We start from the raw sequence: 72,089 nt of genomic DNA on the forward strand, positions 1-72,089 counted from the left end.
ACAACTGGGCATCCACATGTAAAAAAATGGATCTAGACATAGATCTTACACCTTTCACAAAAATTAACTCAAAATGGATCATAGACCTAAATGTAAAGCACAAAACTATAAAACTCTCAGAAGATAACATAGGAGAAAATCTAGATGACCTTGAGTATGGCAATGGCTTTTTAGATACAATACCAAAAGCACAATTGGTGAAAGAACTAATTGCTAAGCTGGACTGCTTTAAAATTTAAAACTCCTGCTCTGTGAAAGCCAATGTGAAGAGAATGAGAAGACAAGCCACAGACTAGGAGAAAATGTTTGCAAAAGACACATCGGAGAAAGTACTGTTATCCAAAATATACGAAGAACTCCTAAAACTCAACAGTAAGAAAACAAACAACCCAACTAAAACATGGGTCAAAGACCTTAACATATACCTCACCAAAGAAGATATAAATAGGCAAGTAAGCATATGAAAAGATGCTCCACAACATGTTCTCAGGGAAATGCAAATTAAAACAATGAGATACCACTGTACACCTATTACAGTGGCCAAAATCCAAAACACTGACAACAACAAATGCTGAAGAGGGTGTGGAGCAACAGGAACTCTCATACATTGCTAGTGGGAATGCAACATGGTACAGCCACTTTGAAGACAGTTTGGTGGTTTCTAATAGAACTAAACATACTCTTACCATATGATCCAGCAATCATGCTCCTTGGTATTTATCCAAAGGAGTTGAAAACTTATGTCCACACAAAAACCTCCACACAGATATTTATAGCAGCTTTCTTCATAACTGCGAAAACTTGGAGGCAACAAAGATGTCCTTCAGTAGGTGAATGGATAAATAAATGGTGGTAAATCCAGACAATGGAATATTATTCAGTGCTAAAAAGAAATGAGCTACCAAGTCATAAAAAGACATGGAGAAACCTTAAAGCATATTACTAGGTGAAAGACACCAATCTGAAAAACCTACATATACATACTGTATAATTCCAACCACATGGCATTCTGGAAAAGGCAATGATAATTCTATGTATGATACTATAATGATGGATACACGTCATTATACATTTGTGCAAATACACAGAATGTACAAGATCAAGAGTGACCCCTAAGGTAAACTGAGGACTTTGGGTGATTATGATGTGTCACTATAGGCTCATCTATTGTAACAAATGTACCCCTCTGGAGGGGGATGGTAATGGGAGAGGCTATGCATGTGTGGGGCAGAGGTTATACAGGAACTCTCTGTACTTTCCTCTCAATTTTGCTGTGAACCTAAATCTACTCAAAAAAATAGTCTTTAAGTAAACACTTTCTTCCTAGCTCAATAACTTTCCCTTTTATCTTCACTGTTAAATGTTAAAGATTTTTTCCCTGATGTTGGAGAAATAATTATCAGTGATGACACACAGATTAAAAGATTTATGAAAATAACTTTGGTTCTATGTCTGACGGATAGTGAGTCTGACTTTTTATTGACATACTCAGGCAAATTTATAGACTGATTTTCCTGGAATTAAAATTTCAAGGATTATTTTTATTTGATTATACATTGACCCACTGAAAATATAAAATGACTAAGCCATAAAATTAACAAAAGTATCCCTTCTTTTCACTATTGTATATAAAAGAATTAGTCACAGTTATTTTAACATGTGTGTGTGTGTGTGTGTGTGTACAGACATGCTTCCCCCTTCTGAGACACCACTAAGATTCTATTCAGGTGAAGTTCTCCCTTGTTCCTGCGAAGGCTAATAAATGCAGCTTTACTTGCTCAATAGTTTTCTTCCGGTAGTCTTTTTGGGGAATTGACAGTTGACACCAACAGTGTGATTTTCACTCTTACTAACAAGTACATAAATTATGAATAACATTTTTTATACAGCTTTATTAAAGTGTAATTCATATATCATCCAATCTACCAATTTAAAGTGTACAATTCAATGGCTTTTAGTATATTCACAGTTGTGCACCCAACATCACATCAATTTTAGAACATTTTCATCACCTCAAATAGATACCATGTACTCTTTAGCTGTCATCCCCCAATCCCTCAACTAATGCCCCCTCCCCAGCCTGAGGCAACCACTAATGTACTTTCTGTCCCTATGGATTTGCCAATTCGGGACATTTAGTATGAATGGAATCATAAAACATGTAGTACTCTGTGATCGGCTTCTTTCACTTAGCATAATGTTTTCAAGGTTCATCCAGGTTATATGAGTAATTCACTTCTTTTTATTGCTGAATAATATTCCATATTATGAATACACCACATTTTGTTTATATATTCGCCAGTTGATGGACATTGTGGGTTTTTCCTCATGTTCTTTTTAACACATCAAGGCATAGTCCTCTATCTGAGATTGGCTTTCAATTCCCAATCATTTTTTGAAGAGAGACTTTTTTTTTTTTTGTGAGGAAGATCGGCCCTGAGCTAACATCTGCCAATCCTCCTCTTTTTTTGCTGAGGAAGACTAGCCCTGGGCTAACATCCATGTCCATCTTCCTCTACATTATATAGGACGCTGCCACAGCATGACTTCACAAGCAGTGCATCGGTGCGCACCCGGGATCCAAACCGATGAACCCCGGGCCATCGCAGCAGAGCGCATGCACCCAACCGCTTGCGCCACCGGGCCGACCCCTGAAGAGAGACTTTTTTTAATCATTTTTATCACAGCTCCAAATTACTTCTTGGTTTGCTCATGAATGTAATTCCTGCTGAAACATTACATTCTGAATGCCCATAACAAAAGGTCCTTAACCCTGAGTTCTGCTCCAAGGCCCAGACTTCATGTCAGGCTCAAGGACAAGAAGGCATTTAGATTTTCTTTTCTATCTTCTGTCTCTTCAAACAAAGAGAGAATTGTCCTTGGCTCCTGGGTAAACAAAATCAAGCTATACAGTGAACACATCTCTCCAGCAAGAGCTTACCACTGACAGGGAAAGAACTGGGAAAGTAAATAGCCAAGTATTTTTCATTTTCTAGAAGCGTGACATCATCCAAAAAGGTGCAAATGTTTGGTTCAGTGTTTATATTTTTATCTCCATTGCTGATATTGTGGAACTGGGAACAAGCTAAGACTGATACTGTGGAACTGTAACAGCCCAAACTCTTGGTTTATTAACTCTTTCTTCCTTTCTCCCTGTCCATCCCCTGTAGGTCGTCCATCTTCCAACTTTCCCAGTGAAGTAGCTTCTTCTTAGAGCCTTACTTCCAGGCAAGTGAATGTGCTTCTCTTGACTGATGGGAGTATTGCTAATGGGGTGCACCCCAGGCAAAATATTTTTTTATGTGTTCCACTTTTATCTTAAATTTTTACATAGATTTGCATTTTGTTCCAACATACACTCTTGATTGTTTTTATTTTTAATTTATTTACCTTCAGGAAAAAAATTTAAACTTTTTTTTTCAAATATTTCAATGTGATTCACGCACTGTAAAGCTGCCATCCCTCACAATGGCCTGTGATCCCCACTTCAATAGGAGTTAAAGAATCTAGGATTTAGAGTCAGAGAGCGGTGATTTCATCCTGACCTTCCAACCAGCTGACGGTCAAGTTGTGACTGTCTGAGCCAGACGTGTTATGCACTGAGATACAGATGCAAAGATGCAGTTTTTGCCTTGAAATCAAACACTAGCTGGAACCTGGGCAAAGAAAGATCAAAAGGAAAACACTTTTTATCCAACTAGCATTCATTGAGACCTACTACGTGCCAGGCACTATTCTACACAGCACAGAATCATGGTCAAAAATACAGGCTCTGGAATCAGTCTCCCTGAGTTCAAATCCCAGCTCTGCCATTTCCTAGCTGTGTGACCCTGGACGATGTATTTTATCTCTTGGTGCCTCAGTTTCTTCATCTATAAAAGGGGGATGATAATAGTACCTACCTCAGAGTGTTATTATGAGGACAAAATGAGCTCCTAATTGTAGAGTACTTAAGGCACTACCTAGCACATAGGAAATGGTATATAAGTTTTGGTTAAATAAATAAAAATAGGCACTGGAAAACAAAGCAAAGTACTGTTCTCATAGATTTAAATTCTAGTAGAGAGAGAAACAATAAAATAAAAAACATATTATATAATAAAGGATTGTGATCCACACGCTGAGGAAAAACAAATCAGCCTCAAGGGTGAGGGTGTAGTTTGGGTAGGGCGGCCTAGGAAGGTGTCTCTGAAAAGTGACTGTAATAGTCAGAGTTCTCCAGAGAAATAGAACCAAAAGAATACATATATATAAAAAGAAATATTATAAGGTATTGGCTCCTGCAATTATGGAGGCTGATAAGTCCCAAAATCTGATGTCTACAATCTGGAGACCGAGGAGAGCCAGTGGCATAGGCCTGAGAACCAGAGTCAATGGTATAGATTCCAGTCTGAGTCTGAAAGCCTGAGAACGAGGAGGACCAAGAGAGAAGATCAATGTCCTGACTCATGCAGTCATGCAGAAAGAAAATTCAATCTTCCTCTCCTTTTTTGTTCTATTCAGGTTATCAATGGATTGGATAATACCCACCCACATCAGAGAGGGAAATTCACTTTACTCAGTTCACCAATTCAAATTCTAATCTCTTCTGGAAACACCCTCACAGATATCTGGGTTGGATCCACTGAATCCAAAATCAGGATCTTAGGGCTCTGGAAGGGGTCCTAGACACAAGCTATTTGAAATAACCCAGGAATTAATCATTGTTACCCACAGTTGGTGGGATTTTGAGTGATTTTTAATTTCTTTTGAATTTTCCAAATCTTCTTTGACGGACCTAATCTCTTTAGAATTAGGAGATAAAACAAACATTGAAAATTATGGAGTTAAATTCTTCTGTGTTTTTTTCATAGTTGAAAAAACTGAAGGAAGAGAATTTATATCTCCAGATGTTGCAGAAGCTTAACTCTTGATTGGCTTATCCCTATTTCCGGATGTCCTGGCACCAGCATGATGAGACTGATAAGCCTCACCCTTTCCTGAAGATGCTAACTGATGAAGTACCAGGACTCTCTTATCATGAACAGGCATGCAGGAACAGAAGGACATCAGTTAGGAGAGCAGGTCCTCAGAAGTGATAAGCCAAGAAAGCAAGAAGTCACCAAGGCATCTCCTTGCCTAAAGGGGCTTTTGGAATTTGATCTTGCATGAAAGGTCCAGAAAAGTGGAACTCCTCCAGGTCATTTTACCTAAATGTAGTTGCAGCTGAGCTGCAGCCATAATTAATTTGTCTTAAAAGTTGTCTATCAGGATCCCGGCACAGAAAAGGAATAAATTATTTTATTTAACACACTGTCCTCTATTGAGAGGACAATTATGAAGAAAACACTAGATTAAAAGTGAGTTTTAGAAATCCATTCATCTGCTCCACCAATATCTGTGGAGTGCCTCCTCTGAGACAGGCACTGTGCTGTGCAATAAATAAAGAGCTTCAAAGAACTTAGAGCCCAGTGCGAAAGACACAACGGAACAAGCATTCAAATAATTATATGTGTCAGGAAGGAAAAGGCAGAGTGCAAAGGAAGCTATAAAAGGAAGACTTCACCTAGACCGGGATGCCTGGGGAGGAGTCCTAGGAAGTGCTAAAATCTAAAGGATGGGGCTTAGAGGAGCAGAAAGGAATGTAAAAGGAGGGAAGGGGGAAGATGTTCCAGGAAGGGGAATTGCAAATCTGAAGACCTTGAATGTCAGAGGAATTTGGGGTGTTCAAAGAACAGAGAGAAGCTTGGGTGTTGGGCAACAATGAGAGAGATGGCGAGTGCTGAGACATGGAAATTGACATTTAGGCAGAGCCAGAGGATGCAATGCCTTTTACTGTACTAACGATGTTGAAAAATTACCTTCAGAGCAATGGAAAGGCATTAAAGATCTTACACAGAGGGCTGACTAATCACATTTGTGCTCTAAAGACACTGCTTTGAAGATGTGAAGAATCAAAGTGTAACAAACCTACCATATTCTGTTTTCCATAAATTACCACATTAAATTCACTAGGAATATTGTAGATGCAAAAGCAGAGGTAACAGTCATTGTTCATCTTCTCCATTCAAAAGATGCAAGTCCTAATCTTGATTAAATATATTTACTTTTGGGGCCAGCCCAGTGGCACAAGCGGTTAAGTGCGCGCGCTCCGCTGCGGTGGCCCAGGGTTCGAGGGTTCGGATCCCCAGCGTACATCGAAGTACCGCTTGTCAAGCCATGCTGTGGCAGCATCCCATATAAAGTGGAGGAAGATGGGCATGGGTGTTAGCCCAGAGCCAGTCTTTCTCAGCAAAAAGAGGAGGATTGGCATCAGATGTTAGCTCACAGCTAATCTTCCTCACACACACACACACACACACAAAAAATATATATATATATTTACTTTTTATACTGAGAGCATACTAATAATTACATGGCAAAATAAAAATCTGACCTTAAGAATGTTAACAAAGTTTTATTATTTTGGTTGGCTCAAAATGCCAAACAAGTGTTGTCATTTTAATCTGATTTAGATAAGTGAGCAGAAAAAAATTAAAGTAGGATATAAAAGCAAGATTAAATTGTAGATTCTGTGTTTGACAGCGAATTTTATTTGCCTAAAAATTGTGAAAAAATGCTCAGTCATTTTGCTTTCAAAATGTTGTCAACATTCAATGCCAATGTTCTCAAAAGACCACCAGAGAAATCTACTCAATCAAAATTGAGTTGACTAAATTTACTGCAGCAGAGGAGAGTGCACCTTGACTCAATCATGACTCAGAAAGAGGGGAGGGCTGCAGATTAGGGAAGGATTAAGGATTAAGGGTTTGAAGGTACAGACTCCAGCAGCTTAAAGATGGTCCTTCAAGGCAGAGACCTGGTTGGATCTGGGCAAAGTTGACGACAGCAAAGTGAAGATTTAAAAGTAATTTTTGATAAGCAAACTGTGGTCAGAGAAGCAAGCTCTTTGTCCAGGTGAGCAAGCTGTTATCTTAATAGGAAAGCTGTTCCTACAGATGATCTGCCCAGATACACTGATTGGCAAGCCTACCCTGAGGTAAGCAGTGAAGTTATTTATTCTTTACAGACTTATCTTCTTGGGCAAGAATTTCCTGGAACAAAGAAGTAAGGCAAGTAGTTGCAACTTGCACTTTCCTTTCAAAAATTCTCCGTTTAAAATCTACTAATACAAGAGATCAATGAAATGTAGTTCAGGAAAATAACTGCAGCAAGTATGGCAAAGGATTAATATACTTAATACATAAAGAAAAATATTAATATTAAATCTATATGGGCTATATGTTGTTCATATGCTATGAAGTCTTTAAATATGAAGGCTCAAATAGGATAAAAGTAAAAGCATGAAAGAAGCTACACCATGCAAGCACTAGTCAGAAGAAAGCTGGAGTAGCTACGTATATCAGAGAAGTAGACTTCAGGACAAAGAATATTAGCAAAGATAGAGATATATTTTATAATGATAAAAGGGTCAATTCATCAAGAAGACATAACAACCCTAAATATATATGCACTTAATAAAAGAGTTTCAAAACAGAGTGTTACATGGAAACCAAAGTGACAAAACCGAGAGGAGAATTCGACTATTTCTCAATTATTGTTGGTTATACTTTCACTCCTCTCCTAGTAACTAATAGAACAAAAGATAGAAAACAAAAAAGGATATAGAAGACTTAAAGAAAGGACCACTAACTCAGGCATCCTCGCTCGTCCTCAATCCCTACATCTCATCAATCACAGAGTCTTGGCATTACAGCCTCCTATACATTTCTGAAATCTGTTCCCTCACCCTCATTTCCACGGTTGCAGACATGACTGACCTCCTTCTCTCATTAGCTAGCAGCAACCCAATTTCCTCTTGGTAATCAGGAACAATCTCCCAGCCAGCATAGCGACCCCTTTTTCCCTCTTTGTTGTTTCAATGCCATGAGGAACACAGAATGGTAGTAGAAGTATATCAGTGCTCACAAGTGGAACATTCTTTCATTGGGGACTGGAACTTCCAAACACACTGAGCCCAACAATTATAGAATAGGAAGAAAATCTTCCTTAAGTGGATTATTACATTTAAAAGTGAAAGGCCATGTGATGGAATATTATTCAGCCGTAAAAGGGAATGAAGTATTGAATACATGCTACAACATGGATGAACCTTGAAAAGATGCAAAATGAAAGGAGCCAGATGCAAAAGGTCACATATTACATAACTTCATTCACATGAAATATCCAGAATAGACAGAAAATAGATTAATGGTTATCTAGGGCTGAGAATGGAGGGTGACTGCTGAGAGTACAGGGTTTCTTCTGGAGGTGATGACAATGTTCTGGAATTAGATAGTGGTGATGGTTGCACAACTTTGTAAATATACTAAAAAGAAATCACTGAATTGTATGCTTTATATGTATATGTGAATTATATCTCAATTTTTAAAAAGCAAGGAAAAAAAGTGAATAGGACCGTTCTGAACCTCCACCTCTTGGTTCCCGGGCTCAAGAATTTGGCTATGAGGGAGATGTCACCCTATATTGTCCACTGGTTTAAGTCATACATTCATCCTGTACAACAGCACCCCAATCCTGTATGGTAATTTTCTTTTAGCCTATGTAGTAACCGAGCTTTTAGCAGGCCATTTTACCATTCTGTCAAGCTGTGTGTTTCTGGGTTGTTGGGGCTTGTGACAATGCTAGTGAATTCCACGGGTGTAATTCCATTCCATTTTGTCCTTCACTGTAAACAAGTTCCTTGGTTTGATATGATTTGTATGGAATATGGATGAATGGGATATGAATGGCAATGAATAAGGTCTTCTGTTTAGTGCTGGCAGAAGCATTTTGGGCAGGAGAGGCAAACCCATATTAGGAATATGTTTCTATCCCCAAGAGGACCAGTTACTGCTCCTTCCATGATGGAAAGTGTCCACTGTATAAAGTGCCTCCCAGTGGCTCCTCGGTTCCCTGGAGAATGGTGTACTATATCAGGGGCTCAGTATGGCCTTGACTCTTAACACATGGGTACCCAGCAGAGGCAGAAGCCAGATAAGCCTCAGTGAGGGGAAGTCCCTGCAGAGCCTCCTTCCCTCACATCACTTTATAAATGGGCCTATTAAGCAAGCACCTGGGTGGCTGGGGAAAGAGGTTGACTGACATCCATAGGACAGGATACATTGTCCATCAGATTATTGAGAGCCTACTCTGCAGTGGATGCCCTCTGATGAGCACCGATATGGGTCACATATTTGTCATACTATGCCCATTCTGAGAAGTCCTCCACATAATTTCCCCCACAGACTTCCTTATCACCAATCTTCCAATCTTGTTCTTTCTAAGTTTCTGACCAGCAGGTCAACCTATTAGCCACTGTCCACAAATCAATGTTGATTCATACATCAGGATATCTATCCACCCACATCCAAAGTTAATAACCAGCTGCACTGGCTCCTCAGCCACTCTGGTACTTGCTTAATAGGTCTATCAAATCAGATAGGGCATTCTGTACATATGTTCCGGTACTTATTTAATGTTGGTTTTTTGCCTATCTCGACTAGTCAGTTTGTAGATGCTATAAAGGTGAATGAACCAGTACTTTCTGTCTCTGTTTCACATTTAATCACATCCAAGAATTTGCTCTTATAAAGGCTGTGGGGTATTGCAGTGTAAGTAACTCAAAAGTTATTTAAAAGAATTATTCTTATCTGTTCCTGGTGGCAGGCTATAATGAAGTTGGTTTTATCACTGTCTTTTAGTATCACCTCTAAGTAGCGCTATAAAATACTTCTGGCTGGAGTCAGCACACTGTACAAACCAACCCATAAACCAGGACCTCCTTTCTTTCCTTCTGTTCACTCCTCATGAAGCCATATGTGTGGACTGAGGGAAAGCCAATAAATCAGATGGAGCAGATATGACCTAACACCTGGCTACTTGACTATATGTTTTAATTACGCCTTCAAGACCTGATTGGGCTAGTAACGTATTAACAATGAAATGCTGCTGCACCAGTCCAGCTACATAGTTTTGTAAATCAGATAACACCCCATTCATGATGGGCAGTTCAGGCTGCATAGTCAATTTGTGCCCTAAGAACAGGCCCCAGAAGCAATCTCAGAGCTTCTTTTCAAATACAGAATACTTGTCAGCAAAAGATGGCATAATGCTAGAGGTTTCGCTAGGATTCTCCTAAAAGAGGGTTGTGAGAGGCTTCATACAGCACAGAAACTCCCTATACCACTGGGCTTGCTGGGCCACTAGGCCTGAGGGGCAGGGCAGCTTGCAACACAGCCTGGGCCTGCTGTGGAGAATTCTCTTGCTTAGGGCCTCACATAAACGTGGAGTCATTGTGAGTTCCTTGATAAATTGCTGAGGGCAGCATATCCATATATGGTATACATTCTTCCAATCTCCACAGAGGCTCATCCAACATCATGCCTTCTTCTTTGTGGTGAACTTCCACCATACTACAACCAGACCCCCAAAACCTAATGTGGCCGGTCCTTGATTTTTACAAGGCTTATTTCCCATCCTCTGGCATGCAAGTGTTTTACTAAGTCTTGTAGGATGCTTATTATTTTCTGCTTGTCAGGTCCAATTAGTATAATATCATCAAAGAAACAGACCAATATTCTGTGGGATATCAAGATGGCAATTTTCACTCTATACTATAACAGAAAGCAAAATGCTTGCAGGCAGATGTCTAAGCTCAAAGTAACTACAACCAGGTATACTCATTGTCATTGGTCTGTGTCCTTGAGGTTGAAAGAATGAGGATCAGGAGGCTGGAGGTTGGCAGGTGCTGAGGCAGCTCCCAGGGGAACCCAGGTGCGGCCTCAGACAGGCTTTACCAGGGTGCTCCTGATAACTCCATCTGGGCACAAGCCTGTGGGGATCCCAATGACAAAGAGACACACTCATGGAAAGTTGCCACCCATCCTATAACACTATGCTATCCAATAAGGGATATGTACCTTGTATGTACATGTAGCCAAATAGCCACATGTAGCTATTTAAGTTTAAATTAAGAAAAAGTAAATAAAATTTAAAATTCTCTTCCTCAATAGACACATGTTGCTAGCAGCTACACTATTAGTGCAGCTATGGAACAATTGGACAGTGCAGCTATAAAAAGTCAGAGTGGGAGTAGCCAGTGATATTCTCCTCATTAGCCAATGGACAAGCTTCCTAAAGGCCTGTCAAAGTAGACAGGGCATCCCTACACGGATTCCACTGGTCATTTACTGTTGGTTTGGGCCTGTCTGGACTCTGCCAGCTTATAGCCGCTACAGAGATGAATGAACCAGTTCTCTCTCTCTCTCTCTCTGCTTTGCATTTAATCACACCCAAGAATTTGCTCATAAAAGGGCTGTGGGGTGTTGCAGTATAAGTAACTCAATGGCTATTTAAAGGAGTTATTCTCTTCTGTTTCTGGTGGCAAGATATCAGGTTGGCTGCAATAAGAATTCATTTTTATCAGGGGCTGGCCCAGTGGCATAGTGATTAAGTTCCCACACTACGCTTTAGCAGCCAGGGTTCGCGGGGCTGGATCCTGGGCACAGACCTACACACCGCTCATTGAGCCATGCTGTGGCGGCATCCCACATATAAAATAGAGGAAGATTGGCACAGATGTTAGCTTAGGGATAATCTTCCTCAAGCAAAAAAAAAAAAAAAAGAGGAAGATGGGCAACAGATGTTAGCTCAGGGCCAATCTTCCTCACACAAACAAAAAAAGAAGTCATTTTTATCAGTCACATATACCACAAGTGCCTCTTAATGTTTATTTTCTAATAACCCCACTTTTAAACACTTTCTGACAGATATGTAATTATTCAACAACTGCTTCACACAAGCGATATGTAATGGACTCATTACATTTTTGGTAGGATTTCATGTCTTTATTAATGTGCTACTTATTAATTAACCTGTTGGTTTCTTTCATCTGTCCATAGAGGAGGCACAGCAGGAAAGCGAGAAGCCCAGGAGTAAAGTCAGAGTGCTGGGTTTGAATCCTGGCTCTGTCATTGACTTTGGACAAGTTATTTAACCTTTTAAGCCTAAATGTTCTCTTCAATAGTCATTCACTTATTCATAAAATAAATATTTATTGAGAAAATAAGCCAGGAATTGGGTATTCAACAGTGAAGAAAACAAATGGTTTTTTGTTTAATACTGGGGATAATGATACCTGCATCTCAAGGTTGTGTGTGTATTCAATGCGATAACATATGCCAAGCGTCAAGCAATAAATTGGCATTGCACTTGACAAATGCTCCAAAAACAAGTACCTCTTGTGTACCTACAGATACTTGAGCACCTATTATGTGCTAGCCTATGCTGTCCAATTCAGTAGCCACCAGCCACATATGGCTATTGAGAATTTGAAATGCTATCCAAATTAGGATGTGCTATGGATGTAAAATACACACCAGATTTCAAAGTCTCAGTACCAAAAAAATAAAAGGAATGGAAAATATCTAATTAATAATTTTTATATTAATTACATGTTGACAATATATTTTAAATATATTAGCTTAGATAAAAGTATTATTAAAATTAATTCCATCAGTTTCTTTTTACTCTTTTTAATGTGACTACTAGAAAACTTAAAAGTACATATGTGGCTCACATTTCATTTCTATTGGACAGCACTGTGCCAGATAATAGGCATTGTGAATACAAATACAGTCACACACCACATAATGACATCTCGGTCAATGATGGACCACATATACAACAGTGGTCCCATAAGATTAGTACCTAGGTGTGTAGTAGGCTACACCATCTAGGTTTGTCTAAGTACACCCTATGATGTTCGCACAATGACAAAATTGTCTGACAACACATTTCTCAGAACATAACCCTATCATTAAGTGACGCGTGACTGTGTAACAAAGCCAGGGTCCCTGCATTCGAAGAGTTCCTAATTTGCGTAGGAATTGAGATTAATTGTAATACAACATGACGAGCACTCTTACGCAGCATAAAAAATAAGCAAGCTCGTCCTGTATAAACAAAGAAGCAATGGGGGAGGGTGACAGGGAGAGCGGGGCAGAAAGAGGTCTTCCTCCTCAGAGAAACACTGACTTTAGAGAAAGGCATTTAACGAGGTTCTTTGCAGCCCCGTAGATGATTTGATTGATGCTGGGGGAGTTTCCAGAGCCACTTGAATGCTGCTGGAATTTAGACGCAGTGGCTACATTTGAAGTGCACACAGAGTGGTGACAGTACTCCCCAACTGCAGCAATTACATGCGACTGGATCATTGAAAGGGCTCGTGCGACTCCACAGGATACACTTAGGGAAGGTTTTAGTAAATGGAAAGAATACGGTACAGTAGGAGAAAGCACAGGCAGACAGAGATCTGAGGCTTCAGGGCACAAACCCCAGCGCCCTTTCTCAGTCACACAGGTCATACTTAGTCTCTGGAGTATGAACCACCAAGATAGGTGTGAGACAGTCTCGGGAATGCTGAGGCATGAATTTCCTGAAGGGTCTTTTATACTCTGCACCAGGCAGCTAAAACTAGACTGGAGAACTGGTTGACCAGAAGCGTCACTGTCTATCCTTATCTTGGCCAAGGAGCCAGCCCGCCAGGCTTCCCTGGAATAAGCATAGAGCTACTGGAATCCACCAGAAAAGTCATACTTCCATCCCAAAGAAGGAACAACTGGGGGTTAACTTCGGAAAGGATTGCGGTAGGCAGCTTCTAGGATGGTCCTTAGTGATCCCTAATGCCTTTTATATCTTGGGTAACCCCCTCACCCTGCATGTGGGCTGGAACTTTACGACTCCCTTCTAATAGAATATAGCAAAAACGACAGGATGTCACCTCTGAGATTAAGTGAGTGACTTTCATCTTGCCTGCTCTTTCTCACACTCATGTTCTATTGCTTTGAGGCAAGTCAGCTGCCATGTTCCAGGCTGCTGTATGAAGAGACCAGCATGGCAAGGAATTGAAGGAGGCCCCAGGCCAAAGCCCGTAAGGAACTGCAGCCCTCAGCCTAATAGCCTGGGAGACCTGAATCCTGCCAATAATCATGTGAGTGAACTCTGAAGTGGATCCTTCCCATGTCAAGCCTTCAGATAAGACTACAATCCCAGCCAACACCTTGATTGCAGCCTTGGGAGAGACCTTAAGGAGGAGGCACCCAGATATGCCACACCCAGATTTCTGACCCATAGGAACCGTGACATAATAAACGTTTGTTTTTAGCTTTACACAATGACAATAACTGATGTAGGGACCTCACAATGAGCTTCATTTTGCAAAAGGAGAGGCACATGATGGCAATATGTTCCAAATATATGAAGTTGGTATGTGGTATTAAGTCACAAATGAAGAAAAGGGAGGCAGTAAGGGAAGTTAAGGTCACATTGACACACAGAGAAGAGAAGTTAAAGTAGAAAAGCACAAGGCCAGTAGAAATTATAAATGCAAAGCCAAATACAGGTGGAAGGTGAAAGACAGTCTGTGTGAATATTATGCTGGGATTACTATACCAGCATATTCTGACCAATCAGTCCAATACTTCTAATCATGGAGAAAGGGCAAGTGTTGATATCTATCATGTAATGGAAATGTTCCTTGGCAAGAAATGGATTATAATAGTTGATTTTAATATTTTGGATCAAATTAGAAGTTATTTGATGATTATATTAATTCTTAGGTGCTCCTTTATTGCTTAAAAGCTGTCTGACCTTAAGTTATTTCTCTGTAGCTCAGTTTTTTCATATGTATAACAAGGACAGCATAACTTCCTTGTTTACTGTGAACATGAACTAATCATGAATGAGAGGCAATGAGTAAAAGTTAATTAATAAAGGATGTACTTGCATCTGAGCAGAAAAACATAACTATCCACACATTTTGTTTCCCACAAGATTCTCTGAAGCATCAAAAAGGAACTGAGTTAAGCTAATTCTCCGCATGCATAACAACTTGATATTTTGCTCAGCCCATGCAGCCATGAGTAAGTATATGATTTATATTTGATATTTTGATGTCTTAAAAATAATTAGAGTTTGGACGCCAGGAAATTATAATATCACAAGGTAGGAGCCACATTTTGGATTTGTAGTTCAAAGCAGTCAGAGCAGGCAAATTCCCAATGATCAATGGAATTTAACATATCTAAAATGCTGCCACAGTGACAGTGGCAATTTCCTGATAATTGGGTCCCCACAATTACAATAGCAAAATTATAAGCAAATTATCAACTTGGAGTTACAGAGAGATCAGAGAATAGAAGACAGGAAGGAAGCAACTGAAAGAACTTAGAAAAGGAAATGCTATATTTTTTTTCTCGCCCCTTCTGACTCAATTTAGGTCACCAGTCTAGGTTTCTTGCTATTAAAAAAAAAAAAAAATTCTATTGTCTCATAGACAAATCCATTCTACTTAGGCAAAGCAAAAGTTAGGAGAAATTACATATATCAAATTAAACCTCAGACATTAATTTCATTAAAATTTACCCCGAAATATCAGCTGTGAAAATAATGCTCTGTCTGGGAAGATGGTGCCTTGAGTACAAGCTCATGACTCCATTCCCCCACAGATCTATGCTGGGTTGACTCAACCACTAAGAGGTATGGGTTAACTTGTTCGAGACTGTTGCCTTGCAGGCTGGCCTCCAGGAAAAGGAGTTGGCCCCTGCAAAACTCCATGGAAACTGGCCACATGTTTAAGGCAATCAATCTTCAGATGGCCTCAAGACTTTACTCCCTAATCACACAGGCCAGGCATGCCTCTCCACTCAGTGGCACGATCCAGAAGCAAAATCCCGCCCTCTCCTTCTCCCTTATCACATCTACCATCAAGTCCTATTGGCTCTCCCTCTAGAACACAGATTAAAACCATCCAGTGCATTTTACACTTACAGCACATCTTAATTTGGACCAGCTCACATTTCAAGTGCTCAGGAGCCACATATGGCTAAAGGCTACCATATTGGACAGTTAAGCTCTAGTTGATTACTTTCGGTCCCCTGTGTTTATAGCACGTTTACTATGATTACAGGGCTATCAAAATGCTATCAGCTTGAATCATTCTTAACCTTCCCTAGCAATGCTTTCTAAAAGGTGTATTCATTCCTTCTTAGGGCACCTTCCCAATCTTGAAGTAAAAGAATCTGACTTTGAGTCCCAAGCTTCCTTCACTATTTCTGAGGGCTTTTGGGTCCTGATGGCCTTGTGGAACTTCTGATGTAATAGTCTTCATTTAAGTATATAGTTTAGGTACAATACTGACTCATACTTCATAATTTCTGCTCTGTAGTCTAAGCACAATACAGAAGAGCTTTGAATACTTCTCCAAGTTCCACTTTTAAATATCTAGGGTTGGAAGAAAATCAATCTTGAATGCATTCCTTTAGACATGTAGATTGTAATAACAAAGCAACATTATTTGCGCTTCTATCTCTGGACTCTTCTCTTGAAGAGAACCTCCAATAAAAATTAGTTGTAAGACCAGTCATTAGTTTTCATCACTTTCATCTAGATATAGGCAAGAAGGCATACACCTGGCTATGGTAAGGTAATATTAGGCATTCCAAAGTCAATAAGGAAACTTCTAAAGTAGTTGTTTTTCATCTCTCATTTGATCTCCCATAACATTTATGCCTCTAACAAATATCAATTAACATTTGGACACTTCTTTTTCCTCATCTCCTAGATTGAAGGGTCCTAAGGAAAGAAACTGTTTTACTCATCTTTGAGCCCTCTATAGCAGCACCGTGCTTTCCAGAGCTCCATACATTATATGTATTTAATACGCAAATTCCAGTAAATAAGATATATGTAACGTGCTAATCTATGTCACCATTCAGATGTATTTTTTCACTCTATATTTTTCTTCTACAATTAGTCTTCATTTATTACGGCTTTCTTTCTGTACTCAATTCTTTAGAATGGATGTCAACTGATTTCTTTGATCTTGCACTCTTGCATCTCACTTCTATTTTCAATTCCCTTCTTCCTGAAGGACCTTCAGTGATCTTTTCTTCATTGAGGGTCTGTCTGTCATTTATTATATTATGAATAAAGGAATATTCTACACACTATTGCCCTAAGCCTCAAACACCTAAAAGACTGAATTTATTTTTATTAATTTTAATAGTTAATGCAGTCTCCTCTCATTCTTTCTGAAATTAGCCTTTGAAATTAAGTCATAAAATACACACTGGTACCTATAAGATTCTAGCCTTAACATGTAAAAGCCACACCTAATATGAAAACAGTAACTATTAAACAATTAAAAGGATAATGACAGCAGCCAATTCAATGTTAACTACTTATATGCAATTCTAAATGCCTTATACAATTTAAGTATTTGAAAGTTAATGCTGACTTTTCAGCAATGATGCAAGACTAAACAGATCTGTTTCTTCCTGAATCACGTTACCCTAACAGATTTTTTTTTTACAATCTTAAAAACAGGACTCTCAAGAGATATTTATCAATACTGATTCCATGAGAAATTAAAACAAAATTTTAAAGTATTTTTCATTAAAAAATAAACCCATTATAAGGTTATATAACTTTTTATTGTTTTGGTGAGGAAGATCGGCCCTGAGCCGATCTGTTGCCAGTCTTCTTTTTTCTGCTTGAGGAAGATTAGCCCTGAGCTAACATCTGTGCCAGTCTTCCTCTGTTGTATGTGGGTCACCGCCATAGCATGGTTTAATGAGTAGGGTAGGTCTGTGCCTGCGATCTGAACCCATGAACATGGGCCACTGAAGTGGAGTATGCTGAGTTTAACCACTAATGCCACTGGGCCGCACCCTATAAGTAACATTTCTATGAAAAATATTTTATCAAAACAAAAAATTTGAGAAGTCTTGCATTGTTTTACATTTTTGCAAATCTCTTTAACGTCTGATTTCACAGGGGACAGGTGAATTCTCATATCTATCTGTGCATTCTGTTGAGCTATGCTGTCTTGGTTGAACTGTCAAGAAAATCCAACCTCACATACATACATAGCTTTTCATGTGGACAAAGCAAGAGTGTTCTTACAGCTTTTTCAGATAATCATGCATATTCTTCGATGCTGCAGCAAAAGCTGACAAGCAGTTGGTTTCCTAAAGGTTATTTGCAATACAGAAGCTGAAACCACAAGTAACTTTTCACATTTTCTATTAAAATCCATTGGTTCACCTGGCATTTTGAATAGATCTCTTATCACCTTGCATTGGTCACCAGAAAATACTGGTTCACTAAGTTATGGAGATCTTCCAAATAGTGACACATTTTAGCACACACCAAAAATAATTCTTAATATTCTCATCGAGCTGCTCAAAGCTCTAGGTAGCGGGATGCTATTAAGCCCAGGGTGTCAGATATAAGTTTTCCAAAATCCTAATTTTTCTTGGAAAGCTCAAATTTTAATCATTGGCAACAAATATTTTTATTTTCCTTGAAATGTCAGGCTGACATAGTTTGAGAAAACTGTCAATGATTCTTTCAAGTAAAAATGATGTTTACAAGTCAAAAAATTACACGTGATTTTCCTCACTGACCATCACGCGATCATTGCTCCATTGTATCACTGCTTCAAATTCTTCTGGAATGCATACAGCAGTTCTTTATGTGTACCTGCTATTTCATCACTGGGGATACTTAAAAGATGTGTACTCAAGGGTTAAGATTTAATAACTTTCACTGCTTTATTAAAGACATTAAGACTTTAAAAAATTCCGCAAGTTCCCTGCAGTAAAGAATACAATGACCAATATAATGATTACTAATACACTTTGGAGCCACTGCCTTGACTGACAACGGTTTTACCGACCATTGCTTTCTAACTGAATCTTCATTAAAGCATCAAATACAAAAGATGAGCATAGCCGCTTTTCCTGTGTAAGCACACTGCCTACTATTTTGTGAGAAGCCTAGTCTTCCATTGTCTTCAGAATACATTTTCTAAACTTGTGATAAAATACACACAAACGTTACCATCTTTGGGGTTAAGCGCACAGTTCAGTAGTGTTAAGAATACTCACACCAGCAAAACTGAAACCACACACCCATTAAACAATCCCCCATTTCTCCCTACTCCCAGAAATGTAGTTTTTAAAGGAATATGAACTATACGTAGCATTAAGAATTCATGAAAATAACACTTTTCTAGTTGTTATAAAGTAAAACCCAGACACACTTGAAGAATTATATTTTGGTTTCCAAGCTTTCTTGCAATTTTCAGAACCTAGTAAAATGTTTGCTCTACTGAATGCAAGCTGAAAATATTTACTTGGGACAGCTTAATAAAACATTTCTCCTTGTAAAAACACCTTTCTAAAATGTGTCCTGTTGTGAGGGTAGAAAATCAAACACCAATCAAAGCATTATAACTTTGAATATATTTTATTAAAAAATAAATGTTTATTTCAAGTATGAAAAGTAATGTTTAAACAATATCCAAAATTCATGTTCAGTTTAACAAGTATAGAACAAGACTTCTGACAAAAAGTTCACAATTAGGTATAAAATACTTAAGAATATACTTTGACATTCACAGTGAGCATTTTAAAAAATAAGTTTTGCTAATAAGTTTTAGAAATAAAAATATATTTACAGTCCCAGCAAAAACAAACAAGTCCTGAAATGAGGAACAGTCCTCCCTCAGGATGGACAGTTAGCATTTCAAAATAAGATTTGTGTAAGAACTTATTCTATTAATAGTAAACTTGGTTCAATAATGTAAAAATTCAATACCTTATGGTTTCCCTGACAAATATCACTATTTCTTACGTCTGCTACCCACACATAAGGTTCTCAAGCCATTTTAATTAAGTAATTTCAATGATATACATAACCTAAGTGGTAACCAAACTCTCTGAGAAATTTTATCATGGCAATTCTGCCTATTTCCAGCAAAATATTCTGAACACAAGGTAAGAGAAATTTTCTGGTGGCAATTACAGAACCATCAGAAGAATTAAAGTCTCAAAATTATTTTATAGGACTGCTACAAAGGCTTCTGCTTCTCTTCTCCATGTACATCTTTTTGTAGGTTTGAAACATTGCTTTTGAATCTTTTACTGGGTTTTGTAGTGTCTCAATTCCATCTGCACTGAAGCTTCTCTTGCAGACTCTTGAATTACCCAAAACATTATCATCTAAGGAAACAGAAATTTTATTTATTACTCTTAATGTTAGTGACCAATACACAATCAATCAAAATCGATAGGGAAAAGATGCATTCTTCTCTGGGATAAAATTAGGGCAAGAAGTTACAAGTTTGACCAACTATGGCTCTTTACCTACAGAATTATGAATTATACACACAGGACATCTTGCCTTTCCCTTTGGGGGCTGTTTTCTACTTTGATCCCCGTCTTCACTGTCCAAGGCTGTTCTGCTCTACTTTTACTCTTGCTCAGTGAAATCTCTTATCATTTGCAGACTATCATAAATGTGACCTTCTTTCAGCTCTCTAAACGACCAACAGAAAGAGTGCAAACATCAGCCAGTTCCAAACAGTGAATGGAAAGTACTGTTTTAATATCCTGGCCCTGCTATGCATTAGGTATTCTAAGACATGCCTGTACTTTTCTGCTTTGTTAGACCATTTCAGTGTTGCATTGGCCTCACTATCCTTTTTGTGATGGGCCCAGCTTTTCCTACTTCTGTGCATTTCTAGATATGCCTCTTGATCTCAATAGCTGTTCCCCCTATTCAGAATTCCCCTACTTTTCATTCCTGCTCTAGTCATTCCTTTCTGGATAATAGTCTTGTTTTACCTTTCTGCCTGGGTGGGTCAAGTATTCTGTCCTCTTAGTTCTTTTATCTATTTCAAGTTCTTCTAAGTCATTAGCTTTCCTTCATGTCAGTTAACACTGATGCCTGAGGTGGGTCTCCAAGTTGCTTTCCACTGGATTCTGTTATTGCCTCTTCTGACAGTTTCACAACTGGCTTTCTTTTCTCTTACTCTGACCGATAGTTTCACAACTGGCTCCATCCACATTCCAACCTTTGATACCAAATTTAGACGTGTACTTATCTAAAAAGTTTCTTCACAGCTCTTGGGGAGTCTGTGACATGTTTCTGTCTCACTTCAGGCTGGTTCACGTGCTCCAGCCTCTTCATCTTGGTATATATTTCATCTTTCCCGAGTTCTCATCCGACTTGTGACAGAGCTCTGTGACTTGTTTCTTGGCTTTTCTCTCACCCTGCTGCAGATCTTACTGTGCTTTTCCCCTGGTTTGTGCTTTTTTCATCATGATTCCAAGTACTGATGTCCCACCTTTGTGCTTTTCCCCTGGTTTGTGCTTTTTTCATCATGATTCCAAGTACTGATGTCCCACCTTCACTGTTTACTGCTCATCCTGTTCGTGGCTCTTTATGTCTCTCATTTAGCTGTCTTTATCTCTGAGCCTCTTTGGTCAATCTGTGCATGCATCCGTCTTCAAGTATTTTCAGATTCAGATTCCAATTATGCTTCTCACCTTCTCTGTGAGGTAATGCTTGTCTCTGCTATTTCCAAGTACCTTTCTTGCCCCAATCTCCATGCCCATTTCCATCTCTCTCATTTTTAACTTCCTGTTTTCCAACTTTAGAAGTGTTTTTTCCTACTCTCAGACCTCTCACCAATTCATTTCCCCTTTTGGTTGTTTTCCTGTTCTAAGAGTGCCATTTCTTATTCCTTTGAGTCACTGATTCAACTCAGTTTTTTCCTATATGCATGACTCAATTTCTACATGCCTGCTTACATATATTTAAGCTCTCTTCTCAACCTTTGTCATACTTCTTTTTTGAAAATGTGCTTCTCTTTATTGTTGCTCATGGTGAAATTCTGCTTCTTTCCATATTCAAGCGATTCTCAACTTCTGTCTTTGTGTATTCAATTAACCAAAACTAAGATAAAACTGCCAAACCCTAGCTTCTAGTTCAATGAAAAACTCTAACAGCAAAATACGTTCATTCCACTAATTAAATTGGATACTGAAAGCTCTGATTTTTCTGGTTGGCCCTCAGCCCAAATCCCTCCCCTGCAAAAAAAAATTTAAATAGGAGTATCAGTCTCTCATCAAAATAACTTAAATTCCACACTTAATGAATTTCAAAGAGAGGGGACCTGGCTCAAGGCCCTATTCAACTACTAGACATGTGATTTTAGTCAAATGATCTACCTCATTGATAAAATGAGAACATTCCTGTCTACCTGGTTTTGAGAATTAAATGAATTAGCATGCAGATCATCTAATTCAGGGGTTGGCAAACAGGGTATAGCGTGCAGGCCAAGTCTAGCCTTTAGCCAGTTTGGGTAAATGAAGTTTAAGTAAAACATAGCCCATACTCATTTATTTTTTATTCTACGGCCATTTTCTCACAACAGTGACAGAGTTGAGTAGGAGACCTTATGATCTGCAAAAGCTAATATGTACTGCATAGTCCTACACAGAAAAAGTTTGCAAACTCTTATCTAACTCATTATGATGAGAATTATTTTCTTGTTAAAAGGAAACAGATTATTGCTTCCCTCTCCACAGCATGACAGAAAAAACAGGAAAATGTCTTCCTGCCACTCATACACACAAACACTGAATCATTTAAAAAATATGCATTAAAAACCAACCTTCACAATAGTTTCATAACAATAATCCAGTTAATATATGACAGAGTGCCAGATAAGTAAAAATAAAAATTTAAATAGATGATGATTTTACCTATTTCCTGGTTGGCTTCCGGCATCCTTTTCTCCTCAGTTACACATTTTAACCAGTCTTCTTTTGTACTTTTTATTCCTGAAACTATTTAAATATTCATTTTCAGATCTCTAGATACTGCTATTCACCTCTTTTAGTACTATAATGAAGGAAAATCATGTAAACCAAAAATAGATTTTGGAAGGCATTAGATATATTCACATATGACTCTAAAAGGGCCTAGAAAAATGCCTACTCCCATTTGACGTGCCTGAATATCTCACAGTTGAAAAATGAATTGCTTTAAAAGTTTATCTTCACTATATAATCATGTTTCTCCCACTTAGGCTGAACACCAACACATCTCAAGGTATTGAAGGGCACATGAGATAGAAGGCATATATAGCCCCCAACTACTTCCAATGTTCCCGTTACACCCACGCCTCGGATTCTAAGGATCTAGTCAAAAAGGACCAGGTGAAACCACCAATACTTTACAAAATGAATTGTACACTATTTAATCATGTATCCTTATCATCTTCCAAGAAAATGTACCTTATTTACATTGTAACTTTACACACCGCAACAGATACCATCTGAACAGCACAGGAGAAATTAAAAGATTTTCATTCAAATTCTTTAGTTTTCCAATCTGGGTTTCTCAACACAATGTTTTTTAAGTAACTACAACCACTACAGCAAATAATTAGTCATCTATATTTTCTTCTTCCTTCCTGCACCACACTGAGAATTCTGTCATTCAGCTAACCAATAATCATGTTTGCTGTTCCGGATTTGGCAACTTAACACCAGATAATACTGGTTCCATGGTCCTCTCATTTCATGAGTAGACTAGACGTTACCACTTTAACTTTAGTGATAACAGAGTTACCAACTGCTTCAAAGATGACAATGTTAAACCATTTCCATATGTATAAAAAGATTTCATTAATAATCATTATATTTCTCCTCCTATACAGACCAAAATTTCAAATTCACAGCACTTTGAAATTCCAAGCCCAAAGGAAAATCAACGAAAGCAAGACTCTTGAGATAACGTATACTTGACAGTTTTCTAACGCAGCACAAAGAACGCTTTTCACAATATAGCCTTACTTGGTACAAAATGAAATCTTTGTATTTGGCAAACCTTACAATTTTATACACCTCAACTTTAGTACAAATTAGGTACAATTTACAATAAAGGGCAGATAAATTTGAAACAAATATTGCCCAATGAGCCATCGATTTACTGAGAAAAATAAATACAAAGTAATGCCATTCAGGTCTTTCCTAGCAACCCAGATGGCATGAGAGGTGCTAACCCACTTGTTGACCTACAATACTTTACAATATTGCAGACACTATCAAAACATTCATACTGGACCTTGCACAGGGGCTTGCTCCTTCCCAGGACAAGGCTGCAGATCCTTCCGGTCTTCAACAGGGTTTGTATTCTTTATCAGCCCATCTGGACATAATTTAAACTCCAGCATTCTTGATTTTTCTGTGGTATCTTTCACAAGCAAAAGGCTCTTAGGTTTATTTTCTGGTCTCTTCTCTTTATTAAGCTTCCTGGGTGAACCATCTAATTTTGTGAGACAAATGCTCTCACGTTCAGTACATTTAAAGGCAACTCTGTTCAGGTACAGTTTCCTTTGATCCTTTGACTGGGGAGACATTTGGCTGAATTCAACATCATTATTTATATTGGTTAAGTTTTTGTCTAATTTGGTTTTATCGATCCACATTTTATCAGGCTGCTTTCCACCAACTGTTCCTTTAACATTCCTCGAAACGTTCGTTTTAGACTCCTCGGAGTGGTGGATTTTTATGTTCTTACCATGGTTTACATAAATATTGATTGGTTCTTTAGAGGTCTGCACGCTGCTACTCTGTCTATCGTTTGATGTCCCACAACTCCCTACTCGCACAGCAAGTTTACTGGACCTCACGTATTCAGAATCACATGGTACATTCTTCACATATTTTTTTAATGCTTTGTTACCCACTGTTTCTTTATACTTCTGCCTTTGTAAATACTCCTTCTGTGTTAGAACTCTATTAAATTTAGAGGAACTATCCTTGGAACCTGAGGACATAACATTTGATACTGCCTTTTCTTTAACCCTGGCTCTTTCATTTGAGGTTGACAAAAAATTACATAACTTAAATGTACCACCTCCCACATTTCGGTTCTGCTCTCGCTTATCATGTTTCTTCCTCTTCATCTCTGAAACATGTACACTCCCTTCGTCTAACTTCCTTTTTTCCAAAATTTTTTGTGTAGGGCCTCCTGCTTTCAATTTTCTCTTTTCTGGTGATACTGACTGTACCAACGAACCGTTCTTCACGTGTAGATCTTTGTTTTTATTTGTCAAAAAACATGTCTTTGCTTTTAGTGGACGTGAGTTTGGTGCCACGAGCCTCTTCTGCAGGCTCTCTTGAGAAAACTTGGTCATTTTATTACCAGAGTGAAAAGTTATCTCATGAAACTGCAGTTTTGCTTTTCGTTTGTGACTCTGCAAGAAATCTAGTTTTTTATCACCTTTAGATAAATACTGACTAGATACTTCTTGTTCTGACCTTAGTGAGCTGTTATGTTTTGTTTGGGATCCATCTTTTATATTCTTGCCTTCTTCTGTTAAACGAAAATGGTTTTTCCCATCTGGAAGACTCAGAGGAATCTTTGGCTTGTTACTTGGAGAACTAGTAAATCCAACAGGGACATCTCTATCAGAGGTCCTCTCTCCTTGTTGACAACTGTTGGTCTCCAAAGGAGGACATTGATCTTTCCCTTTTTCTTCCCCTGAAGTCTGGTTCTTGATGGAATTACACTGGCACTGGGGAATTCCTTCATAAACCATAGAGAGCCACCCCAACGCACAGCAACGGACGTCATCTTTCTCAGAATCCACTATCACAGAATCACAGCTTTCTCCATCTGTAAGTGCTTCTGAGTCACACCGGCTCCCTTCTTCCATGACAGCCTTCTCTTTCTGAGGTTCTGTCAATTTGTCTGCCTCACAGCGTTGATCATCCTGTTCAGGAAATAATTGTTTCATTTCCTCTGAGCTTAATATTTTAATTTGTATTTGGTCTGTTGAGTCCATTGAGTCTTTGGAGTTACAATCGGTCTTATCACAAGTTTGATCTTTTGAGATTTCGTCTGTTAATTTTGGGGCCACAGAGCCCTTACATGTGTTCACAGCTTCAATACCATAGGGAAATTCTTTTAAAAGTTCTGACAGCTGATCATGTAGGTATAAGCCGGATGTCTTACCATCAAGAATCTCATTTCTTGCAGGATCTTGGGCAGTGTAATCGCAGGACACAGCAATTTCCTCCAGGGAACTATCCTGCTGATTAGCAGCTACTGAACACATACCATTAGCCATGCTTTCTTTTTCAGTGATTTGCTCCAGATTGCTTTCCTCTACAATTCCACTATTTGCTTCAACATACTTCAAAGATGGTGATTCTGGGGGCTGAAGTGACTTTGACTCATCAGTTATTTTGTGTGAGATATCTGTGCACTCTACAAAATCATCTTTTTGAAAACCAAAGTCTTTATTTTCAGTGATGTTGTCCAATTGTTTTTGTCGTTTACTACTAATCACTTGGTGATTGGGTAGAGAAGGTTCCTGTAGCTCAACCTTTTTCAAAGGGGGTGAGTTGAATATCTTTGCTATTTGGGAATTATAAGATGTATTACCTTCAACAAGAGAACAAATATTATCAATCTGTAATGATGTATTACCTTCAACAAGAGAACAAATATTATCAATCTGTAATGTATCACCACTCACAATATCATTGTCCCTTGAGTTACATGAGGCTTGCTGATCACTCACAGGATAATGGATATCTGGTTCTGATTTGATATGCTTTCCTTGAGTGGTATTAGGTGCGCCTTCTGAATTACCATTAGTTGACTCATTTTGCTTTTCCTTCTGAATTAGTGGGAAAATCTTGGTGCTTGCTGTAGTACTTGCTACTGGTTCATTAACTTTCAAAGCAGCAGTAACTCCAGTATTTTCTGCCAACTGATTTTGTAAGCTACAGACACTGCCTTCTTTAATAACTGGATACACTGTTTCAGGTGGAGCTTCAGGTTTTATTTCTTTGACAGATAACGTTTTGACATCTGAAAGAATTAAGGGTGACACTATAGCAATCTGAAGTTCTGTTCCCTTTGTAATAGTTGCACCTAGAGACTCATAATTCTGTACTACCATTGACAAAGTTGTTTCTTGTGAGCTGTTTACTGTCTTATTCGGAGAATTTTCCACAACTGAAAATGGACTCTTATCACAGATTTCCCCAGGCTTTGAAATTCCAACTGCTGTTGTATATGTTCTTGACCCATTACACTGTTCTTCTGTAGGTTGTGAAGGTTGTTTTTTCCACAGAGAAAGACACGTTGCTAGCAATTCCATGGAACAGTGACTGTCATTTTTAGAAGACACTCCATTTGTAGAGGATTTACGCTCAAGGCAAAACGAATTGTCTGAAATCTTGGGATTTATCTTACAAGTACTTGGAGGTTCCATGGTTTTCAAATTCAGTTGGTTACCAGTGATTCGGGTATTTGGATTCCTTTCAAAAGTATGTGGTTTAGAATCCTGAATAGTTTTACTAGCATCTTTTAATGATTTCTTTGGAGTTTTATCTCCATGTGCCAGTAAACTGAGAATTAGCTTATTTTTATTTGGATACTTTGAAACATATTCCTCAAAAGACGTAGACTGAGGAAAAGAAGTTGTTCCAGAATTTGTTGGCACATTTTGTTCAACGTTGACAAAATTTCCTGATGAAAACGGGGTGTTATTTAATGTTGCCTGGGTAATCTCAACAGCTGATGTCTTTAAAGAAGTCATAACTTTCAAATCGTGTAACTGGTTTGGCAGCATTGGCAACTTTTCTGAACAGACAGGATTTTGTAAAACAGAATTGACTTGGTTAAAATTTCTGCAATTGGTGTCCTGAATGTTGGAATTCAATGTACTGTGTGTTACATTTGTTTCCTCTAGAGATTCCATGGCTGGTGCTAGTTTATCCTCTGCAGTCTCTGGAGTGACTGGGGTTACCTGTGGTTCAGACTGGATTTTGGCAGTTTGATTCAAAGACAATTCAGAATTTTGAGCTGACTGACTATATGGGGTATTTGTTGTTTTAATACAACCTGCTGCCATCAAAAGACTTTTATTAATTTTAATTTTCCTTGCAAGTTCTGAAAACTTCTTTTTTATTTCTACCAATGTTTTAATATCCCTCACTAACTTTTCTTTTGTGACACTTGTGTCCAGTACTTGACTTGAAGTTAGATTGCAAGAATCCACTCTTTTCTCATGATTATTTTGAGGAAGAGTCTGAACACCTTCTACAGAAGATCTAATGGGTCCATTAAAAGGCTGACTGATGTTGGTATTTACTTTCAAGTTACAGACATTTCCAGTCATGCTGACATTATCATTAAGGTTTTGCCATTGCTGTTGAAAGCCTCTACAGAAGTCTTTCCTCATTTCAGGTAAGTGCATTTCTTGACTCTGAGGAACTTCCAAAGAGTGTTTAATAACATGCTGAGTACTTTGCAACGGCTGGCTTGCATACCTACAGTCATAAGGAGGAGGAGGTCTTCTGTCAGTCTGAGAAACTGCATATTGATATGACTGTATAGTTGCAGTCTGCTTTGACTGTAAAGTCAGTGCAGAATTTGGAGGATGACTATTTTTAACTTGTAATGATGTAGATGGCATAGGGTTTTGTTTCTGAGTAGGATCTTGCATAAAGCTTTGTGATGAATAACTGTATTGCTTTGGAAGTGGTCTGTAATCCGGATAAGTCAGTCCATTAGATGTATACTGTTGTTGTGCCCAATCAACCTGTTGGTCTGATAAAGATGGGTTTAGTCTTGGGTTTCCCTGATAAGTTACAGGACCGCTTACAGAATTAGAAGGGATCATTTGTAGTTGCATAGAATAGGTATCCGATGTTACAAATTGATTCTGTAGTGCATGTACATTGGGCGTATTAGTTCCAAAACTGGTTTGTTGAGATACAGTTGCCCCTGTATGAGAAAGCAAAGAATTCCGCATTGGTGAGTTCAACCATACATTTTGTGTAACTCCTGAAGACATTTGCAAATTGTGATTCAGTTGTTTTGGTCCTTTAACATTTGCATATGTTATTCTTTCTACTGAAGTTTGTGAGGCCACAATTGTCCCACTATGCATATCAGAAATAGGGATTTGTTGAGGAGTTTTATAATTTCTTATGTTGGGCAGTGGCTGTGAAACTGGATTTGCATTACTGAGAAACATGCACGCTTCTTGATTACTTCCAAGATAGTTTAAAGAACTTTGAGATGGTGTGTTTATTAAAGCCTGCTCCAAAAAAGAGGTTTGGCTTTTAGGATACTGTGGTGGTAAGGTGACAGTCTCTGGTTTTGTATTCCAATTCATTGTTGAGTTGATGAAGTTGCAGTGTATTAAAAGTCAGTTGTTCGAATATCAGGAATCTGTAGAAAATAAACATCTTTTATTAAAAAGCTGTTTTTCCTGGATAGAACTTCTAAGAAAATTAGTTAACCTTAACACCAATGCTGCCTATATTATAATTCCTGAAATCTCAGATAAGACAAAACCTCATCTTTAATTCGGGGAAGAGGAACACCAAAGGAAGATGCAACAATAAATATGGCAAATGTTCATAAAATTTTGGGGGTGTTTAACAGGAATTCATTCTACACAATACAGTCAGCATTTTGTGGTTTTTTTGGTTTTTTTTTTAAAGATTTTATTTATTTATTTCCCCCCCCCAAGGCCCCAGTAGACAGTTGTATGTCACAGCTGCACATCCTTCTAGTTGCTGTATGTGGGACGCGGCCTCAGCATGGCCGGAGAAGCGGTGCATCGGTGCACGCCCGGGATCCGAACCCGGGCCGCCAGTGGCGGAGCGCGGGCACTTAACCGCTAAGCCACGGGGCCAGCCCAGCATTTTGTTTGTTATGTTTAAGTGGTAATCACTTCCTGCTTTTATTTATACTAACTAGCTCTTTTTCTAAAAAACCCAGGCTCACTGTAAAAAAAAAAAAAAAAAAAGAAACTTCAAACATACAGTAAAAAGTCCTGTCCATCCTCACTGTCTAACGCCCTAAGAGTATCTATTGCTATCTTCTCTTTCAGAAAATTTCTATACACAAAAAACACTAATACGTAAATAAAACCTCATCTTTTAAAACAAATGGAATCCTACCAAACACACTGTCTACAGTTTGCCTGATCTTTATTACTATACTTAAGATATCTTATCATTTCACTACCCATCTATCTACCTCATTGTCTGCATAACATCCCACTATATGGGTATATCACCATTTAACCAGTCCTCTACTCATAGATATTTGGTTTTCTTAAGTTTTTGCACTTATAAACTATTCTATAGTAAGCATTCTTCTATTTATGCTCTTATATTCATGCTAAATGTTTCTGAAAATTCCTACAAGTGAAATCAATGTGTGAAAGGACATTAAAATTATTTTCATAAATAGTGATAAACTGCCTTGTAAAAAGGTTGAAACAATTTACACCCTCACCAACTGTATATAGACATATCTAAAAATGGACAAACCCATAACCACAGTAAATGATAGGAGAAAGACAGATTAAAATAACAAAATTAAACAAACAACTCAAACACACTGACAGGACACCCAACAACTGCAGAACACACATTATTTCCAAGTGCACATGGAATTTTTACCAATATTGACCACATGGCTCAATTTTCAAAGCATTAAAATAATTCAGATTAATTCACAGCAGAATTAATCCAGAAATTATAGAGAAAAGGTAAGTAGAAAATTTAGAAACAAGGAATTCACTTTATACTCATGCAGAGAGTGAGCATGACCAGCTTGCTCGTGTTTCTTCCTGTACTCATAAAAGCACAGGTCCTATTGGATCAGAGCCCTACCCTATGACCTCATTTAACCTTAATTACCTCCCTAAAAGGCTCCATCTCCAAATATAGGAGGTTAGGGCTTCAACATGAATTGGGTGGAGGGGGGGGGCCTACAATTCAGTCCATTACAGCTCCCATCCCCATGTTCAAATAAGACTTGAGGACAATTTATAGCATTAAATAGATTTATTTTTAAAAGACTAGGAAACAATCTCCACATTATCACAAAAAGTGAGAATAACAACAAGTTAACCTATGGAAAAGAAATGAAGACAGAGTGCAATAAACAAAATAATGAACAAAAAAATAGAGATTCAACAAGTCACAAGCTGGTTCTTTAAAAAGAAAAATAAAAACAAATAAGCCAGGGCCAGCTCGGTGGCGCAGTGGTTAAGTTCATGCACTCCACTTCAGCGGCCTGGGGTTTGCGGGTTCGGATCCCGGGCACGGACCTACACACCACTCATCAAGCCATGCTGTGGCAGCATCCCACGTACAAAATAGAGAAAGATTGATAAAGATGTTAGCTCAGGGCCAATCTTCCTCACCAAAAACAAAAACAAAAAACCAGTAAGTCTCTGACAACTGATCATGGAAAAAGAAAACATAATATTGTGAAAAGAGGCTACCACTAGATCCCACAGACATTAAAATGATAAATATTTATTTTGAGTAACTTTATTCCCATACATTTAAAATTTAGGTGGAATGGAGAAATTCCTTGAAAAACACACCTAACCAGGACTGACATAACAAGAATACCATATCTCTTTAAAGAAAATACAATTAAATATCTTTTCACAAAGAAAATGCCAGGCCCATGTGGCTTTACTGGAGTATTCTACCAATCATTTATGGAAGAAATAACCCAATATAACCTCTTTAAAAGGATAAAAGAGAATACATTTCACAGCTCATTTACTGAGGCTGTCATACCAAAAGCTGAAAAGAAGGAAAATTAAGCCAATCTCTCAGAAACATAAATGCAGACATCCTAAACACAATGTTAGCAAACCAAATGGGGTGATATACCAAAAGCATAACACACTGTGATCAAACGGGGTTTATTATAATACAAGGCTTGTCATTTGAAAATTAATTACGATAATTTTTAAAATCATAATCATTTCAACAAGATGCAAGAACTTCTGATAAAATTCAATATCCATTTATTAAAAGAACAATTGTATCAAACCAAGAATAGAAAGAAATTTCCTTAATTTTGATAAATGGTAGTTTCAAAAATTTAGGCCAACAATAAGACAAAAAAAAACGCCACTATCATCCCTTCTATTCATCATTGTATTGGAGATCCCAGAAAGAGTAAGAATTGGGAAAGAAAACATAAAACTGACTATTCATGTGAGTTATGTAGAAAACCGAAAACCATCATAGATCTTTCAGATCTATAAAGTTATGGGTCATAGGGTACTCACTAACAAATTGAAGAAGGCATGCACATTTTTGGATTAAAAACAGGTCCCAAGGTGAAAGATCTGTTTATTTCTCACATACCTTCTCCCAGGAAAGCTCCTTAATCAACAACCGAATGATCAGGTAGAAGTGTAGCACACAGTAAAAAGCAGCACCTCTACTAATGAGTTAAGGATGCCTAATACATTGCCCTAGTTCTTACGTGAACTTGGGAGTAGGAGGCTGTTATGCTTTGAATTGTGTCCCCCATAAATTCATATTTTGAAGCCCTAACCCCCATTGTGACTGCATTTGGAGTCAGAGCCTTTACGAAGGTCATTAAGGCTAAATGAAGTCATAAGCGTGAGTCCCTAATCCAACAGGACTGCTGTCCTTATAACAGAGACACCAGGTGTATGCACACAGGGGAAAGACCAATAAGGTCACACAGAAAAGGTGGCTGTCTGCAAGCCAGAGAGAGAGGCCTCAGGAGAAACCAAACACCTTGATCTTGAGTTTCTGGACTTTAGAACTGCGAGAGATAAATTTTGTTGTTTAAGCCACCCAATGTGGTTATTTTGTTACGGCAGCCCTAGGAGACTAATATAGATCCTGCAGGTAGGAAGAGAAATGATCTTTAAGAGTAATTTAGGTTTTTTCCCCTCTCTTTCTCCTTTGCTGGCACAGAAGAAAATAAGCCTAGAAAAGCTAACTACCTAAGTTAGAGGGAGGGAGTTAAAAGTTTTTTGACTACAAGTCTCTACTTTTAGATACAATGTATTCCCAGACCTTTTGAGAATATATTGTAATGGAGATGACCAGAGACAGGGTTTCCGGGGTCTATCATTTTAATTTCTCTTGGAAAAATAAACTCTTTTGCCCCAAATTTCCACCCCACCCCTTATCAACCTTTACCTGTGACAGCCATGGCACTCACCTGACACACTCCAACTATGGCTGCACTTAAGAATCTCCTTCTCCACACAGGAGTAGCCAAAATTTTCTGGGGAAAAAAAATCACAAGCCAGCAGACTGATTTTACTTCATGAACGCAAACAACCACCCAACACTGCCCAACAATTCTACTTCATTTTAATGAAAATTTATTAATATGAAAAGTAATTTTATTTTCCCTAAGATCTTTTCTCTCCTCCCTGGTCCCCAGCCACTCTAACTCACACACATGCTCCCCCTACTCAGCTGCTTATATTTCAGAGGGAAAAAAATAGCCCCATCTGTCATGCTCCCATCACCAAATCTATAAAACATGCATCCTTGTAAATGTAATCTATGTTTACAGTGACTGACCTGACCTTTCTCTCACCAGATCTCTACCTTTAAAATCCTACTCCCCTTCTCTTTATTCCCAGTATCAACCTGTCTCTACTGGATTAGGTCATTCACACATGCATGCGCATGCGCACACGCACACGCACACACACACACACACACTCTAAGATTGTCAGTGTTCAAACACGACCAAGGGCCCAATCCCGTGGGTAAGTGATTAAAGTTCTGCATGCTCCACTTTGGAGGCCCGGGTTTGTGGGTTCAGATCCCAGGTGCGGACCTACTCCACTTACCAGCCACGCTGTGGCAGTGTCCCACACAACAACAACAAAAAAAAAAATAGAGGAAGATTGGCACAGACATTAGCTCAGAGCTAATCTTCCTCAAGCAAAAAAACAGGAACACTGGCAATAGATGTTAGCTGAGGGCTAATCTTCCTCAGCAAAAAAACCCAAAAAACGGGCTGGACCAGTGGCGTAGCAGTTAAGTTCGTGTGTTTAGCTTCAGCAGCCCGGGTTTTGCCAGTTCAGATCCTGGGCATGGACCTATGCACCACTCACCAAGCCATGCTGAGGTGGTGTCCCACACAGAAGAGCTAGAGAGAAGTACAACTAGGATACAAAAAATAAACAAAAAACTTTGGGAGTAAAATAAACAAAAAACAACAAAAAAAACACAACCAATAACCTCACTAGGCCCCACGTTCTTCACCTCTCCACCTCCACACCAGTGATAGTCTTTTAACTTGGTTAAAAATCACAAATCAGATTTTATTATATAATTTATTATACAATTATATTATTATAATTTTTATAATAAATCAGATTTTAAATGCTTAACACCTTTAAAGGTAGAAATAAAAATGATTTTTGAAAGTAATTTGTGCTTTCACAAAATAACTAAAAATATATAGTGAAAAACATCATTAAAGAAATTAAAATGTTACATTAGAAAATATTCACTTAATGCAAAAGTAAGTAGTAAAGGAAGAACAAAAAGACATGAGACATTGGCAGAAAAAAACAAGGAAATAGAAGTTTTAAACATATTGTACACACCCACACTTATTTCCAGTGGAGATTTAAAAAAAAAAAACAAACAGAGTACCTTAAGTTGTAGATTAGTGAATAATTAGCCATTCGTTGCCCTGTAGGTTTAAGGCTCTCTCTGGCAGTTACTGTGGATTGGATCTAGGATTCAAAGTACTCTTGTCAAGTGGTGAAAGGGTCAGCAGCCCAGTAATGGGAGCAGGTGCCATCAAGCTATCAAAGCACTGGATTCTTACATTCCATTGTGGGTAATTCTCCTAGGAACATCCTTGCTATCACCAGCTATTTCTGTTGTGCTGTGGAGTCAATTCCACTCCTAGTGACCCTGTGCACAGCAGAGCAGAACCCCGCCTAGTCTTTTTTGCACCATCCTCTCACCTTTTGGCACTATTATCAGACAATGCCCTGCTGCTATTCATAGGGTTTTGATGGCCAACTTTTTTTGTGGAAGTGGGAAGGTCCTTCTTCCTAGTCTGTCTGGTCTTGAAGCTCTGCTGAAACCTGTCCATCAGGGGTGACTGTGTTGGTATTTGAAATACCAGTGGCATAGCTTTCAGCATCACAGCAACACACAGCCACAATATGACAACCAACAGATGGGTGGTACGGTTCCCTGACTGGGAATCGAACCCGAGCCATGGCTGTGCCCTGAATCTTAACACTAGACCACCAGGGCTGGCACAGGTAATAGTGAACCCTAAATAATGATCCTAGATACAGTTAGCACAAAGTTTGGCTCTACTAATCCCAAGCATCTGGCTGTAGATTTTACCGTTTGAAGAACAGGCAATGCTGATAAGATCTGGTGGCCCTCACTGGGAGGCAAGTAGCCCTTGTGTGTTGACATTGATAAAGTGCTATGGCCCAAACTCGCGGAATTCAGAGTCATAATTCACATACTCCTAAAGAGAGATTCTAGAGAGGTGTCCTGTGTGTCATCGTGAAAACAGTCTTTTTAAATTTTAAATTAGGGCCGGCCCCGTGGCTTAGTGGTTAAGTGCACGTACTCCGCTACTGGAGGCCCGAGTTCGGATCCTGGGCGCGCACCGACGCACCACTTCTCCGGCCATGTTGAGGCCGCATCCCACATACAGCAACTAGAAGGATGTGCAACTATGACATACAACTATCTACTGGGGCTTTGGGGAAAAAAAGAGGATTGGCAATAGATGTCAGCTCAGAGCCGGTCTTCCTCAGCAAAAAGAGGATTAGCACAGATGTTAGCTCATGAGATCTTCCTCATAGAAAAAAAAAAAAAATTCTATACCCATACTATGCAAAGAATGTAGTTTAATTGAAAATCTGTCAACCCAGCAGCTTCCTTTACTCGTAAGTTAGCCTTATGACAGAAAATTACAAAGCAAAAACATAACCTGAAAATCATACCTTTGGGGAATAATCATATTAATACCTATGTTAAATACAAACACACAAGCACACACACCCATAAACAGAAAGAACTCTAGGAAAATGGACGTATTATATTATGGTTTGCCATGGACAGGCCTGCTATAGGTCAGATGAAATAGTAAGAAATAGGACATGAAAGGGCAAACTGAGCCACATCAGGAAGTGTTTTATATACAACGATGACCATTAATTTATCAAAGAAACTGGAACACTATTCGAGTGAAAGATAATGCTATTAATAGCCAAGATAATAGGAATGAAAAAAGACTGTCTCAGGGCCACCCAAAGGATGCATATCTGACAACGTTTAGCAGGCTTCAAGAAACGTCAGATGAATAAACATTATCTATAATCGCTGAACATCAACTTAAAGAGATGTCTCTATTTAAACTTCTATATGGGACAAAGTCCCCCATCCCTCCCTTCACATCTATGTCAACATAAACATTCATGATTTCCTCTGTAAGCATTTCAAGTACCTCAAAAATATAGGACCTCTTAAGAAATATGTCATATTCCTCTCATACCTGAAAAAAACATAAATTTGTTCTGGTATTTTAAATTGGAACTTTCTCTTATGGCTTTATAAGTTGTACTTCTAATGTGTTCTACAAACCAAAGTTTATTTGGAGAGTGTCCACTGATGTGGTTAAATGGAGGAAAGCCAGTGTTCTTCACTGAAAAACTGATATGCATTAGACAAAGCTACGGATACTTCTACAAAAATCAACAAAATCACAAACACCAACACTTCAGCGTAGAAGCCACGTTTCATGATTTACTCAACCTATTCTAGGCCTGGCTTGTCGCATGCTTAGTCACGGGAGAAATTAGGCTATCAGCCCTTGAATTGGGCTTTCAAGAATAGATTATTCTCAATTTTGCATTATCTGTAATACAGCTCCATAAATAATAACAGCTAACATTTGAGAATTTATGCTATGCCAAGAACTGTGCTGAATGCTTTAAATACATGATCAAATAAATCTGTCACAGCAAATGCAAATGAAGTCCAGCCGTCCTCCCTAAGCCGTAGGGCCATGGCTAGCAGGGCTTAGAAGTCCCACTAACACAGCTGTTAGGTAGGCTCTCCACTCTGCCAGAGACAGAAAGGAGACAAGAGTAAATGGATTCACATATAGTTTCTTCCTTACTCGAACACCAAAACCAACATCAGGGTCTCTAGCCCCACTGGTGATACCAAGGCGGGTAACAGGCTGCCGAGGAGCCAACTCTATAAACTGTAGCCCTTTTACAGCCTGCAGCTATACCCCAAGGGGAAGGCAGGTAGTCAAGTCCTGTGCTCAAGTGAAACTAGGGAGGCAAAGGAGAAACAACCTTGTGGCTATTTCTCACAAGGCTGCTTATCAGTCTTTGTTTGGGGAGGACCTGCACGGTGTCCTGCCAAGGTGTGGGTCAGACTGAGATTAAGCTTTGCCTGTTCAGCCTATGAGAAGAGAAAGGTCATCCAAGCACCATGAAGCTGTTCGCCTACATCCCTACCCTCCAATCTTACATGTATCCAGCTACAAATTCCGCTCAGAAGCCCAGGCCACTCAGTCAGACACCCTAACTTACTGTACTTTCTCTTAGGCAACACCGGGGAGGAGTGACCAGACTGTGACTTGGGAGGATGAGCTGGCCTTTTGTGGAGGTCAGGCCACACCAGGCTACCCATATGGAGCCAAGCCAGCCAAGTATGTCCCAGCTACCATCAAGGTTCACCAGTGAGAGCCACGCGGCCTTCTCCCTGGGAGAACAGGGGAGGGGGAAATAAATTGCTCTCCTTTTCCTGAATGATTGACCTAAGTATACAGCATGGGGTGGAGGCAATCACATATATCCTATCATCACCAGCCAGCAGGGAGTTCAGAGCAATGTGACTATCATTCGGGCTAGAAAGTTTACACTAGCTTGTTGTGTCTCCAGAGCAGAGGTCAGAGACAAATCTCAGAACGTTCTGTGGGAACGAAAGATTAGAGTACACATGAAGACGTCAGTTATCCTTCACTGGACTTCTGCCTCGCAACTCACTTTAGAGCCCTCTGGGTACCCACCTCAAAGAAGCACGATCCACTAGAGGGGTGGTGGTCTTAAATATCTAGAAATCTCTGAAAACTGCCCCAAGTACCCCATCAGTGTTTGTCAGAAAAATATAAGCTACACAAGATGTGATATTCTGTTGGGGGACAAATTCCATCAGGAGTGTAAGTATTACTTACTACAATACGAGTGAGCCAACTCCGTGCCTCTTGAGATGGACAAACTCGTTGAGTGGAAATGAACAGAAAAGCAGGCTGAATGAAGTGCCTCTGAAGAGAAATGTGATAAAACTTACTCCCTGTTAGTTACCTCTGTCATTATAGGCCACGTTCCAGTGTTCTGTTGAGAGCACTGCAAGAACCTCAACAGACGCATTTTGTTGTCATGGAGTTAAGATCCAGATTTTATAAAACTGAAGGTTGAGATTAAGGAATGATGCAAGTAGACCTCAAGGACCAAGAGACCTGTAGGACAGAATCTACCTTCTTATCAGCAGGGTCAGGTAAGGGAAGACAGATGCAGCAATCAGTTAAATTCAGAGCGATAACTATAGTCTAGAAAATACATACAAGAGAGTTCTGCTTTCCCTTAATCAGGAAGTCATGGCTAACAGGATGAGGTATTCAAGCCTTCACCTCAGGACATCATTCCCAAGAACATCCACTCTCAAAGTCAGCAGCCGCTTAGAGTTTCTAAGTGGCCTTAGATTAAGATCTTCCATTGGCCAGCAGTTATGCTAAGGATGGTGGCAAAAGCTTGGGGTAAATTACAGTTCACGATTTCTGGCCCTAGTCCCCCAACCCTGACCTCCTGGGTCTATTGTCTTCCTTCCAAACAAGCACAAGGGAGCTATGAAGGTTTTGCTGGGTGAGAAGGAACAGCAATCATTCAGTTCTGAACTGATCAGTCGCATGCTCTAAGCCACCCTGGCCACAACACTTTGTCCAACGACACGGTCATCTAGAAGGAAAATGTAAAAACTGATAGAAATTGTGGCAGTGAATCTTTAGGGCCACAATGAAGCACTGACCTACCTGAGATGAATTTCTGTCATCCAATAAACACCCTTCAACCCACTTCAACTAAAGCAACACGTGGCAAAAAACTGAATGCAGAAGGAGAATCTATTTTCTATTAAGCCAGACATTAAAGACTGATGAATAAATGAAAAGCAATAGGATATATTGGAGGATATGAGGAAGCCATCTGCTTCAAAACTTAATTCGGCCTGACCTTGTTTTTCCAGAAAGGCCTAATGTGGCCTGTTGAGCATGCATTGTACATCTGCTTTAAACACTGACAATGTCCCAAAGCCAAGAATGATGCCCTTAAAGATAGGGCTGTTGCCTCCCCCATGTCAGCATTTCTTTAAGGATAAGTTTCTCTTCCAGAAACCAAGGATTAATTACTGACCTGCTTTAACTCATCTCGTGACCACTGACCTGCTGACCACCGACTCGCCGTGTACACCTTGTGACCGTTGACCTGCTGTGCTAGCAAAGCATCTCGTGACAATAGTAAAAGAGATGTTCCTGTCATATGTGATGTATGTTTTTTGTTCCAAGACGGTATATAACCACTCTGTACACCCCGCTTCTTCTGAGTGCCTTCTTCCTTGGGGAAGGAAGCCCTTGGGCTATATACTCCTCAAAACTGGCTCATATTAATAAACTCACCCCAATTTTGATTTATAGATTGATTATGGATTATTTGCACTGACAATAGATTTTGCAAAACTACAAAACAATGTCATTCGTTTCACTATTGTTTTCAGAAAATATTTGTATTAACAGGTAAGGATTGTTACTTTTTTTTTTTTTTGCCCTTTTTTTTTAATAATTTTATTTATTTTTTCCCCCAAAGCCCCAGTAGATAGTTGTATGTCATAGTTGCATATCCTTCTAGTTGCTGTATGTGGGATGCGGCCTCAGTGTGGCCGGAGAAGCGGTGCGTCGGTGCGCGCCCAGGATCCGAACCCGGGCCGCCAGCAGCGGAGCGCGCGCACTTAACCACTAAGCCACGGGGCCGGCCCAGGATTGTTACTTTTGAATGAAATAATTTAAAAATTTTTTCAGCTTTAGTTTATATAGGTTACATCAATATTGCATTAGACACTTTTTTTTTTTTGTGAGGAAGATCAGCCCTGAGCTAACATTCATGCCAATCCTCCTCTTTTTGCTGAGGAAGACTGGCTCTGAGCTAACATCTATTGCCAATCCTCCTTTTTTTCCTCCCCAAAGCCCCAGTAGATAGTTGTATATTATAGTTGCACATCCTTCTAGTTGCTGTATGTGGGATGCGGCCTCAGTGTGGCCGGAGAAGTGGTGCGTCGGTGCACGCCCAGGATCCAAACCTGGGCCACCAGTAGCGGAGTGCACGCACTTAACCACTAAGCCACAGGGCCAGCCCCCTAAAGAATTTTTAATGTATGTAAATACTTCCTGAGACCATATGTCCCTGCAGTCTACAGGTGCAGAAAAGCATGTCCATGCAGTTCTCATGGAGGGAGAGCCTAGAGGCATGCACCTGACCTCTATGGACTTTGCCTACGCATAGTTTTTTCCTGTTGCTCCTATACTGTATCGTTTGCGGTCATAAACTTTATCCATGAGAATACAAAAAGAGAGAAAAGGAACAAAACCATAAGTTGGGTCACTGAAAAGATGAACAAAAAAGAGAGAATACTATGATCAACTGTATGCCAATATATTCGATAATTTGGATGAAAAGGACAAACTCCCTGTAATATTGTAATTTACAATAAGAAATATAGATTTAGTCTTGTCAGGTTGCTGGCACAGAGCTCCCAAAACCCTTGGATTTTCCTAAGTGATGAGAGTGATAAAAGTGTCTTTTGTTAACGGAGTGACTTTTGGACACACCTAAAGATGGGTGCTAGCTGCCAGGAGAACCAACCATGTGATTAGGAGGTTGGAAGTTTCGGTCCCATCCCCCACCACCACCTCTAGCAAGTGGAGAGGAGCTGGAGCTGGAGGTTGAATCAATTGCCAATTGCCAATGATTTAAACCAATATGACTACGTAATGAAGTCTCCATAAAAACCTACAAGGACAGGGTTCAGAGAGCTTCCACGGTGGTGAAAACGCGGCGATTTGGGGAGAGTGGCATGCCTTGGCAAGGGCATGGAAGCTCTGTGCCCCTTTCCATGTATCTCATCCTATGCATCTCTGTCTGCCTGTCGATCTGTATCCTTTAATATCCTTCGCAAATAAACCAGTAATCTAGTAAGTAAAATGTTTCTGAGCCGCTCTAGCAAATTAACAGAACTCAAGGAGGGGGTCACAGAAACCTCTGATCTACAGTCAGCAGGTCAGAAGTACAGGTAAGGGGGTTGTAGCTGGTGGGTCAAAAGCACAGGTGACAACCTGGGCTTGCAACTGGCGTGAAGGCAGTCTTGTGGGACTGAGCCCTCACTCTGTGGAATCTGTGCTATCTCTGAGTAGATATGTCAGAACTGAGTTGAAGTGTAGGACACCCAGCTGGAGAATTGCTTGTTGTTGGTGTGGGGAGAAACCTCCCCTCACAAACACACACTGGAATTGGATACAGAACATCAAAAGACCCCAAAAGACACAATGACCAAACCTGAAGATGTAGGAAATCTAAACTGACCTATAAAGAGACTGAATAGTAACCAAGAAAACATCCAAAAAGAAAGGGTTAGGCCTAAATGGCTTTCTGGGTGAATTGTACCAAAAATTTAAAGATTTAAAATTCTGCAAACTCTTCTAAAACAAGGAAGAGGAGGGAATACTTCAACTCAATTCTATGAGGCCAAGATCACCCTAATACCAAAACCAGAAAAGAAATCACAATAAAACTACAGACCATTCTGTTATGAATATAGATGCAAAAATTCTCAACAAAATACTAGCCAACCAAATACAGCGGCATATAATTACATGCCATGACCAAGTCAAGCTTATCCCAGAACAAAAAGATTGGTTCAATATCAAAGAAAAATCAACGTTATGTATTATATCAATAAAGAAGAAAAACCACATGATCATCTCAGTAGATGTAGATAAAGCATCTAATATGACTGAAATTAAAGACATCTTAAAATCCAACACCCTTTCATGATACAAACACTCAAACTAGAAATAGAAGGGAACTTCAACCTGGTAAAAGGCATCTACAAAAACCCTACAGTTTACATCATACTTAATGGTGAAAGACTGAATGCTTTCCCTCTAGGGGATCAGGAACAAGACAAGGATTGCTGCTCTTGCATTTCTACTCAACATGGTACTAGAAGTTTCTAGCCACGGCAGTTAGGCAAAAAGAAAAGAAATAAAAGACATCCAGATAGGAAATGAAGAAGTAAAACTACCTCTACTTGCAGAGAGACATCATCTTGTATACAGAAAATTATAAGGCATCCACTAAAAAACTCATAGAACTAATAAACTAGTTGGGCTAGGTTGTGGAGTACAAGCTCAATATACAAAAATCAAATGTATTTATATACAACATTTAACCTAAAAAATTAAGAAAACAATTCCATTTACAGTAACATCAAAAAGAATGAAACACTTTGGAATAAATTTAACAAAAGTGAAAAACATACTCTGAATACTATAAAACATTGCTAAAAGAAATTAAAGACCTAAATAAATGGAAAACCATCCCACATTCACGGATTCGAAGATGTAATACTGTTAAGGTGACAATATCCCCCAAATTGAGCTACGGATTCAGTGCAACCCTTACCAAGATCCTAGATGTCTTCTTTGCAGAAATTGAGAACCTGATCCTAAAGTTTATTTTGAAAAAGAAGAGTAAAGTCGGAAAACTCACATTTCCAAATTTCAACTTACTACAAAACTACAGTAAACAAGACCATATGGTACTGACATAGGATAGACACTGATTAAAGAAACAGATTCCAAAAATAAACCCTCACATGTATGGTAACTAGTAAAGAACTAGAATCCAGAATATATAAAGAACTCTTACAACTTGACAATACAAAGACAATTCAAACTTAAAGTCAACAAAGGTTTTGAAAAGACATTTTTTCCAAAGATATACAAATAGCCAATATGCACACGAAAAGACGCTCAACTTCATAAACCATCAGGAAAATCAAAACCACAATGAGATACCATTTCACACTCACTATGATGGCTATCATCAAAAAGACAAGTGTAGGTACGGACGTGGACAAATTAAAACTCTTATGCATTGCTGTTGAGAATATAAATGGTTCATCTACTTCAAATAGCAGTCTGGCAGTTTCTCAAAAGGTCAAATATAGTTACCATATGACAGAGCAATTCCACTCCTAGGTATATACCCAAGAGAACTGAAAACGTACGTCCACACAAACACTTGTACACGAATGCTCACAGCAGCATTATTCACAGCAGCCAAAGAGTAGAAACAATCCAGGTGTCCATTAACTGATGAAAGGATAAACAAAATTGTGGCATATCCATACAATGCAATATTACTTGGCAATAAAAAGGAATAAAGTACATACATGCTTCAACATGGACAAACCTTAAAAACATCATGGTAGGTGAGACAAGAGTCACAAAAGACCACATATTATGATTGCATCTATATGAAATGTTCAGAATACACAAATCTAGAGACAGAAAATTAGATTAATCGTTGCCTGGGGATGGGTAGGTTGGGAGAGAATGGGGAGTGACTAATGAGTATGGAGATTCTTTTGGGGTCAAGAAAATGTTCTAAAATTGATTGTGGTGATGGCTGCACACTATGTGAATATACTTAAAACCACTGTACACTATAAAAAGATGAACTGAATTATGTAAATATAGTATATGAATTACATCTCTTAACTGTAGTTTAAAAAACCAAACCTAGTATTTCCTTATTAGCACACACACGGGCAGATGACTCAGTAAGAGCCAATGAAATTTCGCTATAGACTTTTCGTAGAGCAACCAGACCAAGGGTATACCCTCCACAAGCTGAAGCTGATTGGATATAAATCCGGAGGTGTTGGGGCCACCCAATGAAGGGAGGTGTGCCTGAGAATAAAGTCAACGCTTAAGACAGCAGAGCTCAAAGACAGAGTATGACTCAATTCTCTAAAACTCTTTCTTTCAGATTCAGAAGCTGGAGCCAGCCAAACCTGAAGGTCGGGTCACATGAACTTTTAAGTATGTGATCCAATCAATTCTCTTTTGGGGCTTAAAAACTAATAATCTGCTTATGATTTCTGTTTCTTAAAACTTAAGTGAATGACATAATTTCTTATAACACTTTGCAATTTTAACCACAAGTTAAAGATTTTATTTACAAATGAAGTCTTGTAATTTAATACATCTCAAGAGAATCTTAATGATTGTCATTAAATCTGCAATCACAACAACTATGAGCAAATGTCTCACTTGAGACATTTACTTCAACAGGCCAGCCTCCAACATTGCCCTTCAATTTACAAGCACCCTTAGGGTCTCAAGAATATGCACATTACATAGCTGCCTCCCAACAAAGCATTTAGAATCCTTCAAGGTCCAAGATTACTTCTTTCTTTACAAGGTTTATTACAAAGTAATTTTTAACTTGCATCTCTATAGACATAGTTGGTAAATTGTTCTCTTTATCTCAAATTGAATGCTTTCCAGGTCTATTTCACAAAGAGTATGCCTCCAATGGGGGGATGGGGCAAGGGTGGTGAAGGCCTGGTTAGACAAAAAAAATTCTTGAAATTCATCTTTATAAATGCTTTTGTAAATTTAAATCAATTCCCTAAATATTTGAGCTCCTATTGTGTCCAAGACATTGATATATCTAAATGGGAAGAGATTCCTGTACATCACAGAAGACAGACGGAAAAACAAGGCTTATGGGCGAATCTGCCCTGGCTAGAGAATTTAATGGAGGCATTCTTGATTTCAAACAAGACTGCGGGTAAAAACTAGAATTGGGTCTAGTACTTCCTTACAAAAACTGAACCTATAACAGGATCTACGGAGAAGGGTTTAATCAACACAAAGCTGATAAACTGATTTAGAGCTTAAATGAGCAAGCTGAATTTCCTCCAAGGTAGTGTTATTGTCTTGGGCCATAAAATTTATTTCCTATAACATGACAACAGCTAGAAGTTATTGAGCACTTACTATGTGTCAGAAGCAGTTCCAAGTATTATATGTATGAAACTCAGGTAACTTATCACAACAATCCTACGAGGGAGGTACTACTGTTACCTACATTCTACAGATGAGAAAACGGAGGCAGAGAGGTTAAATATATTCTCCCAAGGTTGTACACATAATAAGTGGTAAAGCCAAAATCTGCAGCTCAGCAGTCTGATTGCAGGGACCATAGGCTTAATCATTACAGACAGTTTCTTAACACAGCTTGGTGTTTACGGGATGGCCCTGGAGACAATCGCTTTGGCTTTACAGGTTGGTATCTCATGGAATGGTTCTCCCAGAGTTGTGCTCTGTGCTACCCTCCCCCAACTCCATGTGCCAGAAATAAATAAAAACAATCAAATAAGAAACTGAGCATGTGGAGAATAATTTTAAGCAGTACTCTGCCCAAGTAACTTAGACCACAGTTGCCCCACCATAAATAATCTCTTTCATATCCTGCAAAGATGAACTGAATTCTCCATGCTATGCCAACCATATTATTTCCCTTCGACCTTTGTCACAGAAGGGGAGCAGAATATGCCACCCAAAAATATGCCACTTCAGCATTTTGATTATTTTGAGTTAAAGTTACTTAAGAAACAGCTGGTGCAAGGACACTCCAACCTCCTTTGTCTCTCTGCAAGCGAGATGTAAATCTCCCATGTGAAAGGTACACTTTCGGTACCAAGAGAATAGAAGGCATCCTTATCACCAGATAAGGAATTTAGTGCTGAGAAGGCTGAATTAACAAACCTTGTTACTTCTTCACTAACTTGCTACCCCACGCCCAAAACCCTTTGTCCAGTCAGTTCTTCACAAATTTATTGTTTCCTTCTCTAAAAGGTATAAAAGCTGCCTGCTTTGGTCACTTCTTTGAGTCTCATTTTTATGGGCTCCCGTACATATGAAAATACATTTGTTTTTCTCCCGTTCATCTGTCTTATGTCAATTTAATTATTAAACCAGCCAAAGAACCTAGAAGGGAAGTTTTCCTCCAAATCCATTGTGTCCTATAGTTTAATTTTTAACCAATGCTGATTCATTTAATTAATAATTTTATTCCATAACATAAATTAGAGTAAGCTACTTAGAGGTGACATACTTACCTTTAAATATGACGTTACTCGTCTATTATTGTATATGCTCCCATTTCCCTCCAAACACATCAGTACGCCTCTACAGTGTTTACTTCTTTGGTCCTAGGGATGGCAAGAAATATTTTATAACTAATAATTTAAAATAAAATTTATATTATATTTTTATTTATGTAAAATTTACATTAAATTTATAATAAAAGTCCATGCTAATGTTTACTTGATGTGACATTACTGTGCAAACCTGTGTTCCTAAGAGTGCACCAAAAGCATACTAAGTTTACTGAATTCTTATTAAGTGTACAAAGTAATAGAAATAGAAAACAGATCTGGTCTAAAATACCATTCACTTTTTAACTTAGAATTCATCTGCGCTCCTCCAGGTCCATGTTGTCCTAGCATTCCAAAAAAAAATACTTCACCTTAGCAATTTTCTTTACTGGATCAGTAAAAGAGAATCTGATTGCACAGGAAAAAAATAGGTAATCAAAACCTTAACATTCGCGCATGGTAACACTGACTAAAACTTAAATATGATTTACAGCTAACACATTAAGCACAAAAATCCCCAAACAAGCTCTGCGACCCGCCTATCAAAATGCACCTCAAGTGCATACACATCACCTGCTGTTCTCTTTATTTTGGAGGTAGGCACTAAAGGTATTACAAATCAATTGTTTTCACTGGGACGATTCCCCGAAAACTGGCTGCTGAACTCACGACCCTAAGGAAATGTGCTTAGAGAATTCGCGTCCCTCGAGAACACCTAAAATCGGTATGCATTTGTGCATTTAAAAGTGCCTCGAGGAACTAAACGTTGCTGAGGAACAGAAAGCATCTCCGGCAGACGCGTTCGCGGGCCACCTGGAGATGCCAGCGGGGTCAATTGTTTCGGGGGGTTCAGCATCATGGGGGAGGGGGAGGGAGGGAACGCTCGAGACTTGGTAAATGCAAAAACAAAGATTTTTTTTTTTTCACGCCAGCGACAGGAAATCATTAAAAACATAAGCTAGTCTCACACCCACAAACCGCCTTATAGTTGAACAAAATGCGTCCTGGCCCTCGCCGCCCGCGAGCTCTCCCGTGAGGAGGAAGGCGAGGTAAAGACAACACCGGCTCGGCGCCGCCCTCCGGCTCCAGCTCGGCGTCCGGGCAGGGCAGCGAGCGGGGCGGCGGCCCGCGGGGCGTGTGAGCCGGCGGCGCCCGCGGCCCGGAGCCGCCCGAGCGCCCGCGGCCCGCGGCCCGCTCCCCGCTGCAAAACAAAGCGCTCGGCCGCCGCGCGCGCAGCCCTTCCCGCCGGCACCCGGGCTCCCGGGGCCCACCGCCCCGCGGGGACCCCAGACGGCGAGCGAGGGCCAGCCGGGCCCCCGGCCCCGCACTTACCGACGGACCCCGAGCACCGCGCGGGCCAGCAGCGAGGGCACGCCGGCCTCCCGGCCCCAGGATTTAAGTCACCTCGGGTCCGCCCCCGGGGGCGGGGCGAGCAGCGAGGCCCGGGCTCCGCGACCAGCCGGCCCCGCCCCGGCCGGCGGCGGGAGCGCCCAGCCCCGCGCCGCCGCGGTCCTACTGCCGCCGGATGAGCAGGCGCCGCGGCCTGCCCCGCCCTCCGGTGGATCGCGCTGAGATTTGCAAAGTTAAGTTTTCGTATCTGGTGGAGAAAACTTATCCAGCAGTGAGTCTCCGCCTTTACTTTGCATCAGAATCGCCCCGGAGGGCTTGTTAAAAGGGATTGAAAAGTGCCGCTTGGAAAATTGCCGATTTCAGTAGGTCAGAAGTGGGGCTGAAAATGTACATTTCTAACAAGTGCACCGGACAGGTTGTTGCTACTGATCTCAGAACCAGTGATCTGGAGCATGGGGTCGACAAACTTTCCATAAAGCGTGTGAAAGAAAGTGCACCAAGTGAAACGTAAGGAGAGGATTTTTTCCAGGCTGTTTCAGTAGGGAGAACATCCATTAATTCAGAGGAACCTTCTCAGAGAAAGGGAAATAGACCTTTTGTATAGGAGGGCTTTTATAGGAGAAACTCAACAAGGGAATCCTGTCTGAGTGATTAAGAATGACAAAGGGCAGAGGTAGGTAGTTCTTGCGATATGGATGGCAGGGTATTTCTTTGCCCTTGAGGTTCAGATCTTGGCTCTGCCACTCACTAGACATACAACCTTGGGAAAATCACTTAACCTGTCTCTGCTCAGTTTTCTTATCTGTAAAATGAGAATAACACTGACACTTACCTCATAGGATTGCTGAGATAGTTACATGAATTAACACATAATTGAGAGCAGCTCCCAGAAAATGGAATGGTGCTCTTGGCTTAGATGAGGAGTTTTCTGGTGCCTAAGCTACAGCGATCAGCAAGCAGAAATGAACCCAAGGGAGAGGGAGTAATGTTGCCAGAAAGTCTGATAGGGACCCCACTCCTATACAGCCTGAGGAAGGCTTAATGCCCAGCAAGATTTAATGCCCAGGAAGCTACAACTCCTTTTAGGATGAAGTTGATGATCTCTCTGCCCTGTCTCCTTGTCTTCGCCTGTGCTGATTTTCTCCCTTAGATAAGTAAAGCTTGTCTGATTTTCCAAAAGTGTTTGGTCTTTGCACCAATCCTAAAGTACAACTGACATTCATCAATATAGCAGCTCTGAAGGGTCACCAGCAAGGAGACTTGCAAAGAGAGGACACAATCTCCGGGACCTGAAAGTATGTTTAATCAGGGGTGGGGCTTTATATTGCCTTCTCTTTAAGATATTTACAACCCAGTTACAAAGAATCTTGTTATCCAACTGGTCAGGCTGAGGAAAGATTCCACCAAAAGATTAGATTGCTCTATGCTGTGTCCCTTATCAAAGATTACAGATCCTCTCCCTGTGTTTCCCAACATTCAAAAACAAAGGCTCTCTTAGGTAAGTCAATCTCTCAAGAGCATACTACTTAGCCTCAAGGCGCGTTGACTCCTAAACTTATAAAACATGTTTTGGAAAAGTGCGTGACATCGTTAGCATGCCTATAGTAAGAAATTATGGGGCCAGCCCCGTGGCTTAGCGGTTAAGTGTGCGTGCTCCGCTACTGGGGGCCCTGGGGGCCCGGGTTCAGTTCCTGGGCGCGCACCGACACACTGCTTCTCAGTACACCGTGCTGAGGCTGTGTCCCACATACAGCAACTAGAAGGATGTGCAACTATGACGTACAACTATCTACTGGGGCTTTGGGGAGAGAAAAAAAAGGAGGAGGATTGGCAATAGATGTTAGCTCAGAGCCGGTCTTCCTCAGCAAAAAGAGGAGGATTAGCACAGATGTTAGCTCAGGGCTGATCTTCCTCACCAAAAAAAAAAAAAATTATGTTGGTGTACAAAAGATGCCTATTATTCATTTGTCATAAATAAGGTCATTGGTTTTCTTTTTCTTTTCTTGGTTGTCCACCATATTCTGTTTCCCCTTCCTGTTAGTAATATTTAGCTGGGTACAAGGTCACATAACTTGAGAGTACATTCCCCAAGCCTCCCTTGCAGCTAAGTATTGCCATGTTTCAGTTCTCACAATGACATATGAGCAGAAATGTTATATGCAACTTCTGCCTAAGGGAATGCCTTACTGTGGAATTCCTCTATCTTTCTCCATTTCGTTAGAGCCCATATACCCCTTCTTAGGATAATGTTTTGGAATGCTTAAAGTAAATTATGTGAGATAACACAGGAAATTAATTCAATATGAAAGTTATCAAAATATTTTAAAAAACAAATGTGTGATATGGTAATATGTATATCTTTATTAACACAATAAATAAAATGTATTAGCAGATCCAATAACAACTGTGATTTTGAAAGTGGTAGACATAAATGATACAGTCATGCACAGCATAACGATGTTTTAATGGACTACATATACGGTGTTGGTCCCATAAGTTTAGTAGCATGTAGCCTAGGTGTGTAGTAGGCTATACTATCTAGGTTTGTGTAAGCACACCCTATGATGTTCGCACAATGATGAAATCACCTGACAATGCATTTCTCCTAACAGGTCCCTGTCATTAAGCGACACATGACTGTATTTCAAGATTGTCTGCATTAATTCTAATAATACGAAAATACCTGTCATTTTTATGGTGACAAATTTAGTGTTACTACTGCTATGTTACTGTGGCTTTTTTGGCCAACATTCATAATTGAAGGGTATGATACATTTCAGTAAAATGTTAGTGAAAATAGAATTGTTTGGCCATCTAAATTTATGGTATTCCTGAATTCTATGCATAGATGCGGTAAGCAGAATTTTGGCCCCTGTGACCTTCATCTCCTGGTGTTACTTCATGGTTATATTACGTATATATAAAAGGGACTTTGCAGATATAACTAAGATTACTAATCAGTTGACCCAAAAATAGGCAATTAGCCTGGATTGTCTGGGTAGGCCCAGCCCATTGTAATCATATGAGCCTAAAAAGCAGAAGGAGAAGGTAGAGGAGGAGGCTAGAGAGAGGTGGCAGAGGGAGAAGTCGGAGATTGAAAGCATGGGAAGTGCTCACCTCCCTGTTGCTGGCTTCTATATGGAGGGGGGCCACGTGGGAAGCATGAGAAGGAAATAAATTCTGACAACAACCTGAATGAGCTTGGAAGTGGAACTCTGAGATAATACGTCAGTGTTGTTTAAGCAGCCCAGTATGTGGTAATTTGTTATGTCACCAAGAGAAAACTAATATAATGTACTCTAGGTTATAACCCCTGCCTAAGGGAATGTTTAAGGAACAAAATGGAAGGAAACTAGATCCTGAAAGATCTGTAAAGAAGAGCTCTCCACCAGCCTGGATCAGCTAGACTATTACTGAGAGAGAAGTAAATTTCTATCTTTTACAGGTTGATTAAGTTCTGGATATGAAGGAGTATTAGCTTATTGAAGTATAAAATGAGAACAGAGATCCAGGACCAAGTCTTGAAAAACTCCCATGTTTAATGGCAAGGGAGGAGAGTATGCCTTAAAGAGACAGGGGAATAGCCAGAAAGACAAGAAAAACGAGGAGAATGGAATCATGGAAGCAAAGAAAGATTCACGTGAGTAAAAAATGTTCAATCCTGTTACAGATCAAGTAAGAATAAACTGGAAAATACCCTTTGGATTTGACAAAAGGGGATAATTGGAGACCTGAGCCTGGAAATACAAGGGACAAAGAACAGCAAAAACAATCCTGAAGAACAGTTGAGGGACTTTCACAACCTGCTTTCAAGACTTACTATATAATAATCAGGTGTGGTATTGGTGTAAGGATACACCACCAATTCCTCCTAATCGTTGTGTACTTCAGTACTTTGCATGCTCATTTAACCATATAGTTTAAATTTTATTTAGTCACCATTTTATTAAATAACATATGGCACACATGTCTCTGATTCTTGCTTTATTCAACAAGCCACAGCAATTCTCCAGATCATAGTAATAGCTCTGTCATTTTTAATAATTACTTAAAATTCATCATTATCCTATGAAACTCACTTTGTTTCCAATTTTTACCACTTGTGAACAAACCTTAAGTACTGGAAGGATTCCCAGAAGGAGGATTGCTGGGTTGAACTGTAATTTAACATAACAGATATTGCCAGATGACTTCCTTTTAAGGCTCTGATAATTTTCATTAACACCCAGAAAGTTATCCTTTCACCATCATTAACAATGGATATTAACTTCTCAATCTATGTAAAGTGATCTCATTGTTGTGTTTATTTGAACAGTCAAAAAGATCTGGTAAGTTGAATTACCAACTGGAAAACAAAATTGCGGGCCAATTTGGAAAACAAAGAACAAAAAGTGTAGAAGGTAGCCGTAGGGCTCAGCAATCAAAAAGGAAAATAGCCCAGCAAGTCAGGTGCTAAGAGCTTTGAGTTTTGGAGACTGGAGGTAAGATGCCACTAACGAATCAATTCATTCTTTGTTGAAACTACTATTCTGTGCAGATTCACGGTCAAGGGGGACAAATTCTACCCTACAGGGAACTGGATTTTAAAGACTGTGCTTTAGACTAGTTATATTAGGTCTGTTCGTTCTCGGTGGTGATATCTCTGATGATATTGAATGTTGTGAGAGACACTGAAGGACTGAGAATTTTCCACAGTGGTCCTGTCATGTCCTTGTCCCCACAGATATTCCTCCTCACCCCTTCCTGCGCATGACCATAGCCCTTATCTATCACCCCCTCATCCCCTTGACCAAACAATGGCTACCAATCCACAAGCATTATTCCTCTTTTCCAAGGACCCATCTTCGACCAACTATTCCCCAAATTAGCCAAACTTCAACTGACCCCTCCTGCTAAGATGCCATCCTTTCACAAGTTAGACTGCTCATTTGGGGACTTCTCATCTCATACCCAGCATCCCCCAATAAATGTTTCTAGTAACAGTGTTTGGTCCATTTTCTAAAATTGTGGTGCCTCAGTTCAAATCAGGATGGAAACCCCCCTGCTGCTCAGCCCCCAGCCACATCAAGGAGAACAGAACGTGCCCAAGACCTCTTGTCATGTCCCCTCAAGTCGCAGGGACTCGCTGGCTGAGTGGGCCCTCCTCCTGACCTGCTCTTTGTGATGAAGTGCCACCTAAACCTTTATTCTTTTCATTGTCCATTGTGTAAGCTTCTTGACTTGATTTGTTTTCACTACTCATGGTTCTCACAGAGGAGCTGGGTTCATAGTCCCAGGACACTTTCCTAGCCTTCTTATTTCTTGTTTGTTCTTGTCATTTGAATATGGGCTCAAAGTTGTGGGAGCAAAGAGCACTAAACATTGGAAGCTCTGATGGGATCTCACCAAGGACACTTTAGAATTTCAGTGGCGATTCTGGGAAACTTGGAATATGAATAAAATAATTCATTTGCTTGGCACCTTAGACTCAAATGGTTGAAAGATTCCAAATATTCAATGGTCAGCATTTTTAAATGGGCATAAAGAGGCCTCTAAATGGAAAATTCTAAAATTGCTGCCATTAAGGGCTCCTTAGGAAAGGCTAATAAAAATGTGGAGGATCTAAAATCTAACCTTAAAGTCTCTCCTTCTGATACAACACAAGGTTGACAAAGGGGAAGCCATATTGTAGAAAAGAAACCGTATTGTAGCTTTGAATGACCTCTGATTAACTAACCCAGACATGCTCTGTGGATTTTATGGCCCATCCCACTTGCTATAAATTGATAACTTTGTTCTCTTGAGTTCCTTAGGTATGTGATGACCCCTGGGCAGAAAGTCTATGCTGATGGCCATCATCAATTACAACTGAAAGATCAGGGTATAGGGCGTTGCTCTGGTCTTTGATGCATATCCAGTATAACAGAAGACTATCAGGAACTAAGAACACATGGATGCCTCCACCCTGAGACTAGATATCTGCCTGCACCTGGAGATCAGGTGGATCCCTCCACCCTGAGACCAGATGTCTCCCCCACCCAGAGGGCCCGCTATATAACTGGCCTGTAATCTTTTTTTTGTAAGATGGTTCTTTCAGTCAGTAGTCAGCCATCTTCCCTCTTGCTAGCAAACTGTAATAAAAATTTCACCTGTCTCTCTTACTTCCTTGCCTCTTGACTATTGGCATGTCTTGTGGTGTGCAGACAACCCCCACCTTGGGTGCTGACACTCTCTCCTGATCCAATCCTGGATTGACTTTCTTCCTGGACCCCTGTACTTTGACTTCCTCCTCCCCATTGTTCTGCTCATCTTCTTCCTCCTGTATATTCCCTAGGTCCTCTTGCCTTTCCTCCATTGCTCCTTCCTAAAAACACCTCTTTCACTGGACAATATCTCTCCATCATGTCTTATAACATAGATAAAGGTGATGACCAAGCTTATTGGCCTTATAGCTTTAAACTTTGGTCAAGATCAGGTTTGCATAATCTAGTTAAGAACTTTGTAAATGCTCCTAAGGAAAGAGGAAAATTCATTGAAGAATTTGCAATCATCTTAGAAATTTGTAGTATGGACTCTCTGATCTCTGTCAATTAGTTCATTTCCTTATGGGACCCAGAGATGGGGAAACTCTTATATAATGTGTGGATCTTCTGTTATGCTCTCCAAATAGAAAATCTCGAAGAATTGATTCCCTCCACTTACTGACAGCATTAGCAAATGAGGGATATAACTTCTCAAAGGATAAACTCCAATTTTGGCATACCAAAGTGCATTATGTTGGTCATGACATCATCAAACAAAATGGAAAGTCTCTTTCTTTTCAGAGAATGGAAGCTCTTAATGCCTTTACCTGGCTAATTACCAAAAAGTAATTTAGAAGAGTTTTGGACTCAGGATATTGTAGACATTGGATTCCTAACTTTCTGTACTGGCTGCCCCTTTATATGATCTTAACTAGTTGACACACCTGAGTCTTTGCCCTGAATGGACTCATTACCCTTGGACTCCCTAATTGCCATAAACTTTTCTTTCTATTTGTATACAGAAAAGCAGGACAAACTCTAGGGGTCTTATCAACAGCATAATGGACATCAGAGACCCATTGATTATATCCCCTCATTTGACCCCATAGCAAAAGCTCACCCACCTTGTTTGGGTGCACTGGAAGCAGCTGCCACAGTCTGATGACTTAGCCTTAGTACCTGCACTTAACCTCATAGTCCCTGGTGCTGTTCAGATCTTATTCTTGAATGAAAATACCTAGCATTTTTCTGCCTCTAGATTGACTTCCGAAAAAATCATCTTCTCTTCCCCTGCGTGTATTTTATCCATTGCAGGAACACTCTAGACCCCATCGCTGTTCTTCCTCACTCAGTGGAAGGCAAACCTCATAACTGTTAGTGGGGTTATTTGGGAATTTCACCTGTCTCACTCTGACTTCTTTGAAACTCCTTTAGATGTCCATATTTAAAGCCATCTGTGGTTGGGCACTAGTTGAGGACCAAATAAGGAGGCTATCCAGCTGGACATGCTGTCATAACCCACTCAGATTTGCTCAGATCCAACCCTCTCCTAGAGGCCAAATCTGCACAAGAATTTGACAGTCCTTTACTAAACAAATTTCTATATGGTGTGATACATATTCATTCAAAATTACATGTTTTGAAGTGAATGATATTTATTCTCTTAACTACAAATTCATCAGATAGAACAGAGAAGTTAATTATTTTTGCTATTAAAAGGCCCCAAATTTGAAAATAAAAGAGCTAGGCTTAAAAAATCTGAATGCTATGGTGTGTTTTTTCCTCCAAGTTTTCAGTTTCAAGCTAAAGTAGGCAGGACCATAAGCAATACAAGGAGTATAATGGCTTTGTACTATGTCAACTTAGCTAAGTTCAAATTAACTTGCCCAGAATTTCTTTCACTGCATGATTCTGAGTTACAGTTAGCGGTAGGAGAAATAGGAGTGTGTTTTGGAAGGCCTAAGTGAAGCAGCTGTCATTTTTCCCACACTGCAAGTCAGTGTATGGTGCCTCGCATTGTTGAAATGAGCCCATGTTGTCACTGATCTGCCAGCTCACCTTGTGAAGGGACAGTGGTACCCAGTCCACCATTCTTCAAGCACACACCATATCTTCTCCTTCAGCTTTTCCTAGTCCTAGGCCAGGTGCATGGGTAGTTCCATGATGATGGGCACCAGCTTCTCCTGCAGGTCACCCAACATAATGATTTGTCCTTATGGTTTCTAGTTTATCCTTATGGATTCTAGTTCTCGCTCTTCCCTCCTTCATCTCCAGCTTTCCTGACTGCCAGCCTGGGTGACTTCAGGCCCTCCAAAACACAGAGGCAACAGCCTTGGAGAGACTTCTTAACCAGCCGCCGTGAGGTCTAATGCCTATTATAAACTCTTTATTCTATTATTCATAGTGTTTCTGCATCTCTAATCAAAATCTGCCTGAGACAAGGAGTCAGTACACTTAGAAAATAAGCATCTTCCAGAGATAAATATAAAATTATATTTGTAGCATTTATTGTTGGCTATGTGCCAGACGTTTCCCTGTGTGTGCCTTATCTTGTTTGATCTTTACCACAACGCTATTTTACAGGTGAAGAAATTGAGCCCAAAAAGATTAATAGATTTGCCCAAGGGCACACTGCTAGAATATGAAAAGCTGGACAATCGAGAGTGTTTTTGTTTCTTTGCTGAGGAAGATTCGTCCTGCACTAACATCTGTTGCCAATCTTCCTCTTTTTGTGCGTGAGCCACCACCACAGCATGGCCACTGACAGATGAGTGGTGTAGGTCAGTGACCGAGAACCGAACCCAGGCCACTGAAGCAGAGCACACCGAACTTAACCACTAGACCACCGTGGCTGGCCCCAGTCGAGAATCTCTGCTCATAACCGCTGTGTCATCCTCTCTCCCCAAAGAGCGTAAACTCTGCACAGCAATGAATTCTCTGCACAGAATGGTGATTTTTTTTTTTTTACCCCATAGGTGTTTTGACTTTATTCATTTCTGTTTGAAAGGGATCAGAATATGCCACCCCAAAATATGTCACTTTGGCATAAGGCTTATTTTGAGCTGAAGGCATTAAGAATCAACCACTTGCCCAGCACCACCACCGCCACCAGGGAGAGAAAAGTGACTCATTGTCAAAGACAGGGAGCCAATACCAAGATGAGTTTGCATAAACAAGACCTTGCTAAAATAGCCCTTCCCTTAGTTTCACTTCCCCACAATTTATTGCCCCTTGGAGCCAAAACTTCTTTGTTTTGTTAAAAGGCTGTATAAACTCTGCTTCTTTGAGTTTCACTTCTTTTCAGTGAATTCCTGTGCACATAAAAAAATTGACTGCCTTTTCTCTTGTTAATCTGTCTTTTGTTAGTTTAATTCGCACCACCCCAGGTAAAAACCTGAGAGGGTAGAGTTTTTTCCTCCCTACATGTCTAAGTTCAAAAGGAGGATTTTCCAAATAGATTAACCATCTGAAGAAGTCCCTTTGATTAACAACCCAGTACAGAAATGTTTTCTTAGTCAAAACTTGCAAGAGACCTACTCTCTATCTAATTCGATCACAGTTTGAAGTGTTAACTTGCCCTCCTTTAAAACACCCGCTATTAAATATTCATTATGTGGGGTAAAATTCTTAGATGTGGGTGGGAACACAAACTACAAGTTTTTGTAAAAGCCACAGGAGGCCAACCTATTACATCATACATCCTCAAAGAAGAGTTGGGGCATGCTGAAACATGCTGTGTTTTGTTTGTACCAACGCTTTCTTCATTATAAAAATAACGTATGCTCATTAGACAATGAGAAAAATACAAAGAAATAAAATAAAGTAGCCTATTACCCAAAGATAACTATCATTAATATATTGGTTTTTCCTCCTATGATTTCTATGCATAGTTTTTGTTTTCCCTAAAAAAATAGTTTTGTATCTTATAATATAATCTTCACAAACATAATTTTAATGATTGAATATTTTTCCAAGGAAAACAGGTACCATACTTTGCTAAATCAGTTCTCTAGTGGTGAGCAGAGTTCAGGGATCATTCTGTTTTCTTTGCCTTTACTTAGACACAATAACATTTTTTTAAATCAGGACTTTTTTAAAATACAAAAGTAATGCAGAAATGTAAAAATTCAATTTCCAATTTCCATTCCCAGAAATAACCATTGTCCAATTTCTTTTGTGCATATCCTTCCAGAACCTTGTCTGTGAATATACAAGTACATTGAAAGGCAAAATTCTTAAATAAATTTGTTAGTACATGTAAAAGTTTTATTGAATTATGAAGGAACCAGAAGGTAAGAGGGCCGGCCCCATGGCTTAGTGGTTAAGTGCACGCACTCCGCTGTTGGCGGCCTGGGTTCGGATCCCGGCGCGCACCAAGGCACCGCTTCTCCGGCCATGCTGAGGCCGCGTCCCACATACAGCAACTAGAAGGATGTGCAGCTATGACATACAACTATCTACTGGGGCTTTGGGGGAAAAAATAAATAAATAAAAATTATTAAAAAAAAAAAAGAAGGGAAGAAAAGAGTTGATTTGAGAAGCATTTGAAGAACAGAGTATTACTTGTAAGGTCAAAGGGAAAAGAAATGCCAAATAAGATTGCTAAATTAGTTATAAAGAGTGGTTAACTTTTTCAGAGCAATAAAGACCTATCACATTTGGAGATAACATCTCTACCAGGTGGTAAGCATCCTAACAACTTATCACATTTTCAAGTAAACTTCTAATCTTACAGAGCAGTAGTCTTTCTGCACCTTCATCAGATGTTGACTACTGTGAGATATATAGTATCCTTTCCCAAGAGTGTCACATTAGGGTAAGCAGATTTACTAAATGTTCTGGCATATATGAAAAAATCAAGCAATTATCACTTAGTCTCTTTCCAAGTTTGCAATAAATTTCCTTTAAATGTATATATACATATATAAATTTATTTTCCTTTAAATAAATATATATAAATATATATATTTCCTTTAAATACATATATAAATAAAGGTATATATTTATATGCACACACACACAAATACTTTGTCACTTCAAAATCTATAAAGGTATTTCCTTAAAAAAATTTTTTTGGTAACTTTATATATTTGTTGATCTTTACATTTTTAAATCACTCCTTCCCAAAGTATTTATTATTTGATGTAATGTAAGGATCTTTTTTTTCCTCAAAACAGACAAAACACCACTTATTGAATAGTTCATCTTTTCCCACTGATTTGAAATAAAACTTTAGGTTACTATATATATATATTAGTATATGTATATATTAGTTAGTATGTGTGTGTGTGTGTGTGTGTGTGTGTGTGTGTATATGTTCAAGTCTATTTCTGAACTTTCTTCTCTTTCCGCGGCCACTTTGTTTATAACTGCTTTAATATGACAATGTTTTAATAGCTTTATATTTTGACATCTGGGAGAGCCTGTCCCCTATGTTTCTTCTTCTATTCAAAGTATGTTATTCATCTGAATCTATTCTTCTAGATGTTCTTTTTTATTAGTAAATTCTACTCTTTTGAATTAATAGAAGCAAAATTTTGGAGTCATTGGGGTATGTTCAATGTCAAACCATTTTTCAAAGAAGTTGTACCAGTTAACACTCCCAACAGCAGGGCATGAAGGTTCCTGTTGCTCACTTTCTCATCAATGTGGTTTTATCAGACTTTTTAACCCAGTTGTTCTGGTAGGAATATAGACATAATTTATTGTGGTTTTACTGATTATTATGGGGGTGAGCACCTTTACCTGTCTAGTTGCCATTTGGAATTCCTGTTGATGAATTGCCTGTTTCAGACTTTAGCCCATTTGGGGAGGGAAGGTCTGTCTTTTCTTTGTTGTCCTTATGGTTTTAAGTCTACATTTTGATCCACTTAGAATTTTTTTTTTTTTTGTGAGGAAGATCAGCCCTGAGCTAACATCCATGCTAATCCTCCTCTTTTTGCTGAGGCAGACCGGCACTGAGCCAACATCTATTGCCAATCCTCCTCCTTTTTTTTTTTTCCCCAAAGCCCCAGTAGATAGTTGTATGTCATAGTTGGACATCCTTCTAGTTGCTGTATGTGGGACGCAGCCTCAGCATGGCTGGACAAGCGGTGCGTTGGTGCGTGCCCTGGATCCGAACCTGGGACGCCAGTGGTGGAGCACGCACACTTAACCGCTAAGCCACGGGGCCGGCCCGATCCACTTAGAATTAATTTTGGTGTAAGGTAAGTTGTAGGAGTTCAACTATCACTTTCCAGATGGCTAGTCACTTATCACAATACCACTTATTGAATAATCTATTCCAGATAATTGGTAATTATAGAGTCAATTTTTGTGTATGTGTGTCTATCCATCTATCTATAGAATATGTATGTAAATTCTATTAAGACTTCCTTTGGGGGCCGGCCCTGTGGTGTAGCGGTTAAGTGCGTGCACTCCGCTGCTAGCGGCCCGGGTTTGGATCCCGGGCACGCACCAATGCACCGCTTGTCAGGCCATGCTGTGGCAGCATCCCACATAAAGTGGAGGAAGATGGGCACAGATGTTAGCGCAGGGCCAGTCTTCCTCAGCAAAAAGAGGAGGATTGGTGTGGATGTTAGCTCAGGGCCGATCTTCCTCACCAAAAAAAAAAAATAAAGACTTCCTTTGTATTATATAGAAGGCATAGATAAGTTGGAGGAGAACTTCCTTGTTTTTTTGTACATTAAGTCCTCCAATCCGGGAGCATATTATGTCTCTGCATTTATCCAGGTGTTCTTTTTGCCTTTTTATACAATCTTATCATTTTCTTTCTAGATAGTCTAATTTCTCTTGCTGTTATAAAGAAGAATTTTCCATTATGTTTTTTGATTTCTTCTTTTTTCTATACACTTTTTAAAATTGTGGTAAAATATAGATAGCATAAAATTTACCATTTTAACCATTTTGTGTCTGTGTGTTTGAGGAAGATTAGCCTAGAGCTAACATCTGTTGCCAATCCTCCTCTTTTTGCTGAGGAAGATTAGCCCTGAGCTAACACCCCTGCCCATCTTCCTCTACTTTTTATATGAGATGCCACCACAGTGTGGCTTGATAAGCAGTGCCTCCGTCTGTGCCCGGGATCCAAGCCAGCGAACCCCAGACCGCCAAAGCGGAGGGTGCGGACTTAACCACTATGCCACCGAGCTGGCCCCATTTTAACCATTTTTAAGTGCATAATTCAGTGGCATTAAGTACATTCACAACATTGTACATCCATTACCACTATCCTCTGATTTATTCCTGTATTTATCTTATTCCTGGCTATGTTACTGAAGTCTATCTGTTCTAAGAGCTCTTGTAGACACCATCAGTGATAACTAAAAGTTTGAAAGCATTCACAACAAACTGTTATATTTCCCATAAATTAATTTTGTAACTGAGAGCTTCCATCAAGCCTAGGGCAAGGCAATGGAGGATTTGGTTACTTGGGGGATCTAGTTTAATCAAGAAGTAATGAGTGATTCAATCATTGTCGATTGGGAAAAGGCTGTGACAAAGCCAGACACAGACTCTTCCCCTTTGCCTGAATTTGCTTTGTACCTAGCCGACTTCCCATTCTTTGTCTCCTGATTTTCAGCTAAGATTAGAACTATATGTACCCCTGAAACTAGCTAACTAGAGAGAAAAGCATTTGTTCCATCAATTGGCTGAGACTTTCCCTCTTTGCTAAACAACCTCAACTGTAAATCAGCCCAACTGTAGCTGGTTTACCCCTGCTTGTAAAAGTCTAAGGCAAGACTATCCTGCCAAGATACTCTGATCTGAATAAAATCAATCTTACTCGTCTGGTTTTTGACCACTGCAAATGAATTATATGTCCTAACAGGAAAAGTCATGCTTAACCAAGATAAAACCATTTGTTCTTCAAAACTTTATTTGCCATACCCATTCATTATTTTGCAAGATGTCAGAAGCAAAGGATATATTTATCAGAGCCACCCATAAATGATTTATCTTCTTCCTAGGGCCTAGCAAACCTTGATCATATGAGGTGCAGAACGAATTAAAAAATTGACTTTAGTACTCCCGGGAAATATTAATTGTATCCTCAGGAATCCAGCCAGAGAAACTATCTTATCCAGAATCATTAAGACGTACTAAACATCTTTGTTTAGTTCTCGGAGTTTGTGCTCTCTAACCCATTGGCTGTTGGACTAAGAAGCAGAGGATGCCGTGTGTAATGAGGCATATTGTAAAGTACTTACCCTTAGTTTATGAATCAGAGGATCTGAATTATAGTTCTAACTCTGGTCTTAACTCACTTCAGCAAATAATTTAACTTTTGATTCTTTGATTTTTTTCCTTTAAAAAGTCGAGTTGAAATAGGTAACTTCTAAATATCTTTGCATCCCAGAACTATAGCATTATACAATTGGCCCATGACTGGCAGAGCACTTTTCTCAAGGAAACTCAGACTCTAGATCTCCTTCCTTCACATCTATAAGGTCACTGAATATGACTTTTCATTTCTAGGCTACTTGCTTTTTCCTTTTTTCATCTCTTTTCTTTCCTTCCTCCCTCCCTTCCTCCCTCCTTCCTTCCCTTTCTACTCCTTTCCTTTCTTTCATCATCGTGAGGAGATTCATTATCTCACATACTGAGAAGTTCAGATGGAGGCTATTCTGCCTTTTAACTTAATATAACATGCACAAAATTTTTTGAGAATCTTTTGGGGAAAGTAAAACACCTTGTGATTTTGATTACCCTTAGGATGTCCCAGGTATGGCTTGGGGATTTTTGCACCTCTAGGGACCACCCTAGAGTAAGCACACTAATTATGGTTACTTTTGTCTGCTAAGTTCAGAAGTAGCCATTTAAATAAAGCTGCCACCTGAGTCCTCACTCTTCTAATCTTCCCTGGGGATTTATTAAGTTTAGTTGTTACGGGCTCTTTTCACAAGACCAGTCTTTACGCTTAACCATCTCACCTACTAAGATCCCACAAGAGGACTACACTAAATTAATGCCAAATAAAGGCAGATTTATTAAAAAATTTTTTTATAGAAATTTGTGTTGCCCAAGAGAATTAGTTTTGTCAACAAGTTCTATCAAATTTGGGTAATCAGTTACCTCTTCTTGAATCTTTTCCTGCATCCAACTTGTCTTTGGTTTACATCAGCACTTACTAACTCTTACCCCAATAGATAGTCTATTATCTCTCAGTCTTAATTATTCCTGTTTCAATCCAGGCTTCATACTGCAGCCTCACATACCTCACACCATAATATGCGCTGTGGGAGGAAAAAATGATGTAAACCCTGACCTCATGGAGCTTAGAATTTTAGAGGAAGCAAGATACACAGACATGAAGCTATAACAAATCAACATAAAGAGTTGCTTTGAAGATGAGAGTTGATGATAAAAAGTAGAAAGTTCCTGATTGTATGCACTGAGTATTGAAAGATTTTAAACTGAAAAGATAGGAAGCATAAAGACAAGGAAATTTGACAAACTAAAGATCTTTACATATGAGGAGTCTCCAAATTAAAAGACAAACTGAAAACAAAAATTTAAACAACATGACAAAAGCTTAATATCCTTAATATAAAGAGCTGAGTATTAAAAAGTCTTTATGCTTCTAGGAGAAAGATTGACAGTTCTATAGCCATGGTAACAAATAACCCTCTTAAATCAAGTTGCTTTTATGAAAATGCCTTTGAAAGCCAACCAATCAGAGACAGCCCAATGTTCCTGAAAATTCACCAGTCAGTAAGTCTTGCCACTCTCATCTCTGTAACTAGCACAAGCCACATTTCTAAGGCTGCTATAACCCACTCTTGCCTCTATAAACAATACAACCACTAGACAAATGCTTCCCAAGAACCTCATAAGACCAGTAGCTTGCTTTCCTCAAGGATACTGTGCCTGGGGCCAGCCCGTGGTGTATCGGTTAAGTGCGCGAGCTCCGCTGCTGCTGACCGGGGTTCAGATCCCAGGCGCCCACTAATGCACTGCTTGTCAGGTCGTGCTGTGGCAGCGTCCCATATAAAGTGGAGGAAGATGGGCACAGATGTTAGCCCAGGGCCAGTCTTCCTCAGCAAAAGGAGGAGGATTGGCGTGGATGTTAGCTCAGGGCTGATCTTCCTCGCAAAAAGAAAAAAAAAAAAAGGATACTGTGCGATCAGTATAGTTCTCCCTTATTGAAGTCAGCCGCATAGTCATCTTTTAGTTACAGATACTGAGCGGTAGTCCCTCCTTTGACCCAACCAGGTATAAATATGCAAAGATGCCATTAAATAAATGTACAAAGGATGTGAGACAATAATTAATAAAGAAGGAAATCCAACTGCCAAAAAAACAGAAGAAATGTTCAACCTTACAAGCAGTCACAGAAATTCAAATTAAAACATTGAGATACTTTTTTTTCCCCCAAAAGATTACTTCTGGTAAGGGTTTACTGAAATAAACACATTTAAAGCTTTGAAATATCTTTATTTTACTCTAACTCAGGAGTTTCATTTTTATCCCTCCCCTATCCCCCCAACACCCCAAGAGAGAAGGGGAAGGAGAGGGAGAGAGGAAGTGGATGGGGGGAAGTGAAGGAAGGAGGAGGAGGAGAAGGAGGGAGAGGAGAGAGAGAAGAAGAAATTTGAAGAAGAAAGAAGAAGAGGCTTTACGAACAAATCTTTGTTGTGATAATGGAAGATGTAAGAAATACCACCATGTTCTGATGATCAATTTATAAATGAGAAGGATGAGTGAGCCAGTAACAGTCTTATGTTCTTTTCTTGCTCACACCTAGCGCCAGTGACCCTGTGTATTTCCAGTACTGCTATATGTATTGAACTCTATTGTTTTTTTATTTTAATGTAGCTATGCTGGCTTTCTTTTTACCTGGCCTACCTTTTCCATCTATTTACTTTCTATTCTGTTCTTTTTCATTACTATTTACTTTCAACCTTTCTAAAGTCTTGCAGGCAGCCTATAGAATGGATTTTTAATTATTTATTTATTTATTTTTTTCCCCCAAAGCCCCAGTAGACAGTTGCATGTCATAGTTGCCCAGCCTTCTAGTTGCTGTATGTGGGACGCGGCCTCAGCATGGCTGGAGAAGCGGTGTGTCGGTGCACGCCTGGGATCCGAACCCAGGCCGCCAGCAGTGGAGCGCGCGCACTTAACCACTAAGCCATGGGGCCAGCCCTAGAATGGATTTTTAAAATCCAGTCTTTTTCTTTTAAATATTAAGGCATCAAGTTCATTTACATTTAATGAAATTAGTTACATAAAATCTACCATCCTAGTTTATGCTATGTTTTACTTCTTCTTTTTTACCCTCTTTTGGATTAATTTTATTATTTTCCTACTAGCTTGGAAGTTATGCACTCTACTTGGTTTTGGGATGTGGTTTTAGTTGTTTGTTTTTGGGTGGTGGTTTTATTTAACCTATAAATTGCAATATGATTTCTTAAATTACAATGTCTAAAGTTAATCAATATCTTTATTTTCCCCAGAAGATGAACCTGTCATATATTTTAATATTATTTTGGATTTTTTTCTTCTAAATTTAAATATCATTAGGGCTGGCCCCGTGGCTTAGCGGTTAAGTGCGCGCGCTCTGCTGCTGGCGGCCTGGGTTCGGATCCCGGGTGCGCACCGACACACCGCTTCTCCGGCCATGCTGAGGCCGCGTCCCACATACAGCAACTAGAAGGATGTGCAGCTATGACATACAACTATCTACTGGGGCTTTGGGGGGAAAAAATAAAAATAAATAAAACCTTTAAATATCATTAAACATTATCATTGTTTTATAGTTGATATTTGTTTAGATTTACACAAACACTTGTTACCTTTTTCACCCTTTCTTTCTTCTTGTATCTTAGGCCTTTCATCTGGGATCACTTTCCTTCTGGCTAAGCTTTTTCTGTCTTGGAGACTCAGTTTTATTTGTCTGAAAATGATTTTATTTTGCCTTCATTCTTGAAAGATATTTTCACTGGGCTTAGAATTTCAAGTTGTCAGTCACTTTCTCTCAGCACATTGAGGATAATGTTTCATTGTCTTGTGGATTACACTGTCCCTAAACCAGGTGTCACAAACTCTGCTTCTTCAAAGGTCTTCTCTTTTCCCTCTTGCTGTTTTCTGATAGTCTCTTTGCCATTGTTGTTCAGCAATTTCACTATTTTGGTATGAATATCTTCTATGTGTACCTAAATCGTAGCCTAAAAAAACATATACAAAGCAAAGACTGACAGAATCACCAGAAGAAACAGGTTAATCTATAATCTCAGTGGAGGAATTCAATGTATCTCTCTAGTAATTGACAGAAAATGTTGAGCAAGAACATAAAGGATTTTTTTCTATATGATTTTCAAAATTTGACATAATGGAAACATAGAACACTATGCTATGACTGCAAAATCTTGTTCTCTTTAAGCGTACATGAACTTTTATTAACTGAATGTGTATATGGCCATAAGGCAAATCTCAACAAAGTTCACAGGATTGAAATCACATATAAGACATTCTCTGACTATAATACTATTGTTACAAATAGACAATGAAATGATAACTAGAAAATCTCCTCCATTAGAGGAGGTTAAGAAAAACAAAAATTAAGAATTCAGAATGAAAATTTTAATATATTGAGCCGAATGATTATAAAAATATTACAAATGGCAAATGTGGGATGCAGCTAAGTAGTAGAGAGAAATGTATAAACTTAAAAGCGTATATTAGGGAAAAAAACAGAAAAATCTATAAGTAAACATGTACAATAAATCAGTGTAGTGAAGAAAGAAATTTTCCTTAACCCTCTTAGGGTCCCTGGCTGGGTCTGAAAATTAAACTGACAAAGACAGATTAACAGGAGAAAAGCATACAAATGTATTTAATGTAAGTTTTATGTGACACGGGAGCCTTTATAAGGAAATGAAGACCCAAAGAAACAGTTAGACCTGAGTATTTTACGCTAGGTTTGATGAAGAGTGGGTGGTCCTTTAGAAATATGACACATTGAGGAGTATGAGGTGATTGCAGTAAACTGGGGGACACCTAGCAAGGCCTGTTTGCCAGCATTCTTCTTGGCGTCCCTTTGTCTTTAGAGATAAGGATGCTCCTTTCCTCCAGTATAGGGAGGGCACCTCTCGCATGAGAGTTTTATGACCTGTTTCAGGGGAGAAGGACAGGGGGAAGATCAAAGGGACCTTCTTGCATCTGCTGTTTTCTCAAACTCCTTCAGCTTAAAATATTCAATATGCCAAGCTACCATATTTTGGAGTAGCAGGTCCTGAACTCCATCATCCAAAGAAATAGCAAAATAAATCCAAGGTAAAAGGAACAGAACAATTATTTTAAAAGAATACACAAATCTGGCAAGAATGATCAAAAACAAGAGAGAAGTGTGAGCAAACACTTTACAAAGAAGCTATATGAATGGCAAATAAAAACATCATCTAGTCATTGGGGAGATGCAAACTAAAACCACAATGCAATACCACTTCACATCCACTAGAATGATTCAAATTAAACAGACTAATAATACTAGGTGTTGGTGAGAATATGGAGCATTTGAAACTTTAATGCACTGCTGCTGAGAATACAAAATGGTACAAATACTTTGAAAACAGTTTGGTAGTTTCTTATTAAGTGAACTTACACTTAACACATGACCCAGCAATTTAACCCTTAGATATTTACTCAAAAGAAATGAAAACATGTCCACACAAAGACTTGTATACAACTGTTCATTGCAGTTTTATTCATAATATCCATAAACTGGAAACAATCAACTGATGAATGAATAAGCTGGCATAATACTACCGACCAACAAAAAGGAAAAGAACAGAATATGAAATCCCAAAGTGTATTGCAAGATTATCCTGCAATTATCTTGTGAAACTTTTGTTTGTCAAATATTATAAGAGAAAATGGACTCTTTCTTGCTAACTGAGACCTAAATTTTTTGCTGTTGACCCCAGATCAGCTTCTCAGGAGAAATAGAAACTTGAGCAATGTATATGTAACTATTGTGGGGGAAGAGGGAGAATCCCCCTCTGCCCTTTCCCTTAAGGTTCTTATGCTTGGCCAAATAATTAACAAGACAGGTTAGCAGGAGAAAATAATACCAAGTTTAATAACATGTATACATGGGAGAAAGCAGGGACACTGCGTTTCTCAACCCAATAGCAGAAATTCTCATCTTAAATACCATGTTCAGCTAATGACAATGGAAGATATTGGGGGTGGGGGGAGTCAGTTACAGGAGATTACCACTAAAGCACAGTAAACAAGAGTAAAGGTTATTGTGCAGATTTAAGGCCTCACCTTCCACACTGATAAGTTTCTAGAAATGAGGTCATCCCCCCTCTTCCCAATACAGAGAGGGAGATACCTTTACAAACAGAGATTTCCCTTATAAATGTAAATGTTTGTCTGGCAACTCCTCACAGGGCCATCCAGAGAATGTGGCCAGAGACAGAACTTCTGATAAGATGGGCTTGTTGGTGCCTTTTCTATTGTAACATCTATTTTACGTTATATTACAGCCATCAGATAGAAGATCTGTTCCAGGAAGGAGTTACTATGTCAAATTCTTTAGGCAGTTAGGCAGTTAGTGGAGGAGGTCAAATGTCCCTCAGAAGAAACAATCAAGGTAAAGAGATATATTTCATGGTGGCCAAATCTTGATCTCCCACAGTCCCGCCTTTGAAACTAAAAGTTTCACAGTCCTTTTGAAACTTAGAGTTAAGTTTCATAGTCCCGAAGCTGAGTTGGTAGATTGTTTCATCTCACTGAACACATTTCTTAGTCCTGATAATAGATCAGTTCAATTAAGTTCATTTTAGAAGGTGGTGATGCAGGCGGGCTCCCAAAGTTAGGCTTTATATATTGTGGAAGTAAGCAATCAAGTATTGAATAAGAAGCATTTCTATGGAAACAAAAGAAAAACAAGGTTAATTGTTGGAGCAAATTGTAAACCAGTTCCTGAGTTCAGAGGACAGCCAATTAAGAAGATATTTAGATGTCAGCATCAAAGCATCTTTTGCAGTTTAAATGTCCCTGATGATGTCATTGGGTAATCTCTCCGGTTTATAAGTCCATCAGCTTCAGTTTGTAAGGCTTCCGGAAAAGGGGCAGGTTCAGTTTTCAGTGATTCCAAATGAAAATGATGGAAAAAATCAAAAATGTTAGTTTGAGGATCTGTAGCCAGATATTTTAGGAGACTAGAAGAAATCAGGATCCAGTCTAGTCAACAGATATAAAACAAAAACCTCAAACGACAATTAACAAAATTAGGATCTAATATCTGCAAATGTATACTATAATTTTTACTGAAATATAATTTTTCTCTCTAAAATCACCCTCATTTTTATCAAAGATAGCCAAATTTAGACTAACTAGTTTGTAACATAAGTCTAGTTCCAATAAAGTTGGCCCAATTATTTACATAAGTACAGCAAGAATAGCAATTAATCATATAAGCTCTTTTAAATCTGCTTTGCTGGAACTTTTTATAAGGAATCTCAGATTGAACTTTAAAGGCCTCTCGAGGCCAAGAAAGCCAAGCCAAGGATTTTGTCATCAGACTTCGCCTGCAATACCTACGGATTTGGGTGAATTCCTCTCTTCTGAGGTTCTCCCAAAATATTTCGAGGTTCCTTGTACCTGCCAGATAAGTGACATTCTTTACTTATCCTGGTAAGTGCTGCTTGGAACATAAGGTACAAGGCCAATATTTCCACGTGGCTTTATTCCATAAAGTCGAATCTTCATTCCTCAAAAGCTGTATGGTTATATCGCAAATCTGATGTTCCAGTCACAGCCTTGGTAATATAACCAGTGTTTCCAATTGTGTCCTGTTATAAGGAGAACAGATTCTTATTGAACTTATGCAAATAACTATATTGCCATGAAAACAACAATACTTACTTACTAAAAGTTTCCAAATCCTGGAGGGATCAGGTAGAGAGAAAAAGATAAATATTTCAATTTTGCTTACAAAAGTATCATTTACCAAATTGTTATAAGTCATAGCTAGCTCAGGAGAAAAGAGAAAAAGTTTTCCTTAAATCTGAAAAAAATAAAACATTAAAAATTCAACAATACTTCAAATGGAAAATCATAAAAATTATAATCATCCTGATCAATTTATTCAGTCCTGTGTAATCCATTTTTGATCCCAATCTTTTTGTTAGTGGCTTCATGAAGTCATCAGTTTCTCCATCAGATTTCTGTAATTTCTTACCCAGTTCAGTTTTATGATTGGCAAGTTTATCAGAAGCCTGTACTCCAGTGTAACTGTCAGAGTCCTTTCCATGAATTTTTCTGAAGTTGAAACATTTTGCAAAAGCATTAGAGCGAAGAAATAAGTCTGTAAACAAGATCTCAAAATGGCAATTGACAAAGAAATTTGGTTAATTTTGTGACATACAACACTTTAAAATAATAAAAACCAGGACAGATCAGAATTTCAGTAATGTTATACAATTTTAAAACACCTATATCAATAATATTTACCCACATAATACCACCTAAGCAAGTTTATCATCACTTGTCTGACAATGCTTCCCATGTAGTTTAACATACTGAATAAGCCTAATAAGTTTAGTATCTTCCTCCTTATAGGAAGGGAGCAAATTTCTTTGTGAAGTTCCAGGGCCCTTTGAAAATTCCCAAAGAAAAAAAAAAAAGTAAAAAAAACACTTTATTTAAGATATGAATTTTGGGGAGCTTGTCAAAAATATAAAAAGTCAAAGCAAACAGAGCATTAACAGTCCAAAAAGCCTTAATAGAGAGACCTCAGTCTTTTGAACACAGGAAATTATCTTAACCGGTTTTTTTTTTAGGTAGACTTACTCAAAGGTAAAGAAAAAGCTTTTATAACCTCTTTATCAAGTTCAAGAAAATTATCCCTTTAAGAGAAATAAGACCAAATTATAATTTTGTACCAGCTTACTTCTGATATTAAAACTCATTTACTTAACTAAATTTATTTTAACCTTAGCCAACTTGACCATGCATAAAACTCCTTTTCCAGAATTCCTCTTCCACAAACCTATAACTTTCCTTGTACACAGACATGTTTTTCTTAATTTTTTAGTAGCTTCAATCACATATACTAATTAGACATTTTAACCCTTAGGAACCTTAATTTGTAAGTAAAAACTAAGTAAACAATTATAAACTTTTTTTTTACATTAGTATCTTGTGGCTTGGAAAATTTATAAACACTTCGTAATTTCTGGCAACATGTTACTTTATAGTACAATCTCTTAATAAAACACAAGACATCTTTACTAATAGACCCAAAACGTCTTTTAGTTTTCCTGCAATAAAAAAAAGCCAAAGTAGACAAACCTGTATTTAGCAATCAATGTCTAATATCTTATCTTATTTGGAAATGATCTAGATACTCAATGAATTTTTATCATAAAATTTATCAAAACTCTAAAGTTTTAAGTCATGAAAAAGAGTTTGGAAGCTGTAACCACCATAACACATAATTATTGTTTAAAGTTCACCCAACATTCATCTTTTTCACAACTATTTAGTTACTTGTTCCCAATAATTATTTAGATTGCCTACAAGACTTCATAAGACATCAGATAAAAGTAGGCATCATTTAAGTTACTATTTTTGTTAACCAGTTCTGTAATAGAAATAACATCAGTTTTTCTACAAAATTTCAAGTAAATTTCATCACCTCTTATACCTCTAAACATAGTTTTCATTAAGTCTTTTATCAATAGGTCTTGGTCTTATAATTTTGGACAAGGGAAGCATTCCCAGTCAGAGATTTTAAAACATACTCAGGTAAAATTGATGTAACCTCTTTATATAAAATTAGCTCAAACATTCCAACCTTTATAATCTTATCAACCCTTACACTTTTACATGTTTTCAATTCAGTTGTAACCTGAGTCAAGGTCTTAAACCTAGTCAAATTTTTCCTTCCTTTTTCTGGCCTTTTCTTAGGTACCAATTAAACACTTATGTGAGAGCTCTGAAAACATTTTTTTTCCCCCAATTTAGATGTTTTCCAAATTCAAAGGATCCGTTGTCTGGCCATTGACGAGTAGGATCTTCATTTGTATATTTATTCCAATAGTGACTCGATCCAATAAGCCTTTTTAAGGAAAGACCTGGAGGTAACTTTCCACGCTTTTAGAATAAATCTTTAGCATGGATGCAAGAGGCATCCCTGTGAGGGCGCAGATGATGTAGCCCCCATGATCCACAGAATTCACTCTCAAAGATATTCAGAGAAAGTAAAGACCTTCATTGCACAGGGGGTAAGGATGGTGTAGTGAAAACGGTGTCTCCGTTCTCCCACAATAGTGTGGGACGCCCCAGTCACAGACTCGATAATCTGTGACACTGGGCGGGCGATACTGGAATGGGATTTTTCCAGCACTAAGAAGCAAAGAAGGTTAAGACGACAAAAGCCCTTATGGACTGGGCCCTTTATGACAAACTCCCCTGAGAGCTTGGCACAGCCGGATAAAGACAGTTCAGAACCCCAGTCTACTCGACTGGCCACCAAGGTGCACCCCGGTAAATTCACCTTGCGTATGGTGGAGACCAAGGAGAATATTCTCACTGGTCACAAAGCCAAGTTCTCAGGACACAGAACAAGACAGAGACTACTCTGGGAGGAAAAGGGATCAAGATCAAAACCAAGAGTACTCTACCAAATTTACCAGAGTCACTAAAATCACAAGAA

At 39.0% G+C, this 72,089-nt stretch overlaps 1 protein-coding gene across 5 annotated transcripts; it reads right to left on the reverse strand.

Annotated features, from left to right (window-relative positions):
• Positions 1-19,328: 19,328 nt before the first annotated feature.
• On the reverse strand, positions 19,329-46,991 carry RESF1 (retroelement silencing factor 1). 5 transcript variants are annotated; one of them, XM_058558536.1, is made up of 6 exons: positions 46,644-46,991; positions 46,032-46,124; positions 32,932-32,997; positions 24,004-29,136; positions 22,638-22,721; positions 19,329-20,087 (listed from the first exon to the last, which is right to left on the reverse strand). In XM_058558536.1, exons 4-6 carry the CDS (start codon positions 29,078-29,080, stop codon positions 19,921-19,923), a joined length of 5,328 nt encoding a protein of 1,775 aa, XP_058414519.1. In that variant the 5' UTR covers positions 29,081-29,136; positions 32,932-32,997; positions 46,032-46,124; positions 46,644-46,991; the 3' UTR covers positions 19,329-19,920. The 5 variants fall into 5 exon arrangements, with proteins under 5 accessions (XP_058414519.1, XP_058414521.1, XP_058414518.1 ...); XM_058558538.1 differs by lacking the exon at positions 46,644-46,991 and having other exon boundaries at positions 24,004-26,331; positions 26,377-29,136; positions 46,032-46,178; XM_058558535.1 differs by lacking the exon at positions 46,644-46,991 and having other exon boundaries at positions 46,032-46,178.
• Between the last annotated feature and the right edge of the window lie 25,098 nt (positions 46,992-72,089).

The sequence above is a fragment of the Diceros bicornis genome, chromosome 17 (assembly GCF_020826845.1).
Source record: "Diceros bicornis minor isolate mBicDic1 chromosome 17, mDicBic1.mat.cur, whole genome shotgun sequence".
Taxonomy (NCBI): Eukaryota; Metazoa; Chordata; class Mammalia; order Perissodactyla; family Rhinocerotidae; genus Diceros; species Diceros bicornis.

Coding starts and splice junctions, on each gene's coding strand:
- RESF1 (XM_058558536.1), bottom strand. CDS start 29,080: ATGAATTGGAATACAAAACCAGAGACTGTCACCTTACCACCACAGTAT. Junction 22,722..24,003: donor GGAGCAAGCCCCTGTGCAAG/GTCCAGTATGAA, acceptor ATATTTAAATAG/TTTCAGGAATAAAAAGTACA. Junction 20,088..22,637: donor GGAAGCCAACCAGGAAATAG/GTAAAATCATCA, acceptor CTGTTTCCTTAG/ATGATAATGTTTTGGGTAAT.